Source organism: Lampris incognitus, chromosome 17, assembly GCF_029633865.1.
Source record: "Lampris incognitus isolate fLamInc1 chromosome 17, fLamInc1.hap2, whole genome shotgun sequence".
In the NCBI taxonomy this organism is placed as follows: domain Eukaryota; kingdom Metazoa; phylum Chordata; class Actinopteri; order Lampriformes; family Lampridae; genus Lampris; species Lampris incognitus.
In genome coordinates, this window is record NC_079227.1 from 19,481,313 (window position 1) to 19,542,704 (window position 61,392).

At 43.1% G+C, this 61,392-nt stretch overlaps 2 protein-coding genes and 1 non-coding gene across 5 annotated transcripts in view; 1 reads left to right on the forward strand and 2 right to left on the reverse strand.

Annotated features, from left to right (window-relative positions):
- Positions 1-8,348, reverse strand: part of LOC130127386 (LIM and SH3 domain protein 1-like) — a 19,292-nt gene extending 10,944 nt beyond the window's left edge. Inside the window, exons 1-3 of one of the 2 annotated variants that reach the window (XM_056297015.1) lie at positions 8,097-8,348; positions 6,619-6,713; positions 4,848-4,932 (exon numbers count right to left, since the gene is read on the reverse strand). In XM_056297015.1, coding sequence (XP_056152990.1) covers positions 4,848-4,932; positions 6,619-6,713; positions 8,097-8,165 — 249 coding nt within the window. In that variant the 5' untranslated portion in view covers positions 8,166-8,348. The remainder of the gene's footprint in view (positions 1-4,847; positions 4,933-6,618; positions 6,714-8,096) is intronic. The other variant, XM_056297014.1, reaches the window with a different exon arrangement.
- Positions 8,349-8,866: 518 nt separating this feature from the next.
- trnac-gca (transfer RNA cysteine (anticodon GCA)) lies at positions 8,867-8,938 on the forward strand. The gene has a single exon. It is a non-coding gene; the product is annotated as a tRNA-Cys (tRNA).
- A 12,986-nt stretch (positions 8,939-21,924) lies between these two features.
- Positions 21,925-59,821, reverse strand: plxdc1 (plexin domain containing 1). Of its 2 annotated transcripts, none has more exons than XM_056297401.1 (13): positions 59,314-59,821; positions 44,105-44,265; positions 41,824-41,964; positions 41,671-41,740; positions 27,830-27,952; positions 27,623-27,741; positions 27,355-27,454; positions 26,511-26,606; positions 26,329-26,410; positions 26,171-26,231; positions 25,905-26,028; positions 23,259-23,419; positions 21,925-22,633 (listed from the first exon to the last, which is right to left on the reverse strand). In XM_056297401.1, the coding sequence occupies exons 1-13, from the start codon at positions 59,387-59,389 to the stop codon at positions 22,508-22,510; spliced, it is 1,440 nt and encodes a 479-aa protein (XP_056153376.1). In that variant the 5' UTR covers positions 59,390-59,821; the 3' UTR covers positions 21,925-22,507. The 2 variants fall into 2 exon arrangements, with proteins under 2 accessions (XP_056153376.1, XP_056153377.1); XM_056297402.1 differs by having other exon boundaries at positions 25,868-26,028.
- Between the last annotated feature and the right edge of the window lie 1,571 nt (positions 59,822-61,392).

Below are 61,392 nucleotides of genomic sequence, written 5' to 3' on the forward strand. Positions count from 1 at the left end.
AAAAGGCATGTGTGTTTATTTATGTGTGACAAATGATGATTTGGGCAGATTGAAGAGTACCACTGAGGGGTGGTATCAACATACGTCCCAGCATGCATCTCCAGTGACCACTTATGATCGGATGTTGCTTTTCTGTTCAACATGCAAATAATCTTACACATAACTTCTGCAATCTTCCTCCCCTATATGCCACTTTCGATGGGAATCCGTTGTTCCAAATGTTCTCATCAGCAGCTCACTCGCGGTTTTAACGATGACAATGACACACAAAGTATTTTTAAGGTATTTTTGCTTGTGCAGACGACAAATGGGACCCTACGTGGTTAAGAAAAGCCGTATGCATTCACACTACACTACCAGTTTGGTCACAGGTGTCTATCACTACCTCCTGGGCGGCACAGTGGTCCAGTGGTTGGCGCTGTTGCCTCACAGCAAGAAGGTCCTGGGCTCGAACCTCGGGGTTGTCAAACCTTGGGGGTCATCCCGGTCGTCCTCTGTGTGGAGTTTACAGGTTCTCCCTGTGTCTGCAGTGGGTTTTCCCCGGGTGCTCCGGTTTCCCTCACCGTCAAAAAGACATGCATGTTACTCTTGTCTGTGCCCCTGACCAAGGCATGGCAAGACGAACTGGAGTTGGTCCCCAGGTGCTGCAGCTGCCCACTGCTCCTAGCTACACCGCTAGGATGGGTTAAACGCAGAGAAAGAATTGCCCCAAGAGGATTTAGAAAAGTGCTATAAAAATGCAACTTGATTGATTGATTAATAAAAGTAGTAAAAAAGTGGTTTGGGTGATAGGATGCGTTCACATCTGTATTTCTACACAGTAAATTCGGCGATGTTAAAATATCAGAACTGTTGTTGAATTATCAGTGTATCTATTAATAATAATAATAATAATAATCTTTATTTACACATTTTGGACAGGGAAGATAGATGGTTTGAAAGAGGAGTGAAGGAAGCCATCTATGCGAAACTGGAAAAACCATCCCTCAACTGAGGAGGAGGTCTGCGACACCACCTATCTCCCACTTACAATGCCGTCCTTTCATCTCTACCCAGGAGACTCAAGAATCCTTGCCTCCAAGAACAACAGTCGGTCACTAACGGCTCCAACGACTCATGACCACTGAATGGAGCACTCACGAAGTCGAAACTAACACCCCCAACGACCGTCGCTGCTTAACATCGGATCACGAAAGAGCCATGCACGCCAATACCTCTGATAACGACTCCAAAGAGGATAAATATCTGAGTTTCATCACCAGCCAGTCAGACTAGCTTGGACTAGACTCAACTGTATTTCTTGAATCTACCAAATCTCAGAGAAGACAGCTGATTGAAGGGCTCCGACACCGACATTGCAAGACATGTAAGTTATCGTTAAACTATTAGCTTGTTGTCCTGATTGTTACTTCGGTGCTGTGATTACTATAGGTATTTCAGCCTGAATGTTTCTGTTTGTTTTTGATAGCAACCTGAAGGTGCTCTGTATGAATGTCATGCAATTGTTGTTTCAGACTGTCAAAATAGCCCTTTATTCAAAGCCAGGTGGTGACCAAATATTCAAAGAATATGAGAAAACAAACTGCCTTTCTGATGGTATGAGAAGAAAGATGGTGAACATGCTTGTGGCAGATATGGTAGAGTCATGGGTAGGTGAATGTGCACTGAAAGGGACTTTTTCAATTAGTTTTTTTTTTTTACTAATGATTAACAATTTAGTTGTTTGTAATTATTCCAGGGTGTTCAATTTAAACATATGTTACCCCATATCAAATGAAATCATGCAAGTATTACCGTCAACATGGTAAAAAGTGTTGTGTCATCATAATGATACATTTTTCTCTTGATTGTCAGGAGGATCCCTCCAGTAAATGTCCGCATTACATACGCACTTGGCATTATAACCTTGTTCCCAAACTCGAGGGACAGAGATTCAAAGAATGGTTATGGAAGTATTGACATGAGGATACATCCATCCAGTCTTTACTTTATGCAAGCATTGTTTATGCTGCTGTCTTATTCCTAAACAGGTAGCAGAGTAAATTTTTTTTTAATCAACAGACACATTTCTATGATCACCAGAGTGGTTCCAGTTACCTGGCATGGAGGTTGAAAACTGTCCAGTGCAACTCCGCTCAAGAGATCAAGGAATCCAAGTCTAGTTTTCAAGATGGCTCTAAGACTTAACCGTGACACACTTTCAACTGTGAGGCAATTGTCAGGTGATGAATGCAAGGAAGCAATGTCAGTGATGAGGCACTGAAGTGACATGACCCTTGTCAAAGACAAAATGAAAGCAACAGTTGAACACAGACAGAAGGTGGTTTATGACCTGGCCACATCCTCCAGTGTCCTAGACCTCTTTCCCAGATTCCTGGATATATCAGGCTTGGTAAGACAAAATAAATTGTTGCCTGCCTTATGATTGCTTTATTTGTTTGCTTCCTCATGTGTTATGTTTTTTCCAATTTTATGTTCTCTGTTTAAGATTGACCAAGACCTCACAATGCTCTTCAGCGAGGAAGTGTCTGGGAAATTCCTTGCAAAATGGCCAACATTCTTCAAACCAAGGATCATATCAGACTGCAAAAACCTACCTACCCCAAAGTAGTCATGTGGATGAACTACTTTCATCTACGCAGCAGGAGTCTATTGATGGTGGTAAGTGTAAATTCAGTAGACGCTACGTTTCACGTCTTTAAGGCATTCACTGTATTCCCAGTGGTGTCAAAACAAGGTATCATTGTTAACTGAAAAGAATTGCTATGGTGTTAATTCTCATTCTCTAGTTTGGGACTGCGAGGTGGCTGCCATCCTCTTACTTCTTCACCTGTTACCCCAACATCCAAGGGCAAGAAGTCTTCGAAGATTAAATCATCGGATGCTGCTGACCACCTGATGAAGTTCATGAGGATATGTTCTTCGAGTTGTATTGTGTTGAAGTACATTTTACTTAAAATTCTCAAATGTAGGATGTAACATTGTTTAATATCTCAGTCTCTCTTTTTCTCTTTCACAGGTGGGGACAAGCATGGTGACTTTCCTCAAGGAAACGGGCCCTGCTCAGCCCTTTCTCCTGTGTGTCAGAGAAAGGAGGAACAACATCCAGAATTTCTACATCATCCTGGACCAAAAGGCCATTCCCTGTACAATGCAGACAGCTTAAGAACGGGTTTTCAAGCTGATCAAAATAATCTTCAACTTTCTCTAAGGTTTGTCTTGATACATCAGATGACATTCATTCAAGAACAGCTTCCTTTGCATGGGCATGGATGTCATTAACAAGTTCCTCCATTGAGCCAACTAAACGTTGCATAGTACTTTCAGGAACTCCTGGCACTTGCACCTGAGCAATAACAACTGCGCATGTCGAGTATTTGCCTTTTTTCAATTGAAATGTGTGTAGTGACAGTCACGGGAGGCTCCACACTTAGTGGCTGTGAAACAAGCCTCGACGTTAGCTACAGCCTCAAACTCAAAATTGCTGATTAGATCTGAATTGACACAGTCTCCATGCACTTGAGATAAGTGCCGCTTGTAACCAGAGTAAGTACAAAAAACAGATGAACGTCCAGGCTCTCCATAATTCAAACACAAAGACCTTCCTGGGTACAAGCCATGTTGAAACTTCAGATGTCTAAATAAGAGTAAACAACTTCTGTTGTGTGCCTTGCAAACGTAATATGTGAATATATTTCCACCCAAAAATGTGTTAATCTTCAAAGGTCACTGTGAAGAATTCTCACTCTGATTTGACATTAGCTGTCAAGAGAATGTCTGTGAATGTTCTCATTCATCCAGGTCATGGTTATCCAAAGGAGTTGAATCAAGTGCAACTGGACTATACCAAGTCCAGTTGCACTTGATTCAACTCCTTTGGAGTGTCAAGAGAATGTGTCTTCTCAATTCGCTCCAGCTGTTTCATACTTCAGACAGCTATGTAGTAGATATAATGCATGATTTACTGGAAGGAGTGGTACAGTATGAGTTGAAGCTTGTGTTTCAGTACTTAATTAAGACCTCCATAGCCTTGAGTTCATTGTCAGAGAGGATTATGAGTTTCAGTTATGGTTACACACAGAGAAAAAACAGGCCTAGTGGGCTAAAAATGGATGACAGTAGCAAAGATCTTGGCCTTAATGCTATTCAGTCATGGTGCCTCTTACACAATAAATACCTCATTAATATTTGGAGATGTAGTTGACATAAATGATAGCTATTGGAATTTGATACGCCTTTTAATTCAAATTGTAAATATTGTGTTTTCACCTATCCAGTTGTGACCCGATCATTTGCAAGGTATGAACAAGGCCTGAGTGTGGTTCAGGTTAAGCTGAAATTCTCCACTGAGTTCCTGGGCTTACTTTGGTTAAAAGATATTCTACTGTAATCAGTAATTTATTATCAGAAAGGTTACTAGCCATTTTGCATTTTTTGTCATTTTGTACCCATAAACATCAGGTTTGAACAGATTATTTGGGTTCAGGGTTAAATTTCAGCCTATAGCACGTTCTCGTTTTGCTAAAGGGCTTATTTAATTGATTTAATTAATTCAAGGAATCTGGTTGTTATGACAGTAAGAAGCTCTATGTTCACATCTGATGCTTTCTCACACTGAGATAGAGTGTGAGGGACTGAGATGGAGAGAGATACAGGATCACAATATGTTACATGAGTAGGGTCTTTATCAATCAAAGGAAAACGGAGTGAGTAAGTGGGAGTGATAGTGAAGAGGAGAAACTGACAAGATTATGATATGCAGAAGTGTGTGTGTGTGTGTGTGTGTGTGTGTGTGTGTGTGTGTGTGTGTGTGTGTGTGTGTGTGTGTGTGTGTGTGTCTGTCTAACCTGGCTATTGAGCATCGTCTGCTGTTTGAGACGGAGGTTCTCAGGAGTGTCAGTCACTATGGTGAAGGATGTTTTGGGGTAATGCCTGCAAGAAACCATCAAAACCACATGGAGATGATACTCATGTATATTCTCTATCTTCTACCCCCCCTTTTATACACACACACACACACACACACACACACACACACACACACACACACACACACACACACACACACACACACCTGTATTCAAATAGACAAAGGAGGTTTAGAGCAAAGAGGTTGCACTTTAACAATGATATGTCACTCCACGTGTCACTTACTATTGATAGGATTTAGTTAACTCATAGGAAGCCTTGCTATGCTGTAGTGAAGGATACATATACATATATCCTTCCTTTTGACAGCACAAAGGTATTTTTTGGAAGAGTGGTCTTTACAGACAATTATTCAATCAATGATGTCTTTCCAATACTGGGTAGTACATAAGCACGTACACACACACACACACACACACACACACACATATATATATATATATATATATATATATATATATATATATATATATATATATATATACATTTTTTTGGCATGAAACAGGCTTGTACAGTCTCATAAAGAATTTACTTGACTGGATTACTTTGCTCCTTATTTGTTGAGCACTTTCCCTACTGTTGAGTGTTTCTTTTAATATATATATATATATATATATATATAGAGAGAGAGAGAGAGAGAGAGAGAGAGAGAGAGAGGAGATAGCGTTTTTTTTCTCAGAAACTATCAATGGTGTAGATAAAAGTGCTCAACAAATGAGGGGTGAAATATTAAGAGAATAAGATTATTCATATCTTAATATACATATACACACACATATGCACATCTGCTGTGAGAGCTATGAGACTTTTTACATATTTTGAGTAGTGATCTCAAACAGACGTTGCTTTTGTGATGCTTGATAAACGAGAGATATATCAGTGTTTGAGCTTGTGTGTGCAGTGTATGCACCCAGTCACCGACTGAACTTTTAACACGAGCCCAATGAAACATTTGCAGGTCCCTCCAGGGGAAGTGCAAGGTCATGTGATTGGAACTTCTGTCTGTTGTTTAATGCTTCCCTTTTACAATCGTCTTTTACAAACAATGACATTACTGTTCATCTATTTGTGTATCTGCTCCACTTTGGATGCTGACACATGAACATGAATAAAGTGGGCATAATATGACAAATTATTGATGCTTCAATCCGTATAATCTGTTTGAACACGAAGCAGCAAAATTCTGCCAACCAATAACATGGAAATTTTCTACCAAATCGCAATTTTTAGGATGACGAGATTATCATCTGTATCATTATTAACCAAATGATACTGGAACACAGTTGGAAAAAAGTGGGATAAAAGTAAATGTTAGTAAAGGGACACAATTTTGTCTGTTTCATGTGGCGCTCTATTGTGGCATGTTGTATTGCATCATAAGCCTGCTGTATGTGCAACATTATATTGACCCGATGCAGTTCTCCACATGTTGCTTATTTCTGATTCAAAGTTGATACTCAGATTTTGGTTGTACGTCTAACATAGTTGACATCTGGAGTAATTCTACCATCTCATTCTGTTTTGGGTGTGTGGGGAGTGATTGCTAATAGATTGCATGTCACTTTTATGACTTGATGATTAAAGGGCAAATCCATCATTGGCTATATACAAAACGGGACGGTCCCCCATGACTTCCTGACTAATCTGTAGTGTCGCTGTGATGGGTACCGTTATGGTGCAAACACTCACATACTGCAGTAAGGTTTCTTCTCAAAGCCTTTGTAGTTGTTCATGCTCAGAGCCATCTTGCATACCTCACAGCTGAAACAGCCCTTGTGCCAGTACTTGGAAGAGAGAGAATGGGAAAGACAAAGTATGAAAGACTGAAACAAGCTCGCATTACAACCAGAATTGTGTTGCCATCCACTGGAAAACACAACAATTGCAGTGTTGCGAGGGGCGCTGGCTGATGAGATCGTTTCTAGTGAGCAACTGAGGCTCTTGATCAATCAATGTCACTTTCATTTTGTGCATAGGCTATAATCCACATAGATGATATACATAGGCTTGATGAATGCAGTTTGTCATGACAGCATGGGAAACTTCACTTTCCAATCATCATGAGAGAACAGCTGTGCCGGTGGTCTGTTACTTCCATCTCTTGCCTGGATACGGGCTCAAGATGATGTGCAATCGGAAATGGAAATAAAGTCCATCAACTGTAACAGCCACTTGCAGTGAAGTGTTACTTCGTGTGATCTTATACTTACTTTATGATGATATATGCCTCTTGCCTCATATCGCACACACGCTCACGCACGCATATGTACACACACCGTGTGTAAAACGAGCATTTATAAATGCAAATGCCATCTGCAAAAACATGGTATCTATTTCAAACTTTTTTGAGGTTTGTGGCTTGTGCATATCTACAGGATGTAGTTTTGCCTTTCAATGCTCATGTTTGTTTTTGGATATTAATGTGGTCAGAGCGTGTGTGTGTGTGTGTGTGTGTGTGTGTGTGTGTGTGTGTGTGTGTGTGTGTGTGTGTGTGTGTGTGTGTGTGTACACACATGTTTAGCTATCCTTGTGTGGACATTTGGTCCACACAAGGATAGCAAAACCTGACAGCACGTGCCTTGTGCGAACATTTCAGAGGTCTGCACAAGGAAAAGGGTCTATTTTAGGGTTAGGAGTTGGTTTTAGGGTTACGGTTAGAATTAGGGTTAGGTTAAGGTTAGGGTAAGGTTAGGGTTAGGCATGTAGTTTGCGTGGTTAAGGTTAGGGTTAGGAAATGAATGTAGTCAATGAGGGGTCCACACAAGGATAGTGAAACACGACTGTGTGTGTGTGTGTGTGTGTGTGTGTGTGTGTGTCGCACACATCGCGCGCGCATCGGGACACAGGTACATAATCAATAAAAAAAGTTCTTACAGCATAATATTCCAACGTCAAACTAATTGTTGACATGTAAGTTATGTCAAAAATGATAAAATAAAATTAGAAATTTTTTAGAAATCAAATTAAGGCGCATTTTTGTCTTCTGAGTACCGTTTAGAACTTTTAAAGATTATGTAAACTAATAAGTTTTAATTATCATTTCCCCTTAGCTAAAGAATACAAGAACGTAAGAATATCAAGAACTTTTGAACCATTTCACGATTTCAAATACAGAAACGACCACAGAAGTGGGGGGAGAAAAAAGCCAATTTGTGACCGTCCCTTACCTTATCCAGACAATTTATTTTCTCTGTGGGGTAAACTGCTTTGTTGCATCTTCCACAGGGCGGATTCATAATGGGAATGGCTTCTGACAAAGACAAAAAAAACCCAAAAAAAACCAAAACAAAAACAAAAAAAAAACAGTACTAATCCAGTATCAGTTCACGAATGTACAAGATACGTTCAAGTTGTGAACGGCAGGGAAGTTAAACTCCTCTTCAGTGTGCGAGAGGATGAGGAGGAGCAACCGGAGTTTGCTGGTAGGACACAGGGCAAGTCGGTCTATAATCATGCCCAGCAGCAAACCTCGTAATAGCCTTATATGGAGCAGTAATAAGCTGCACCAGCAGCCACCAAACTTGATGGAGTCAAAACGCATCCAACAATATTAAGCTGCACGCGGGTTTTAATGGTGCAAGTATACACGTGTATGCATGCACGTTTCCAAATTAATGTAACGCTCGACAACAATGCATGTATGGGATTTTATTTAGAATTAAAAAAAAATTGGAAGTATTCTGTCATCGCTGTTAAAAATGCGAGACTTTGGCGCCTCCCATCGTCAGTTGAGGTACATAACATGCTGCTTTTCTTATCACAAAGGCTGACAATACGCGCTATGTTTGCACAAGATGAGGTGTTTAGCGTAACGACACTGTTATAGAAAGAACTGGAGGTAAATATCCATTACACACACATATCACAGTAATGAAGCATGGATATGGCAACTGTATATATTATTATATATATCATACTGTTGCCTATGTTTGCAGTTGGGGGTATAGCTCAGTGGTAGAGCATTTGACTGCAGATCAAGAGGTCCCCGGTTCAAATCCGGGTGCCCCCTCATTTTTTTTTAAGTGACAAAAGTGAAACATTTGCCCATTGATACAGCTGAATTCTCTAAATCAGAGGTTAATTTCATACATCAACATTTCTAAATGAGTTAAATCCTATTTCAAAAAAGTCACCGATTGGACGTTTATTGAGAAAATCTGTTCTGGTAAAATGGTATATTTTCAGGAATCAATCTAAAACATGAAATGCAGTCTACTCGTCCATAGCTAAAGCCACAGATTTTGAAATGTAACTTTCCCGATTCCCAGCTGCCTGATTGCACGATATGTATGTGCATGGAATAAAATTGGTCATGCAAATCACCATAATCCGATTGTGTGGTGTTCTAGTCTTCCTTTTTGCAGTGTTCTAAAAAAGAAAAAAAAATGCAACGCAAACTGAAAGTATAAAGTTTAGACTATAAACTATTTCATTTGACTAATAGATAGACAGATAGATACACGGACTTTATGTCCAGCAGTCAGTTAACTCTAATCTATAAAATGTTGGCAGTACTATGCCTACAGCGTCGCAGCAATCAAGTTATTACGTCCCACTTCCTAGTTGGTAGCGGTCACATGACAACAAACAGGCAACATGGTATGGAGCCCGGGAAATCTGCTCTATTTCTGCTGTCAGAATACAGAAAAATGACAACCTCTTCATCACCCATATAAACCAACCCAGGGATGTAATTGAGCTGAGGAGGTCAATATTATTTGTACGCCACGCTATTCGTAATGATGCGTATGTGAACGATACATACGGAGTGACCTGCTGGTGGCAGTATAACACATGCTATGAAGGCCAGAAGGCGTTACAATGTATCTTTGTGTATTTAGCGAAATCATATAACAGGGTACTGAGAGAGGTGTATTGTATGAGGAAGCCGGGAGTTGCAGAGAAGTATGTAGGAGTGGTGCAGGATGTGTATGAGGGAAGTATGATAGTGGTGAGGTGTGTGGTTGGAATGACAGATGGGTTCAAGGTGGAGGTGGGATTACTTCAAAGATCGGCTCTGAGCCCTTTCTTATTTGCAATGGGGATGGACAGGTTGACGGACGAGACCAGGCAGGAGTCTCTATGGACCATGATGTTTGCGGATGACATTGTGATCTGTAGCAAGAGTGGAGAGAAGGTTGAGGAGAGCCTGGAGAGGTGGAGGTATGAAATGGAGAGAGTAGGAATGGAAGTCAGTAGGAGCAAGACGGAATACCTATGCGTGAATGAGAGGGAGGACAGTGGAATGGTGAGGATGCAAAGAGTACAGGTGACGGCGGGCGTACGAGTTTAAATACTTGGGGTCAACTGTCCAAAGTGGGGAGTGCAGATGAGAGGTGAAGAAGAGAGTGCAGGCAGGGTGAAGTGGATGGTGAAGAGAGTCAGGAGTGATTTGTGACAAAAGGGTTAAAGGGAAGAGTTAAAGTCAAGTTTACAAGATGGTTGTGAGACCAGCTATGTTATATGGTTTGAAGACAGTGGCACTGACGAAAAGACAGGAGGCGGAGCTGGAGGTGGCAGAGCTGAAGATGCGAAGATATTCATTAGGAGTAACGAAGAAAGACAGGATTAGGAACGAGTATATTAGAGGGACAGCTCAGGATGGGCGGTTTGGAGACAAAGCAAGAGAGGCAAGATTGGGATGGCTTGGACATGTGTGGAGGAGAGATGCTGGGTATATTGGGAGAAGAATGCTGAATGTGGAGCTGCCAGCGAAGAGGAAAAGAAGAAGGCCAAAGAGGAGGTTTATGGATGTGGTGAGAGAAGACAGGCAGTTGGCTGGTGTGACAGAGGAAAATTCAGAAGACAGGAAGAAATGGAAAGGGGTGATCCGCTGTGGCGACCCCTAACGGGAGCAGCCGAAAGTAGTAGTAGTAGATGGTTATGCAATGTTATATTGACCTGTTTGGAAAGGGGATGTAATGACGTTTATGTTAACAATACATATTTGGTGGCAGTATAACACACATTATATATATATACAGATGATATGCATAGACAGGAAGTAAGAAGAGGATAGCGTGTGTAAACCGGAACCACTTCCGTCACTTCCGTCCGTGGCTGTACCCCATCTAGCCACAACCGGTTGGGCTAAGGAGTCTGACCCTTTAATCGACTGGTTAACGTAGTCGCCCGTTGTGCGGGAGACCCGGGTTCGCGTCCCGGCTGCCCCCCGAATTCACTACAATAGGCTTTAATTCAGCGGGTTGTCTCGTGTGAGCTGAGGTTTTAGTCGAACGGTGTTTCAGTTAGAGTGGTTCCCCGGCCGCTGAAGCGTGAAGGGGTCGTGAACTGAGAAGTATCATTTAACATCACAATCACCTGCACTAATGAGTGCGACCTAAATTAACAATGAAGGGACTTATTTGTGAGCGGAGCAAGTACATTTCTTACTTTTCACCACAAACGCTACCATGTCGAGCGACTGTAGCGGAGCCAAATTTCTTATTTTATTCTATTTCTTTATTTACCCTGAAAGCTTTTTTTAATTGCCGCGAACGTCCCCAAAACGAGTTCCTACCTGTAAATAGGTTCCATCCTAACGGTTTTACCTTTCGTTCCGCGGGGGCGCTGTTCTGGTGTGACACGTCCTCTGAGCCCAGCTTCAGTGAGCATGTATGCTCGGAGCTGGTGAGTCGCGTTTTCTAATGCTTTCTCCATTATCTTGCATATTTTCTTCATTTGTTTGTTTAAAGTGATATTATGGTGAAGCACACAGTATTGTGAGGTGCTAACGAACTTATTGGTCTAGCTTCCATTATATAAATGATATGTAATTTTGATTTAGACTATATTATTCATGTGTGTTTGGCTCATTTAATCAGCCTTGTGCTAGCTTCAACGGGGCTTTGTACATGCTGGTCTCGTGGGTTAATAGGCTGCATGCAATGGTTAGCTTTTAATGGCGTCCCCTCGTAGGCGATGCGATGTTTCGTTGAGTGTTTTAGTTGAAGTTTTATTTTTATTTTTTTGTAGTATGGAGAAATGCAGAGGACAAGCTACGTGACTGATGCCTGCCCCCCCTTTTTCCTTTTAAGGTATGCTGATTTGAAGTATTTATTTTAGCCTATGTTTCGTATATTTTTGCACTATAAGAAAATGGGTTGATGTGGGTGTAAGATGGTGAAGGTGACACATCATTTATGCTGTAATGTTTTATTTTTGAGATGTCTCATTTCTGGTTCAATTTACAAGGTAATCTGGGAGTAGCCACTGAGGGAAACTCAGTTTGTTGATATGCCTGGTTGAACAGCTGTTTGTGCTGCCATTTTAGGTCACAACGTTTTTGATATGTTAAAGTTAAGATGTTGAAACGGGGTGCTTTGTTAAATCCATCTGCAACCCTATGTTTACATGGTCATCCATGCAGTTTTATATGTAAATATGTCTGCCAGAGATATTGTTTTATGTTTTAGGTTGTTATTTTGTGAAAATGGTTTTGTTTTATGAGGTTTGATGCCCGTGTGGCTAGCGAACTACTGAGAGCTAACCCGTAAATGCTAGCTAGCTGCTCGTTCTGTGTGGCACCCGGCGTACTGTTAATTTAGAAATAAGTTTGAAATTAGACACAACGTTTTTGATATGTTAAAGGTGACGAAAGACAGCCAGGAGAAAATAAATTATGCACTGCTCGGACCAAAGAACGCCGACTCCTGTCCGTTTTCACCTGACTCCAACCACACCAATCAAATAAGAACGCAGAGGGAGCCAGGGAGGAGGCAAAAATACAGGGCTAGGGAGCCGGCCTGCAGAACCAAGGGCTACATGGGTAAACTAATTTAATGATTTGTGTTATGATAAATGTGTTTTATACTGTTTTCATTGTACTTTTTGTTTTACTATATTTTGGTTACAGTTTTATACTGTGCATTCATTTTTTTGTAACGTGCAAGGATAAGTAGACACGTTAGCCTTTGGCTAACGGGTCGGACCCTTAAGTCGACTGGTTAACGTTGTCGCCCTTGGTGCGGAAGAGCCGGGTTCGCGTTCCGGCTGCAGCGGTTCCCGGACTGCCCCCTGAATTCGCTACAGTAACATGTTTCCCTGTCAACTCCAAAATAATTAAAGGTAAATTCTCAAATGTGCTCACTTTTGCCATATTGAAGGCACTTCGGCTGTCATATACAGCCTCTTCGAAAGACAGATTACGGAAGTAAGTGGGGCCAACTGTCAGGTGGGCGGGGACAGAATGGGAGGGAAACTACGTGATCTGAATACTGTTTACAAACCGTAAAAGTGTCTATAGGACACTGTTGCTCTCACTGCGCGACGCTAAATGTTTTCTAAACAGTCAGAATTTGTTTCAAGGTTTGATTGATACAGAATAGCTATCGTCGTTCGATATTTTACAATGGTTAATTTCTCCGCTGTGTTTGATTGTTCCAATCGAGCTGACAGAGAGCGGAACAAGTCCTACTTTTACTTTCCAAAGATAATAAGCAATGAAGGAAAAGAAACTCGAAGGTTATCAGAGGAAAGATGAAGAAAATCGATGTCGAGGATAAGTCGGGAAGTTCTTACAGATGAAAAAAATAGTGTCATGCAGAAGTTAAGATACCTGCTTTTACAAAAGGGGAAGTTGAAAGGACTCGATTCCTGCTTGGCGTCAGTTTTTCATGCTGTAATGACCTACTTTTCACTCTAACAGACGACAACACCGTTTCTGAATTAGCCGTGGAACTTCTGCATGTTTATTTCGCTTCATGCATAACGTGCACATAATCCGACTGACCCTCGTCTACCTTCCCGCTCCCGTGCCTGCACTGTTTACTATCCCATAATTCCCTGTGTCCTTAAAGGTGTATTTCCCTAATACTGAACATCACACATGTTGTTGTTTTATTTTTATTTTTTCCAGCACCTGTAAATCATATTTGTTTGTGAGACGTCCAACTTTTTTGTCCAACGTTTTTCCATGGAATATTCTGATCAAACTGGGACCAGTAAGCTGCCACCTATGGAGAAGTGGTAAACTCCCTATGAAAAAGAGTATGGACAGCCTTATTGTTTTTTTATGGCTTCAGTGAAGCAACCCCAGCATCTCTACTCCACCTGTGTCCAAGCCATCTCAATCTTGCCTCTCTTGCTTTGGCTCCAAACCGCACAACCTGAGCGGTCCCTCTATCATTCCTAAACCTGAAGCTTGAGCAAATCAATAATCAATAATCTTGATTATTGATTTAGTCAATCAAAAAAAATCAATAATCTTTATAGGTGATTCTACCTGAGAGGCATTTTTAAGAAATAATGTGTCATCTGCCAACTGACTTATAAGATTATGATCAGCAACAGAACCTTCTAACCTACTGGATTTAATATAATGGCAAAAAACCTGAGCCACCAGGAGGAAAAAAACAGAAACAGGGCAACCTTGTTTCATCCCTCACTTTAGAGAAAATCTTTGAGTTGTCGCATGTTTAATTTAACTGAGTTATTACCATTAACACAGCATTTTCATAGCATTACAAAAATATGTCCCAAAACCAAAGCTTTCTAGACAATAAACAAATCAAAGGATGTAAATGCTTTGCACAAGTCCTGGCAAAATATGACACTTTTGTCTGGAATTAGATCACAATAGTCTATGACCAATCCAGTAGTATTGTTAATGTCTACTACTCATAAATCCAGATTGATTTTCATCAATTATTGAGTTTGAGACCTGCTTGAATCTTTTAGCTAAAATAATAGCAAACACTTTATAATCATTATTGAGTGAAGTTTTTGGTCTCCAATTGTCCAGCAGAAGCAGGTCTTTCTTTGGTTTGGGGATTAAACATATTACTCCTTGTGTCATTGTAGTAGGAAGAGAGGAATTCTGGATACTTTTTGAATATACCTTATAAAGAAATGGTGGGAGTAAATCAGAATAATTTGTAAAATTCAGCAGTGATACCATCATTACCAGGCGATTGTTTTTGAGTGAATGGATGCCCTCCTCAATTTCACCTTCTGATATTGGAGTTTCACATGATAAACAGTCCTCCTTACTTATAGGATCAAATTCATCAAGATGTTGACTTAACAAAGTGAAGTTACTTTTATTCAACTTTGATCTGTATAGATTGGAATAGTAATCTTATCAAAATGTAGATATTTCATCTGTATTACCAGCAAAAGACCCATTAATATTTAGCTGTAACAAAATATTTTATTTTTCTCTTTGCTTTCTTAATTAAAAAAATAAAGCTGACATTTTCTCTCCATGTTCCAGCCATTTCAACCTGGATCTTACAGAGGCCCCCTCAGCACTCTATACAAGTCATCTGCAACTCTGCAAGCCTAACAACGTATCATTCACTTCCTCTGGTGGCAAATTAGAGAGGGAAGCAATTTCAGAACCCACCTTCTTCTCCATTGCGTGTCGGCCTTTGGCATAATCACTTCCATATTGCCTTAAATTTTACCGCTTTCCTATTTTACGGGCTCCCAATTACAGCCAAACAATCCCTCAGCTTGTGCTTTATTCCAATGAAAAGCTAATAATCCATTCCAATTCTATTGTAACAATAGCATGTTTTAGCAAAGTTTTCCAAAAACAGATACTACCATAATCAGACACAAGGCTGACATTAATGTAGATGGCTTTGTGGTCTGTCAGTGGAGTTGCCATCACCATGACTACACAAATTCTTAGGCAAGTTTTTAGAAACAAGCCAGCAATCTATGTGCGATATTCTAGACTCGAGCCACCCCTGTTGCTCCAAGTAAAACCTCTTGTCAGTCTTAAATTCCTCTCTCCATATATCTACAATATCGGGTCTATCCATGAACAGCATAAAAGAGGAATTTTAATTAGAACTTTGACATGGGGGCCACCTGTCAACAGCTTCGTCAAAAACAACATTAATAACGATAGAAAGCATTTCTGTAGCAATTATAAAGAGAAAATTAGAAATGGGACAACCCTGTTTTAACGCCGTGTTTGATTGTAAATCGGGGTGATAATGAACCTGGTAAGGTGATTGAACTATTTATTTATTTATACACTACCGTTCAAAAGTTTGGGATCACCCAAACAATTTTGTGTTTTCCATGAAAAGTCACACTTATTCACCACCATATGTTGTGAAATGAATAGAAAATAGAGTCAAGACATTGACAAGGTTAGAAATAATGATTTGTATTTGAAATAAGATTTTTTTTACATCAAACTTTGCTTTCGTCAAAGAATCCTCCATTTGCAGCAATTACAGCATTGCAGACCTTTGGCATTCTAGCTGTTAATTTGTTGAGGTAATCTGGAGAAATTGCACCCCACGCTTCCAGAAGCAGCTCCCACAAGTTGGATTGGTTGGATGGGCACTTCTTGCGTACCATACGGTCAAGCTGCTCCCACAACAGCTCAATGGGGTTCAGATCTGGTGACTGCGCTGGCCACTCCATTACCGATAGAATACCAGCTGCCTGCTTCTGCTCTAAATAGTTCTTGCACAATTTGGAGGTGTGTTTAGGGTCATTGTCCTGTTGTAGGATGAAATTGGCTCCAATCAAGCGCTGTCCACTGGGTATGGCATGGCGTTGCAAAATGGAGTGATAGCCTTCCTTATTCAGAATCCCTTTTACCCTGTACAAATCTCCCACCTTACCAGCACCAAAGCAACCCCAGACCATCACATTACCTCCACCATGCTTAACAGATGGCGTCAGGCATTCTTCCAGCATCTTTTCATTTGTTCTGCGTCTCACAAACGTTCTTCTTTGTGATCCAAACACCTCAAACTTGGATTCATCCGTCCACAACACTTTTTTCCAGTCTTCCTCTGTCCAATGTCTGTGTTCTTTTGCCCATCTTAATCTTTTTCTTTTATTGGTCAGTCTCAGATATGGCTTTTTCTTTGCCACTCTGCCCTGAAGCCCAGAATCCCGCAGCCGCCTCTTCACTGTAGATGTTGACACTGGTGTTTTGCGGGTACTATTTAATGAAGATGCCAGTTGGGGACCTGTGAGGCGTCTGTTTCTCAAACTAGAGACTCTAATGTACTTATCTTCTTGCTCAGTTGTGCAACGCGGCCTCCCACTTCTTTTTCTACTCTGGTTAGAGCCTGTTTGTGCTGTCCTCTGAAGGGAGTAGTACACACCGGTGTAGGAAATCTTCAATTTCTTAGCAATTTCTCACATGGAATAGCCTTCATTTCTAAGAACAAGAATAGGCTGTCGAGTTTCAGATGAAAGTTCTCTTTTTCTGGCCATTTTGAGCGTTTAATTGCCCCCACAAATGTGATGCTCCAGAAACTCAATCTGCTCAAAGGAAGGTCAGTTTTGTAGCTTCTGTAACGAGCTAAACTGTTTTCAGATGTGTGAACATGATTGCACAAGGGTTTTCTAATCATCAATTAGCCTTCTGAGCCAATGAGCAAACACATTGTACCATTAGAACACTGGAGTGATAGTTGCTTGAAATGGGCCTCTATACACCTATGTAGATATTGCACCAAAAACCAGACATTTGCAGCTAGAATAGTCATTTACCACATTAGCAATGTATAGAGTGTATTTCTTTAAAGTTAAGACTAGTTTAAAGTTATCTTCATTGAACAGTACAGTGCTTTTCCTTCAAAAATATGGACATTTCAATGTGATCCCAAACTTTTGAACGGTAGTGTATATATAAAGAGATTCTATAATGTTTTGAAACGTACCACTGTTATTGCTTCGGAGGCGGCATTCTCCACCTTCTTTCTCAGTTTCTTCGCTTTTGGTTTCTGGTGGGAACTTTGTCGGCGTGCCAGGAGGGTCTTCCGTTTCGCGTTGGAAATTTACATTTCGGTCATGGCATAATGCACAGGTATGGCACAAATAACTGAAATAGAGTTTAAAAGTTTTTTTCCACAAATAACTGAAATACTGAAAAGAAATTGCCTTCACGGCGCAATTCTTTTTTCAGTATTTTAAGCTTTTATACTCGAGAATGCATAAAAGTTCCTAGAGGACCAAATAATAACTAGATGTTGTAAAATATATTGGAAAAGTGGGTCAGGCCGGCAGAGTTTAAGGCATAGACTGTATGTTGTATCCGGTCCGCCTTTGGCGATGGGAATTTCCCTTTCCGCATAAACATGGCAGTCAGAAATTTCCTTGCAGCGGGCTGAAATGTTGGTTGTTATTTGTCTTCATGGCGCAATTTTAGCTCGTTTTGTTGAATCCATCGTATTTGGGTCACAGACGCGAAAAGTCTGTTCGTTTTGTGTTTAGCGCCAGCAAAGATTGTGCAGCAAAGAAATTGCGAGTTAGTGCTGAGTCACATTGTGATATGGTCGTCCTAATTTTGTGACACCGTCCAACGTTATCTTCGGTGACAAGACCGTAATATCGGCCGTTTCGGAACCTGTCTCTCAGTGAGACGGCACACATCGCACAGGCTTTAGGAAGAAATTTAAGTAAAAATTAAAGTAAAGTTGATTTTGTAAAGATACAAATATCTGAACTTGCAGAAAAACCCCCCCAAAACAAAACAACGTAATATGTCTCTGAAGCGTTTTACCTTTCAACTTGAACTGAGCGATATGGCCCAGTTTAAACTTGAACGTACTTGTTTAAAAATGAAAAGAATTGTTTAAATCCATTTTGGAAAAACGGCCAATTGCGCGCGTGCGCCTGACGTGTATGCGCACACGCAAGCGCACGTACACGCGCAGTCTTTCGCGCACACGCCGTGGAAATTCAATCTGCACATGCGCGAAGACGCGCACTTGACCGGCAGAGGGCACTGTTTCCCCGTTTTTCCAAACTGGATTTAAACCGTTCTTTTCATTTTAAACAAGTACGTTCAAGTTTAAACTGGGCCATATCGCTCAGTTCAAGCTGAAAGGTAAAAACAGACATACTACGTTTTATTTATTTATTTTTTGTTTTTGTTTCTTTTTTGCAAGTTCAGTCAAACTCTGAAGATATTTATATCTTTACAAAAACAACCTTACTCGAATTTTTACTTTCTTCCTAAAGCCTGTGCGATTTGTCCGGTCTCACTGTGAGACAGGTTCAAAAACGGCCGATATTATGGTCTTGTGACCAACCACTTTGGACAAAAGTCTTGACAGTGTCAGAAATTTAGGATGACCATATCACAATGTGACCCAGCAGTAACTCGTAATTTGTTTGCTGCAGAATCTTTGCTGGCACTAAACACAGACTGTTAGCGTCTGTGACTCAAATGTGATGGATTCAACAAACCGAGCTAAAACAACCTGCGGCGACTATTGAAAGGACTCGATTGCTGCTTGGCGTCAGTTTTTCTTGTTGTTGTTTTATTTTAATTTTTTTCCAGCACCTGTAAATCATATTTGCTTGTGAGACGGCCAACTTTTTTGTCCAACTTTTTCCCATGGAATAGTCTGATCAAACTGGGACCAGTAAGCTGCCATCTATGGAGAAGTGGTAAACTCCCTATGAAAAAGAGTACTGCTACTACTACTACTCTCGGCTGCTCCTGTTGCGGGTCGCCACAGCGGATCATCCGTTTCCATTTCTTCCTGCCTTCTGCATCTTCCTCTTGTCCCACCAGCCACCTGCATGTCCTCCCTCACCACATCCGTAAACCTCCTCTTTGCCCTCCCTCTTTTCCTCTTCTCTGCCAGCTCAGACGCAGTTAGTTTTAGTTTGTTTTTCTTGTTTTTTTTTTCTGGGACAGAAAAAACTATGCGTCTGAATCGCATACTAGCATGCTGTTTATAGTGTTTAGCAGACGAAAATGGTATGTGTGTTTTTTAGTGAGTACTTAAGCATTGCGTAAAAACGGGAATTAATTGGTACACGTTTAAATACATGAACAATCAATGAATTTAAAGAAATGCTAAAATTTCATGTTTGTGGAACAGCTATTGGAGGGGGGGGGCATCAGTGTGTGATTTTGTCCACTCAGGTGGTGACTTGATGTGACAGGAAGTGAATGCCATATTGCAAACAGTGGATGCCAACTAGCGACGAAGAAAGTTTAGAGATAGACATCATTGGCATTGTAGCTAACACATGTGCATTCATGCATTTTTTATTTTGTTTTTCCAGCATACCTCTTGTCAACATTGTTGCTGTCCGTGGTTTTGAACCGTGGTTAAAATAGCAGTATGTTGGTATGTTGTGTTTTGCTATTTATTGGAGTCAATGCAGCTGTTAAATGCGGGGGATGCAAGCCACATTAATTTAGCAATTAAACGAAGGTTAATACTTTGAGGATGGTTGCAGAATACTGTGTTTAGGTTAGAGGTATACATAGAGCTCTCTGTAATCTGCTTTACATTTATTATAATTTACAGAGGACCTCATCATCATGTACACCGGCAAGTTGATCAGGAGCGTAACAAGGAAAACTGATGAGGGGATGAGCTCTGGCCGCATCGTCCACTTACTCTGTGGTTCGGGATCCTTTCCGTCTCATCCTTCTGGATGTTTAAGTAATGCTGCATGTTTTGAATTTTTTTTGAATAAGATCTCCAGCTCCCTGGACAGTATGAAACATCATGTCACCTTTTTCTTTCACCATTCAGGGAGAGAATATGCTTGTCACTGGAAGACAGATTAGAGATGAATTCATCCCAGGCGTCTTAATAATGTCACTGCAGGTCAGACCTCTTAAAGGTCATTGTTGGAGAGAGAGAGAGAGAGAGAGAGAGAGAGAGAGAGAGAGAGAGAGAGCGACTTGCTATCATAACCGAGGGCTTTCCGATGCTGAAGCTCAACAAGGTATGTAAGAGACACTTCTTATATTGTGCAGTTGAAATGCTTCATCAGATAATGTATGTGAGTAATGTTAATTTCTTAATTTCAAAGATACATTTTATTTCCATCTTTATTATTCCCTGGATAGTGAACTGACCTGCACTCAGTGGATGGGTCAGTTATGATCCATGCAGTTCTATCAATGGAGACCTGATTGAGATATCTTGGAAAGTTGGAGACCCCACACCATCACCACATGTACGAATCTATCTATCTATCTATCTATCTATCTATCTATCTATCTATCTATCTATCTATCTATCTTATCTATCTATCTATATCTATCATCTGTGTCTGTGTGTCTGTCTCTCCATATCTACATGTGTGTGTGTGGAGGTAAACTTGTTTTGTTCTTTTTTTAATTTTAATGTACAGAATGTGGCAACATATTTCCTCAAGAAAGACTAGAAGACTATCTATCCACCCTGGTTCCCCCAGCCATCCTGTCTCTAGCCCGGGCTCCTATTCTGGACTCAACATCTACTATAGAGCTCAGCTTAGAGGGGAGGAAATAGTGGAGAATCCTACAATACCTAACACATCAGGTAGGCGATAATCCACTTGGTTTGCATCGTTGTTGTCATGAGAATTGTTGACGTTGTTATGTGGATAGGTCGGTATCAACTGCCTTGTTTGACCTAAGTGACAAGCCCAAGAACAATGCTGTCCCCAGTCTTCTCCACAGGTTAATGCACCTGTAGCTCTTTTCTTCCTCTCCTTTTACACTACATTAGGAAACAAGGTGGTCATATTAGCCTCATGTCGGATGCAAATCCTGTAGATTTCAACTCTCGCAACGCGGTTGGATTGAAATAGCTGTGAAATGCATAGATATAACCTGTATTGTTTTCAACTGTACATAGAGATTGACAATGTCTACTCAATGTGGAACCCTAAAGAGAGAATAGACGATGATACTGAATGATACTTAAGTCTTGCTGTCTACTGTGAGTGTTAATATAGAAATGTAAAATGAAAATAATGGATATTAAGTATGGTTTTGACCAATAATCTGCAACCAATGCCAGGGGTGCCTCTGAAGGTCAGTGGTCTCACTCTCTTTCTTGAGCAATGGTGCAAATAAGCCAACTCCAGATTAATACAAAAGGATCTGTCCAATTGGATTAATTACGTATGAACATTATTGGGAACTGGCACGAGGCCTACAAGTCAAATTTTGTCAATGTCATCCATCATGTTGGCTATTGGGGTCTTGATTAGAATGATCACGTTGTGTTCTTAGTTTTCAACTTAGTGAAAGGAATTAGAGCGAAAAATGTCTATCAAAACCGACCACATGTATTTATTGGAAGATGTTTAAGCAAAAAGGTTCAAAGAAAACCCTGGTTCTCCAGGACCATTCAAGATTATAACTATAATTGCTATCATTTATATAGTTGTGTATCTGTTATAGTGAATTCAACATGGATATTGCAGTTTTTAGAAACAGCCACATACACACTTCATAAAACAAACAAACTGGATAAAAAAAAAAATCACATAGCAGAGTTAAATTGTACATTGGTTTGCAGTATGAAGGCTAGTAAGTTTCTTTCCCTGACTTCTCCTGTATCTTGGTGGGTTTTCAACAGTTAGACAATCGCTCTTGACCATCCCACATGAAATTTAGAGTCAGCCTCCTGTTGGATTTTCTCTACCCTCCATCCCCCAGGCAATATGGAGAGCTGTGAGATGACAAACAGCAAGAGACAGAGAAATCTGGCAAGAGCGACATAAACAGTTAGAGTAGATGTCCAGCCACCAGAGTTGGCCTCGTCTTCCGTTTGTCTGTTTGTAATCCCTTGGCAGTCCTCAAGATGGTGCCCTTACTTTGTCTGACAGTGCTTTTGGAGTTCCAGTCCCCTCAGCAGCATTGCTCAGCCTCGATGAAACCCTCTTTCTCATGACCCCCAAGCTCAACCTCAGCGTAACTTGAGTGACAGCCCTGGTTGCGGAACTTCATAGAAGGCCAGTAGTTATTAGTGCGTCGCTGTAAATAACAGACGATTCATCAGTATTGCAGGTAGACAGAAGGTAAAGCTGCTAAAGGCCAACCTTGTGGAAAAACTCTTGTGGTAAACTCTTTGTGGTTGAATAATTGTATACTTTACCTTTATATAATTTTTTTTCTTCCCAGTTGTACTTGGCCAATTACCCCACTCTTCCAAGCCATCCCAGTCGCTGCTGCACCCCCTCTGGCGATCCGAGGAGGGCTGCAGACTACCACATGCCTCTTCCGATACATGTGGAGTTGCCAGCCGCTTCTTTTCACCTGATAGTGAGGAGTTTCACCAGGGGGACATAGCGTGTGGGAGGATCATGCTATTCCCCCCAGTTCCCCCTCCCCCCTGACCAACCAGAGGAGGCGCTAGTGCAGCGACCAGGACTCATACCCACACCCAGCTTCCCACCCGCAGACACGGCCGATTGTGTCTGTAGGGATGCCCGACCAAGCCAGAGGTAGCACAGGGATTCAAACCGGTGATCCCCTTGTTGATAGGCAACAGAATAGTCTGCCATGCCACCCGACACCCTTTACTTTATATAATTTAACGTCAGAGCTAAAACAAAAATACATTCATAGAATGGAACACATTCTAAATCACTGTGCTCACCTGCATGAGGTAGAAAGGTGGAGCAACTGTGGGGTGTGTGTTGATGTAGTAGACAGCCAGCAGGGTCAGGGCTACCAGCAGAACGAGGGCAGCGACTACACCCGCAATAATGGCCGTATTCTCTGTTATCGCCGTGTGATTCGGAGGGCCTGTCTGCAAATCTGGAAGAAAGTGAAAGAGAATATTCATGACACAATATCCGCAAAATTTGTTAGAACTAATGGGTGTTTATAGCCCAAGGGCTACAGAGGAGGGCTTTTCACCAGATGGTCACTGATTTGAAGCCGCATTTGGTCTGTGATACATTTGTGTAAAGGAAGCAAATATTGACAACTAACCCCTATAGGATCATTGCTGAGCTGGTCCGTGTGTACTTGTATGAAAGTGAGTTTGCGCATTTCTGCAAAAGGTGCATGCAAGCATGCGAAGGAAACAAAAATTGCGTGAGCAAAGATAAAAAAATAAATCTACTGTAGCACAGTTCAGAAATTGAACTGATATATTGTGAAGTGCAAAACATAACAAAAAGCAGGAGCTGACAAAGCAACAGAAACACACCACATAAGGAAATGAAACTCAATAGAGCAACCCAGAAACAAAACACAGACACATTCACAGTGTTGAGTAACATCCAGATTAAATGCAACAGGAAATGATTTTATTATTCCTCATTACTTTGTCCTCTTTAAATACACAGAGGACTGTAGGCATTTCTCCACAGTGATGCAAGAAGAGCTTAGCAGCTAGCACACTCACCACGGCCATTGTAGTTAATGTGAAGTTTGGTGTCATCTGTGGATAAAGGAAATTATTGTCGCATGGAATAATGAGATGGGTGGAGGGGGCCTGACTTATACAGACAAGACAGTCAGCCAGGATAATTTTAGCAACAGACACATGTAGCACGATGCTCTGTCCCAAGTTTGAAGTGCAGCGATGCTGTTCAAATGCAGCAAATACCAGACAGTGAAAGCACAAAGATAAAATGTCTCACATAAAACATTCCTCATATCACTGACCACATTTACATACAGCCCAATATTTGTCAAAAGGACTCATTATCAATTGTTTTAGATTAAAAGAAAAAATACCCTAAGATTATCCAAACCGGATAAGGGTGACCCAAAAGCTCCCAGTTCAGTTAAAATATTACCCTGGTTTGAAAGGTGACGTTGCCTCCAAGCAATCTACTAAATAAGAGAACACTGGGGATTTTAATGGCTGCATTATCTCATTCAAATGATTTTTATGCCTGTATAACTGTAAAATAATATCCATTTGTATTAGATTGGACATTTTGGTAACAAAACTGTAATTTGCCGGTTTGCACAGTACTTGGATAGAACCCCCCCCCCACCACCCATCTGCCAATTTCTGTAGCTCTGCGTCCACCCATTTTCTCTACCCATTACTCACTCCTTTTTAATATATTGGGTTCTGGAGCCTATATCAACATACTTTAGGTGAAAGGTAGGGAGACACCCTGGACCAGTCACCAGTCCATTTGCAGGGCCAATACACAGACACACCTTCACTCACCCTCTTTTCTTTTTTTTGGGGGGGAGGGGTTCCTGCCTTTTTCTCCACAATTCTACTTTGCCAATTATCCTATTTCCCAAGCCGTCCCGGTTGCTACTCCACCCCCTCGGCCGATCCGGGGAGGGCTGCAGACTACCACATGCCTCCTCCGATACATATGGAGTTGTAGCCGCTTCTTTTCACCTGACAGTGAGGAGTTTCGCCAGGGGGACATAGCGCATGGGAGGATCATGCTATTCCCCCCAGTTCCCCCTTCCCCCTGAAGAGGTGCCCTGACTGACCAGAGGAGGCGCCAGTGCAGCGGCCAGGACACATACCCACACCCGGCTTCCCATTTGCAGACACAACCAATTATGTCTGTAGGGACGCCTGACCAAGCCGGAGGTAACACGGGAATTCGAACCGGCAATCCCCATGTTGGTAGGTAACGGAATAGACTGCTATGCAACCCAGATGCCCCACTTCAGTCACCCTCTTATTCATACCAGTTGGCAATTTAAAGTCTGTTGACATACATGGCTTTGCACTGCGGGATAAAACAAAAACCAAATCCTCTCTCTCAGTGCATTTTAAAAGTGTATTGTATAAAAGTGCTCCACTTTGATATAAGCCATCACTCTACTTGGCAATAATACAGTGACAGGGTGACAGAAAACCTCACTGACACGCTGTTGGGTAGAGCTATGCACCTGTCAAGGGCCATTTTCCTATTTAGGGAATGCTGAGCTCTGCAAGCAGCACCACTCCTAGGCTGCGTCCAAAATCGCATACCATCATACTATATTTCCATTCATTCATTATCCAAACCGCTTATCCTGCTCTCAGGGTCGCGGAGATGCTGGAGCCTATCCCAGCAGTCATTGGGCAGCAAGCGGGGAGACACCCTGGACAGGTTGCCAGGCCATCACAGGGCCAACATGCAAGCATTTTTAATATGAACAAAATCATGGTATGCATCAAATAAGATGGTGTTGAGGCTATTTGACAACTATTCTGTGTTGAATTTACAATTGTGTGTTAAGTTTGGAATACAAAGGGGGAAGTTTTACTTATTTTTAACACTCCCTTACCCATAATTTATGAGCTCAGAACAAGTCATAATTTTACCCTCCGTAAATGGGTGGTCTTCAAGCACGGCGGAAGAGGGTGTTGGACCTGGGGAGGAGTTGTTGAAGGACCCCATTGATCCCTCAGGTCCCTCCGGATTGTAGTCCTCACATGTGCCCTTTGCCTGCAAGAAAGAAAAAAATATATAATACAGTGGCTCTACTGAGTGAAAAACTATGGATCCAATGCAATTTTTCTGTTACTTCCTTTTTTCCCCTTCATTTTACATCATCTCTATATTCTTATTTGGTGATAAAGTAACTCACCTCTTCAGGGCAGTTGTAATCAAGCCACTCTTGTCTGTGGCGGTCGATTCCATCAGAGCACCTGCAACACAAGTGGAAGAGAATGAGAGAAGACGGGTACTTCAAGGTTGCTCAGTAGCTAGATATATGTGTCTTATACTTGTAATATTTCATCCTACCGTTGAAGTGTGTTGCACCAGCCACAGCCAGTTGTCAAGTTGGATGTGAGGCAGAGATCGCAGGTTGTGTGTTGAGGACAAGCTGGTGGGAATCGGAGATGGTGTTCTGGTTTTGTGGCAGTGAATGGCGAGGCGAGGCACATGAATAATTTTCTAAGTCTACAGTTCACAGACATACTCACTAGGCAGTGGTGTGAATTCAAAAGCAGATCGGGTAACAATCTTTGTGGTGTCGATCTCAACACGGTGATACTCGTAGATAGTGCTGCGTCTTGCATCTTTCAGGACAAAAGAGAAAAGTTGACGTTAATTTTAAAGTCTGACCGAAGTCAATAGTCAGATTTAAGTTTACATGTATAAAAACATTGAACACAGCATAATAAAACACTTTGCAACATTTTTTATGAATGATATTGTGCTTTTCATACCTTTTATCCATGACTGATCTTAAGTGTCTCAAGAACTGGGAGGGAGTGGTCTAGTTCTCTTTAATATTCATGAGCTGAGCTTTGAGTGACAGGTACAAACAAGTGTTGGTGGTAAGGGTGGGCAGGGTTTCATAATTTAATGATGTGATCTGATTTGCTGTATGTAAATGAGTGTGTCTGACGACATAAGTATCAGGGGAAAAAAAGATCGGCTGAAAGAAGCTGAACCAGTGGGAGCTCTTTTAAAAGGAGAAAAATAGAAAAACTGAATTTACCTTTTATACTTTTTTCCAACAGAAAGAGGCAGTACAAAATGCATATAAGTAATAAGTGATATTAGGAAATATTTGTGTTTCAGTTTCGGTTCTGACTTTAATGTTACTGCTGCTGTCTGTGCCCAGGCTCTTCAGAACAAGGATTTTGATTTTGAAAATGGTTTGGTGCTGTTAAAAATTGAACTATGGTGATCCATTAGCAATTATGTTTCACAGCCACACAGCAATTAATTCTATCTTTTTCTGGTCAATCATGTAAACACACAGTCCCATCTGGGGTTCAGAAGAATGGTAGAAGGCACATGGGCTCCTATAGAGCTGACCTGAAAGCTGTGAGGAGGGGAGCATAGCCATGAAAGCATCAGACAGGCCCACTTTAACTGGATGCTCTGTGGAGTGAATCCTCTCCACTGGTAGAGGTACCTGCGCATTGGAAGATATAATTAGCAGACAAAGGCATGGTTACACATATGAACTGAAGTAGTGGTTCTTTTTTCTTGCATATAAATAGGATTTTGAATTTTGAACTTGATTGCATGCATTCGTGTCATTAATGAAGAATGCCATTTGTAGATAAAATATATTACTTACAACTCTGTAGTTGAAAACAATAGTCCCATTGCTCTGGAGGATTGCCTGGAAAGTAAAAGGTCCTTCGGCCTCCAGACCCTGTAGCAACACCTTGTCCCATTGTACCACAAATAGGTTGCCTAAACCGGGTAAAATGTGGAGAGAAAGATTCAAAGAATTGCATAAGCCCCATAATGTAAACCATTCCTGGTAAAATCACCCACTCACCATTGTCCATGTACCTCACTGTTGAGTTTTTGGAGAAACTGGGGTCGAAGTTAGCCATTAGGGGTGCAATGTACTGTGTGGCGGTGAGCATTCGATGAGTAATATCCCCTGTAAAGATGAACCCTGGGAAAGGTAAAAGTCAAAGGCTCAAATATCACAGAGTCACTTTGTGGTGACAAAGCATTTGATCCAAAATATCTTCCCTGACCCTATTTGTCTATATTATTGCTATGACTGGCATTACAATGAGCTGATTAAAAAAAAGACGCCGGTACTACAAAAACAGATGTAAGCCTTAAATACCTAGTACCAGATACGAAACATTTCTCATGTTCATTTTTCACTTTCAAAGAGTGAAGCCTCTGTGGAATTGAATGATCTCTGGACTTGTCACCAAAGGATACTTCAAAGTCACTGTGCTGAAGTCAAGGACTGAAGCTCTGCCATTTAGCCAAGATTTATATATCTTGTCGCAGTGCTTGTGAGAGAATGACGATATCATATGGCTTTAAAATTCATGAACCTCATCCATCTGTTACTTATCTGCATGAGTCTGGTTTTGCTCAACTGATCTAGATTGTGGCTTAAAATCCAGTAGAAATTAATGAAACATGACATTCTAAATTAAGAAATAGAATGAATGACCTAGGGCAGATTCCACTGTTTTTACTATAACTCTGGTCATCAAGAAGCAAACACTTCACTGTTATGACTAAATATGAAGTGTGAACTTTCTTCTGGTCACGTTTAGTTTGCAAGAGTTGAGAAACATAAAAATTATTTTATTTTCATTAGCAATAGACAACACCTACCCTGGGGCTTCAAAATCCAATGCTCAGTTGTGAAAGCTTCACTGTTATTTGATAACTTTGTTTAAATAGCACTTTTCTAAAACAACATTATAAAGTACTTTACAAAGAAATCAAACCAGATAAGGCAAAAGTTAGAGTAAGACCAAATAAGTAAGAGTAAAAATAAACAGTATAAATAAATAAATAACAAATATCAAGCATTGTAAAAGCTGTCATAAAAAGAAAAGTTTTAAGATGACATTTAAAAGATGCTAGAGACTTGGCTTGTCTTAGTTCAACAGGAATAGTTCCATAGTGTGGGGGCTCTAACAGCAAAAGCCCAATCACCCTTTGTAACAAACCAAGACCTGGGAATAACCAGCAGAACTCCATCTGCAGATCTTAATGGTCGAGGGAGCATATGCCAGGTAAATAAATCACAAATGTATGTAGGAGTAAGACCATTTAAAGACTTAAAAGTCAGTAATGAATTTTTAAAATCAATTCGAAATGTAACAGGGAGCCAGTGTAGGGAGGCAAGATATGGTTATTCCTCTTTGTCCCAGTAATGAGCCGAGCAGCGGCGTTTTTTTTACCAACTGTAGATGGTGGAATTGAGAAGACACATTCTCTTGACACTTTACTCTCCTTGCTGATACCAGAGTAAAGTGTGTTACAATATTCAAGCCGAGAATAGATAAAAGCTTGTACAACTTTTTGCAGATTGGCAATTGATTAAAATGACCGAATTTTGGAGATTATCTTGAGCTGGAGAAAGCATGACTGAACAACATGTTTAATTTGATTATCACAACCAAGGTTAGCATCGAATATTACCCCAAGATTCCTAGCAGCCTGTTTAAGACTACCTGACAGACCACCAAGATTTGTACCAAAAGGGCTGATGGATGGAATTTGGAGGACCAAACAGAATGACCTCAGACTTATCATTAAATTTGAGAAAATGTTCAGACATCCAGTATTTAATGTCAGACAGGCAAGTTGTGAGATTTGCTATTTATGTATGGACTGTCAACTACTACTACTACTACTTTCGGCTGCTCCCGTTAGGGGTCGCCACAGCGGATCATCCCTTTCCATTTCTTCCTGTCTTCCGCGTCTTCCTCTGTCACACCAGCCACCTGCATGTCTTCCCTCACTACATCCATAAACCTCCTCTTTGGCCTTCCTCTTCTCCTCTTCCCTGGCAGCTCCATATTCAGCATCCTTCTCCCAATATACTCAGCATCTCTCCTCCACACATGTCCAAGCCATCTCAATCTTGCCTCTCTTGCTTTGTCTCCAAACCGTCCAACCTGAGCGGTCCCTCTAATATAATCGTTCCTAATCCTGTCCTTCTTCGTTACTCCCAGTGAAAATCTTAGCATCTTCAACTCTGCCACCTCCAGCTCCGCCTCCTGTCTTTTCGTCAGTGCCACTGTCTCCAAACCATATAACATAGCTGGTCTCACAACCATCTTGTAAACTTTCCCTTTAACTCTTGCTGATACCCTTCTGTCGCAAATCACTCCTGACACTCTTCTCCACCCACTCCAACCTGCCTGCCCTCTCTTTTTCACCTCTCTACTGCACTCCCCGTTACTTTGGACAGTTGACCCCAAGTATTTAAACTCAGATGTCTTTGTCACCTCCACTCCTTGCATCCTGACCATTCCACTGTCCTCTCTCTCATTCACGCATAGGTATTCCGTCTTGCTCCTACTGACTTTCATTCCTCTTCTCTCCAGTGCATACCTCCACCTCTCCAGGCTCTCCTCAACCTGCACCCTACTCTCGCTACAGATCACAATGTCATCCGCGAACATCATCGTCCATGGAGACTCCCGCCTGATCTTGTCCGTCAACCTGTCCATCACCATTGCAAACAAGAAAGGGCTAAGAGCCGATCCTTGATGTAATCCCACCTCCACCTTGAACCCATCTGTCATTCCAACCGCACACCTCACCACTGTCACACTTCCCTCATACGTATCCTGCACCACTCCTACATACTTCTCTGCAACTCCTGACTTCCTCATACAATACCACACCTCCTCTCTCGGCACTCTGTCATAAGCTTTCTCTAAATCTACAAAGACACAATGCAACTCTTTCTGGCCTTCTCTATACTTCTCAATCAACATTCTCAAAGCAAACATCGCATCTGTGGTGCTCTTTCGTGGCATGAAACCATACTGCTGCTCGCTGATCGTCACCTCTCCTCTTAACCTAGCTTCTATTACTCTTTCCCAAATCTTCATGCTGTGGCTGATCAACTTTATACCTCTGTAGTTGTTACAGTTCTGCACATCGCCCTTGTTCTTGAAAATCGGTACCAGTATGCTTCTTCTCCACTCCTCAGGCATCCTCTCACTTTCCAGGATTGTGTTAAACAATCTAGTTAAAAACTCCACTGCCATCTCTCCTAAACATCTCCATGCCTCCACAGGTATGTCATCAGGACCAACTGCCTTTCCACTCTTCATCCTCTTCATAGCTGCCCTCACTTCCTCCTTGCTAATCCGCTGAACTTCCTGATTCACTATCCCTACATCATCCAACCTTCTCTCTCTCTCATTTTCTTCATTCATCAGCCCCTCAAAGTATTCCTTCCACCTTCTTAGCACACACTCCTTGCTTGTCAGCACATTTCCATCTCTATCCTTGATCGCCCTAACTTGCTGCACATCCTTTGCAGCTTGGTCCCTCTGTCTAGCCAATCGGTACAAGTCCTTTTCTCCTTCCTTAGTGTCTAATCTGTCATACAACTCACCATACGCCTTTTCCTTTGCCTTTGCCACCTCTCTCTTTGCTTTACGCTGCATCTCCTTGTACTCCTGTCTACTTTCTTCATCTCTCTTACTATCCCACTTCTTCTTTGCCAACCTTTTCCTCTGTATAATTTGCTGTACTTCCTCATTCCACCACCAAGTCTCCTTGTCTTCCTTCCTCTGTCCTGATGACACACCAAGTACCTTCCTAGCTGTCTCCCTCACTATTTCTGCAGTGGTTTTCCAGCCATCTGGCAACTCTTCACTACCACCCAGTGCCTGTCTTAACTCCTGCCTGAACTCCACACAACAGTCTTCCTTCTTCAACTTCCACCATTTGATCTTCGGCTGTGTCTTCACTCGCTTCCTCTTCTTGGTCTCTAAAGTCATCCTACAGACCACCATCCGATGCTGCCTAGCTACGTTCTCCCCTGTCACCACCTTGCAGTCTCCATATGTATGGACTGTCAACTATCACCAATAAAACAAAAAGGGGTTTTGTTTCCTTGCATGGCCAGTCATGTTCCTTTTACAAGTCACGTTCTACAACTAGCCACTTGTGATTTGAACTAAAGTAATGTGCAGCCCATCTTAGTGACATACCTGAGTGAAACCTCTCCAACGCCAATATCCCGTGATTGCCAGATTTGAAATGGACAGCTATAAAGTTATTGAATACATTTCCTGGTGAAAATGTATGGGTTTGTTGAAACTGTTGGCAAGGATAAGGGATGACAGAGAAAGATAGACAGTAGATGAAAGTGAGGGCAAAGGTCCGGTACCCTAAGGGTCCAAATAAAGTTTCATAAAGTTTCATATCTCTTGCTTTAAAACTACTACAAATACAAAATGAATGGAAGTCGACAAGGGATGGAGGGCTACAAAAAGGAAGAAAGGCCATCAAATGGGTACATGAACATATAAAAGAGTGAAGCTTTATGTGGTTTGGTGAGTTTTCGTTTTTTTTAAATTTGCCCCCCTTTTTCTCCCCAAATGTACTTGGCCAACTACCCCACTCTTCTGAGCCATCCCGGTCGCTGCTGCACTCCCTCTATCAAGCCAGGGAGCGCTGCGGACTACCATATGCTTCCTCTGATACACGTGGAGTCACCAGCCACTTCTTTTCATCTGACAGTGAGGAGTTTCACTAGGGGGACGTAGCACGTGGGAGGATCATGCTGTTCCCCTAGTTCCCCCTCTCCCCTGAACAGGTGCCCCGACCGACCAGAGGAGGCGCTAGTGCAGCAACCAGGACACATACCCACACCCGGCTTCCCACCTGCAGACATGACCAATTGTATCTGTAAGGACACCCGACCAAGCTGGCAATCCCTGTGTTGGTAGACAGCGGAATAGACCGCCACGCCACCCGGACGCCCTGGTGACTTTTCTTAGAAAATTGTAGTAGTAAGAGGAGTTTAATAAATGAATGGTAGTGAATTCGGCTGAAATGAGAGGGATGGAAATATTAAGTCCAGTATTAAGGCTATGGAAAATGGAGTGTGGGGGAAAAAGGAATGAATCAGAGAGGCGGAGTGAGATATTGACAAACTGTATTCAAGCAATCTGGCCTGAAGACAGTTTGTCCTCAAGTTGGGAAGGTTTTGTGGGTCTCTCAAAAGCGCTACGGAGAAGACAGTTGGTAAAAATGAAAAAAGGAGAAAAAAGAAAAGGGAACTATAATAATAGTAATAATAATATTAATAAGGACAGTGTCCTGCTTTCAGCTAGCCTCCCAATTCTTAACGTCCATCAGTGTGTTCTAAAATATTTGTGTTAATGACTATTAATTTTTCATGAACCAGCCATTGCATAGTCATTAACATACCATCTATCTGGGGCTGAAGCTGCAATGGAGAATCCACAAATAACTTTCTTTTGCATTGTGGTGATACACAAATGAGGGTAGATTCACCAGGGGCTGCTGCTCCTTTAAGGCGGACATTCAGAGTGCTGACGTAGGCACTGCTTAGAGTTTCTGGGGTGGAGCCATGTTTGCAGCAGCCTAGCGGTTAGCTGGTGGCCACGAGAGATGGTGCTGTATCGGTGTCGTTTTGTGTGGCGAGTGTAAACGGGATTGACTCGACTCGATCTCTCCGTCTCCTCATTCCTGCACTCCCACACTGGTGACCCCGCACATTGACAACGAACATGTCGACCCAAAGCGATGACGACACCGCTCCGGCTCCGAGTGATGCTAACGGTATGGCTCATGTTAGCGCTAGCATCTCAGCAGCGACGGTGAAGTTGCCCGAGTTTTGGCAGCACAGTCCTCGGCCATGGTTTCAGCACATTGAAGCCCAGTTCGAGCTGGGAGGAATAACGCGGGATGTTACGAGGTATTCCCATGTGGTGGCGGCGTTGGATGCCCGGACGACGGCCCGAGCTATGGGGCTACTGGAAGCCCCCCCCGGCTGTGGGGAAATACGGCGCACTCAAGGCATTCCTTTTGCAGCTCTTAGAGCTGTCGGAGATGGAGAAGGCGGATCGCCTGTTGTCACTCAACGGACTCGGCGATAGCAAACCTTCTGAGCTGCTGGAGAGGATGTTGGCCGTTTTGGGCTCGGCGGACCCCTCCTTCATTTTCACCCATATTTTTCTACGGCAGCTCCCAGCGACTGTGCGCACACCGTTAGCTAGCATCCCCCTCTCCTCCACCAAAGACTACCGTGCTCTGGGTGTGGAAGCGGACAAGATTTTCCTCGCCAACCGGCAGCAGTTCGTTCATGCGATGCTCCCCACCCAGACCTTGCCCCCGCCGCTGGAGGACGCAGCGGGCACCGCGGCTGCGGTGGCTGCCAGCGTGACAGCGGGCTGTGTTATTACCACAACAGGTTTGGTGCCAGGGCCAAGCAGTGTCGCCCGCCATGCAGCTTCAGCGTCCAGGGAAACGCCACGAACAGCAGGCTGTTGTTTATCAAGGACGCCTTATCTGGCCGGCGGCTGCTGGTCAATTCGGGCGCTCAGCGTAGCATCCTGCCTGCATCGGCCACGGACACCATGGCCGGCGGTCAAGGCCCTCTGATGGATGCTGCGAACGGCACGCCCGTACATACCTACGGCACCAGGTATGTGGAGGTGTGTTTTGGCGGGCGGTGTTTCGGCTGGGACTTCGTTATGCCCGCGGTGTCGGTTCCCCTCCTGGGCGCGGACTTCCTGTGCGCCTTCAGGCTGCTGGTGGATGTTACGAACTGTTGCTTGATCGATGCTGTCTCTTTCGTTACATACCCGTGCACACTGGGAGGTGCAGGGACGCTCAGCCTGTCAAACATGCTCGCCGCCGGAGATACGTATCAACGACTGCTCGCAGAATTCCCTGACCTCACCACACCTACGTTCTCTCCAGCGGTGGCCAAGCACAGCATGGAGCACCATATTGCCACCGACGGCCCCCCGGTCTACGCATGTGCTCGGCACCTCGACTCTGCGAAACTCGCGATCGCCAGAGAGGAGTTTGCCCCCATGGAACGCCTCGGCATTGTACGCCGCTCGAACAGCCCGTGGGCCTCCCCCCTACACATAGTTTCTAAGGCTGACGGCGGTTAGCACCCCTGCGGCGATTTTCGTCGCCTGAACAACGCCACCGCCCCTGACCGGTACCCCGTCCTGCACATACAGGACTTCTCCGCCCACCTGGCGGGGGCCACCATCTTTTCCAAAGTAGATTTGGTGCGGGGCTACCACCAGGTACCAGTCTACCCTCGGGATGTGCCCAAGACAGCGGTCATCATGCCATTTGGACTCTTCGAGTTCCTGCGGATGCCCTTCAGTCTCAAGGGGGCAGCGCAGACGTTCAAGCGGCTGATGGACTCTGTGCAACGGGATATGCCGTTCTTGATTGTTTACTTGGATGACATTCTCATGGCCAGCGCATCCGCGGAGGAGCACCTGACGCAGCTCCGGCAGTTGTTCGAGTGGCTCAGTGCGCATGGACTCATAAGTCAACCCAGCCAAGTGCCAGTTTGGCCTGTCATCCATCGACTTCCTCGGCCACCGCATCTCCCCGCAAGGAGCCGTTCCGCTTCCTGCCAGAGTGGACGCCGTCGCAAGTTTTCCACGCCCCCGCACTGTGAAGTCCCTGCAGGAGTTCTTGGGCATGGTCAACTTTTATAACAGGTTCATTCCCCATGCAGCTCACCGCATGCGGCCCTTGTACGAGGCCCTGCGGGGCAAGGAAGCCAAGGGCGAGGTAGACTGGTCCCCTGGGATGGACGAAGCTTTGGATGACGCCAAGGATGCGCTGGGGTGTGCCGCTTTGCTGGCACACCCATCCCCCATTGCCCTGATTGCCCTCACGACCGACACCTCTGACTATGCGGTTGGGGCGGTGTGCGAGCAGTGGGTGGGTGGTGCCTGGCACCCCTTGCCTTCTTTAGCAAACAGCTTAAGGACAACGAGCGGAAGTACAGCGGAAGTACGACTGGGAGCTCCTGGGTCTCTTCCTCGCCTCCCGACACTTCAGGTTCCGGTTGGAAGGCCGCCGTTTCACTGCCTTCGTTGACCACAAGCCGCTGACTTTCGCCATGGCCAAGACCTCCGAGCTGTGGTCCGGGCGCCAACAGCGTCAGCTCTCTGCCATCTCTTGAGTTTACCACGGACATCCGGCAAGTGGCTGGCAAGGACAACTTGGTCACTAACTGCCTCTCCCGGGCGGTGGCAGGGTCCGTTCACTTGGGACTCAATTACGCTGCCATGGCTTCAGACTAAGCCGCTGACGCGGACATCCAGTCCTATCGGACGGCCGCTACGGGGCTGTGGTTGGAGGATGTGGTGTTTGACAGCACCAACGCCACACTCCTCTGCGACGTTTCCACAGGCCAGCCCCACCCCATGGTGCCCACCGGCTGGCGGCGCCGTGTTTTTGACGTTATCCATGGCCTTTCCCACCCGGGTGTGAAGGCGTCCACTAAGCGGGTGGGGGTCAAGTTCGTCTGGCCTGGCCTCAGGAAGGACATCAAGGCCTGGGCTGACTCCTGCGTGGTGTGCCAGCGTTCCAAAGTACACCGTCATACCAAAGCCTCCTTGGCGCCATTCCTGGTGCCCGAGAGGCATTTTGACCATGTGAATGTGGACCTGGTGGGCCCCCTGCCCCCCTCCCACGGGTTCACTCACCTTCTCACCATTGTGGACAGGACCACCAGGTGGCCGGAAGCTGTTCCCCTGTCATCGACCACGTCTACTGAGGTGGCCCGGGTGTTCATCGGGTCCTGGGTGGCCCGTTTTGGCGTGCCGGCTGACCTCACCTCTGACAGGGGCCTGCAGTTCACGTCAGAGCTCTGGACTGCAGTCGCGGAGGGGCTGGGGGTGAAGCTCCACCGCACCACAGCGTACAACCCGCAGGGTAACGGACTTTGTGAGTGGTTTCATCGGTCTATGAAGGCCGCTCTTCATGCTAGCCTCACGGACAGCAACTGGGTTGGTCGCCTCCCGTGGGTCATGCTCGGCCTTCGCTCTGCCCTCAAGGTAGATCTCCAGTCCTCGTCTGCTGAGCTGGTTTACGGCCAGCTGCTGCCTGTCCCGGGTGAGTTTCTCCCGGACGCTGTGGCCCCCTGGTCAGCAGCTTCTCATCGGGCTGTGGCCCGGGACAGTGCCAATGCTTTCGCTCCGATCCCTACATCTCACCACTGCCTCCCTCAGTCCTATGTCCCCGAGGATCTGCTGTCGGCCAGGTACGTCTTCATCCGCCACGACAGCCACCATACCCCCCTGCAGCCCCCTTACGACGGGCCCTTCCGCGTCCTGGAAGTGGTGCCTAAGAACTTTGTGGTGAACATGGGGGGGGCAAGCCGGAGCGGGTCTCAGTTGACCATCTCAAGCCTGCCCATTTGGACCTGGGTGGGCCGGTCGAACTGGCCCTGCCCTTGCGGCATGGATGCCCCCCTTCTCAGGCCCCTGGCCCAGCCTCGGCCACTGCCCGGGCTCCGGCTCTGTCCCCTGCCCCCGCCCCCATACCCATTCAGCGCAGCCGTTTTGCCCGCCTGGTCCGCCCCCCGAGACGTTGACTGTTTCACTGAGGACTGTTTGCCTGTTGGCTGTTTGTGTTTCGCTGAGTACTTTTGTGTTGCATTACTGTTTTGCATTTTTTCATGATGGTGAATTCTGGGGGGGCCTGTGTAGTGATACACAATTGAGGGTAGATTCACCAGGGGCTGCTGCTCCTTTAAAGCAGACATTCAGAATGCTGACATAGGCACTGCTTAGAGTTTCCGGGATGAGTCATGTTTGCAGCAGCCTAGCGGTTAGCTGGTTGCCACGGGAGATTGTGCTGTATCGGTGTCGTTTTGTGTGGCGAGTAAACGGAATTGACTCGACTCGATCTCCATCTCCTCATTCCTGCACTCCCACAGCATAATGATTCTCTTAGGGTGAAAGTTATGGCACACATATTAGAAGATTTTGGACATTTTTAGCAAGAACTCTCAGGTCCAATGGCAGTGTCTTTTAACCATCCCTCATGCTAGGTCTAGAGCAGGGGAAGCTGCATTTTCTGTTTACGCCCCAAGTAGATGGACCGCCCTGCCTGAGGACCTGAGAGAGACCCCCACACTGGACACATTTAAAAGCATGTTAAAAACCTTACTTTTTAAAACAGCCTACAGCTAAATTCATAGTGTGTGTGTGTTTTAAATATTTTGCTATTTTTATCTATTCTGCTCTGTTGTTACTTGTAATTAATCAGTGTTTATGGCACTTTTATTTATTTTACTAACTCAGTTTTAAACTTGTTTGTACTTTTCAAAAATTTGCTTGTACCTTTATTTATTTATTTTTGTGAGGGGGGGGGTTATTGATTTCATTGTTTTATTGTGTGTTACATTTGTTTGTATGAAAAGTGCCATACAAATAAGGGCTGATTGATTGATTGATTGAAGGGCGAATCATAGCTTATTCTTCTACAATAAAAAAACCCCCCTCAAAATTATATATTTTGCGACAAATCAAAATATGCTCAATTTTCGACTGTCATTATAAGGAGCATTTATAACTACAAATGGAATTCAATCTTTTATCCACTGATGAGGCAACACATCTTATCTAGAAATCCAGAAATAAGATTACTGGCCCTGCAAGCTCATCAAGCAGCCGTCACCTGCTCAATCACAGAGATTCAGTTACATACAAGTGAGATACCGATAGCTTGTATGTAATTGGATCTTTGTTACATACAAGAGAGTGAAAAAATCATGATGACATAAATAAAGCTTTTGTGCAATTCTGCTCTAACCTTTGTTCATCAGAATGTAGTGATGACCTTGATCCCCCACAAACCTTTGAAAACTTCCCACCATGTCAGAGGGATAAAGTACCAATTTGGGTGCAGACATTTCAATCTCTGAAATTATTATGGTCATTAAATCTATGAAAAATAACAAGTCGCCTGGTCCTGATGGGTTTATGACTGAATTTTATAAAGTTTTCCCTTCAATTGGCACCAATTCTTAAAGCAATGTTTGAAGAGGCGCTCTTCTCAGGTCTTTTTCCTATAACTTTGGGACAAGCCTATATCTTTCTGCTGGCAAAGAAAGATAAAGACCCATTTTTATGTACATTTACTAAATTTAGTCTTTATAGTGTTATCCAGGGTATTAGCCAAGAGCCTGGAGAGCATGATTCCAGATATTGTTTCACCTGACCAAACGGGACTTAGTCAAGGCTGGCACTCTTACTCAAATCTAAGAAAACTATTCAATGTTATCCACTCAGCCTGGTCAAAGTACCCAGAGGTAGTGATTTCACTTGATGCTGAGAAAGAATTTGACCTGGTCAAATGGCAATATTTATTCTTTACCGTCCAAAAATTTGGCTTTAAAGATGAATTCATTGCCTGGATCAAATTCCTTTATTCTTCTCTCCTTGCAGCCATAATCTCTAATAATATTTAGTTTGGTTACCTCCCCCTTGGAAGGGGGACAAGACAGGGGTGCCCACTTTTTCCTCTCTTGTTTGCACTTGCAATTGAGCCCCTAGCAATAGCACTACATCTCTGTAAGGACTTTAAAGGTGTACATCGGGGTGGGCTAAAGTTTAAAGTTCTCTTTACACAGATGATCTGCTTCTGCACGTCTCTGATCCAGCTGCACACACTCCCCTGCATTCTAGATATCTTAAATCAATTCGGAAAGTTCTCGGGGCAGAAGTTAAATTTACAAAAGAGCAAACTTCTCCCTTTAAACTCTGAAGCATATATTTTCCTTCTAGCGTTTTGCCCTTTAAAAGAGTCTGATATGGTTTTAAATTCTTGAGAATTGAGGTCACTCACTCCTTTCCAGCTATTTTTACAAAAAACGTCACTGCTGTTCTTAATAAGGGTAAACAGGATATGAAGAATATGGGACTCTTTACCATTATCATTGGCAGGATGCGTTAACCTAATTAAAATGATAGTATTACCAAAGTTTTTATATCTCTTCCAAATCATCCCCGAGCTAATTAAGAAATCTTTTTTTTAAATACTTGATAAAAGTATTATATCTTTCATATGGGGGAATAAAGCTAGTTGTATAAGAAAGACCCATCGCCAAAGACCAACGCTGCCAGGAGGTCTGGCTTTTTCTAATTTCCTTTTTTATTACTGGGCATGCAACATTCAGATGTTAGTTCACTGGTTCGAAGACACATCAATGATAGGAAAGGCAGATTGGGTGCAATTAGAGGTTTTTATCATGTCAACACCACTTGGGCTCAGTGATTTGTGAAGCCTTGCCCCTTCGTAGCAGTGATTTTTCACATGTAAAAGTTAATCACTCAGAATATGGGCTCAGTTTAGAAGACATTTTGGACTGCAATGAACTTCTACCTTCATCTTCATTAAATCAAATAACATGTTTATTCCCTCTTTTATGGATCCTGTATATATTTTTTGGTTTAATAAAGGGATTTGATCAATCCATAATCTATACATAGAAGACACATTAGCATCTTTCAGTTATCCCAAATCTATGATTTGCCTAAGAACCATTTCTTCTGTTACTTACAGATCAGGAGCTTTGTACAAAAGACATTTAATTCATTTCCAGATAAGCCCATAACACCACATGTCGAATATTCGCTTGAATTGAATTCAAACCATAGAGGCTTGATATCCCAGATTTATGAGCTCATTAACAACATCAATCCACACTCAATTGAAAATATAAAAATGGCCTGAGACTCTGATCTTGGCGTAGTTTTAACAGATGACCAATGGGACTCTGTGTTAGACTTGATACACACATTGTCTGTGTCCACTAAACATGGCTTAATACAACTGAAAGTGGTGCACAAAGTTCATTTTACTAATGCTCAATTGGCAAAGATTTATCCGAACACTGATCCATATTGCCCTTGACGTAGAGGCCAGCCAGCAGACTTCATGCACATGTTCTGGCTGTGTCCGAATCTCTCCACTTTCTGGATAGGTATTTTTAAAGCTTTTTATGAGATATTTGAAATCCATTTTGACCCTAACCCAGTCTGTGCCCTCATTGGTTTAACGTAAGTGGAATCCTGTGCTCGCTTACCAAATAAAGCCTATGTGGTTATAGCTTTCACTGCACTCTTTGCAAGACATTGATCCTTTTAAAATGGAAGCAACGTGCACCCCCATCCTTTTCTCATTGGGTCAAAGATGTTATGTATTTCTTAAAGCTTGAACAAATTAAATATACACTGATAGGGTCCTCTCAAACCTTTAAGATATGGAGGCCCTTTATGGATTTGTATGTCTCTCTACATGTTCCTGTTGATAAAGAGTAGGGTGGAACACACAAGTGTCCTATTACAGTAGTGAGGTAGTGAGTACCCCCCTTCCTCCTCCCTTTACTTTTTTCCTTTTTCCCCTTTCTTTTGTTTGAAATGTTAATACAGTTATTTGATTATCTCATATTTTTCCCTCCTGTACCTAAATGTACTCTATAACCTGTAATCTTATGAGTGGGTAGGGGTAGGAATGGGGAATTCAGTTTGTCAGCAAATTTGATGAACAGTGTTTCTTTGTATTTGGGGGATGAGTAGGTGAATTGAAGTAAAATATACATGTTTTTTATTGTCTACCATATTTTATATATATATATATATATATATATATATATATATATATATATATATATATATATATATATTGTATTCTACTCTGTGGGATAAAAGCTTTGAAAATCAATAAAATGTATTATCAAAAAAAAAAGGTGATTGTGGTTTTTGAAACGTGTCTACCCACGACCACCATGGTTGTCCCCACCAAACCCCACCATCCCCCTTGAAATGTTTTACAAACCGACCACCGATTGTAGGAAATGCTTACCGCCAGTTGCTATGGTGATTTGTCTCAGGTAATGCCCATAGAAGGGGAAATCAAATGACAGTGCCACCCTCTACAAAAAGGGAACAAAACATTAGACATGGCTAGGCATTGTAATGGAGCACATTGTGCACACACGGTGTATGCTTGTCTTACCGCTGCCTGTCGATGTGCATTGGACAGTATGCCATGGATCCTGACTTGGCCCTGCTGCAGGGCATTCAGATCAACCCACAAATCTTCTGTTCGTCTGTCCTCTGGGCCGAAACTGTGCCAGCTGTAGTACCGCTGAGAGTCCTGAGAGAAAGAGGGCATTAGTAAGGACAGGAACGCCCTCTCGAAAGCACGGCTTAAAAACTAGACTGTATCATCGATGGTCATCTGGTTTAGCGCAACCCAAAATTAATCATTCAAATTCAGTTAAGCTTCATTTATACGATATGTTTCATACAGTCAAAATGCATTGTGCAATGTGTTTTGCTTTAAGATAAAGTGCACAGGTATAAAAAAAAAAGGATAGGAGGATCAAAGAAAACAGTTCCCTTTATGTGATTAAGGGGCAAAAGGAAAATTAAAGTAATGATGACGATAATAATGATAAATAAATAAATAGAACTAAAATTAAAAAAACAAGTGAAACCTTTATGAAATCAAAAGAGTGGATATAGGATAATTAATTAAATAAAGGAAATACAAAAGAATAATAATGAAATACAGTGACTTGAATCAATATTAAAGTTGACTTGATTAAAACAAACAGAACCCATAATTGATCAACAGCAAAAGTACAGCCAAAATTAACAGCCTTATACTTGTGATATGTAGTACTTTTACTTGAGGCTTTAATCTATTCTTTGATCAGCCATATTGTCTTATTGTGATGAGTGAAGAATCAGGGCAAGTGACAAAGCACGCTACTAGGACTGCAGGGATTTGTACCCGCTGTGCCAGTGGAGGGAGCTGTTTATATGCATTACACACGATGCTTTGGTACCAAGGACCTGCATCTTCCTGTGGATCTTATAAACTCGATGATGTTATTAATGTGTGCTGTGGTTCAAGGTGACAGAGAGCAATAGTGCTGGGGTTTAGCGGTGTGCTGAGAAAGTGGAACAGTTAAATGCAGTGCTCTCACCGCCTCTCTGGTTGCTCCATATACAGTGCAAATGACCCATTTTCCCTCCTATCACCACTCCCTGACACCAGCCCATGTTTCTAAAGTGGTGGTTTTGTGTGTGTGTGTGTGTGTGTGTGTGTGTGTGTGTGTGTGTGTGTGTGTGTGTGTGTGTGTGTGTGTGTGTGTGTGTGTGTGTGTGTGTGTGTGTGTGTGTGTGTGTGTGTGTGTGCACGTGTGCGACTGTGTTGGCGGTGGGTCTGGGAGATTAGGAGAAAGGAATGACCCCATGCACTTTCCCTTCGACAGCTGAAGCACTTCAGATTGATTTGCCTGAGAGATAGCCAGTGGGAGGGATAGGTGGAGGGTCTTGCAAATTGGGATCAGACTCAGGCAAAGGCAATAGCAGTGCACAGCAGAAGGCTACTTGCAGATTCTGTCCAATACAAGTGAGTCATACTCATACGGTTACACAACCCGGATCACACACGCACACACATACACATGCATGCACACGCTCAAGGCCACACTTAAACAAACATTGTAAGTTGGCAGGACAAGCCCATGGTCTGTTTTCAATTTGTTCTGTCGGTGGAGGACAAAAAATGTGCAACACAATTTATTTGGTGGAAATTTTACTCTGGCTGATTCAAGTGAAATATGGATCTGGTATCTAACACACAAACAAAATATCCTCACCCCCCCCCCATTACACACACACACACACACACACACACACACACACACACACACACACACACACACAGAACTAACACAAGCAATACATCCCAAACCCTGAAAATTACCACAAAAACAAATCCACCTGTGTGTTTTATCTCAAATGCAAGGCCTAATAATATTGACCTCTGCTGCTTGTTTTGTGTTTAAGGCTGCAATGAACACCCAAGAGAGCTTGGCCTTACAAACTATCTCATGTTAAAGACTCCCGAATTGAAATGCTCTAGACTATAGACCCTCAAAGGAAATGTTTTATTTCCTGCAGGGAGGCTTGTCAAAAAGGATTTCTGTCATCTCTCTCTACTGTAGAGAGAGGTCGCAGTAGAGAGAAGACCCTCAGATTTGTGCTGTCACACATTTTGGGAGTTCATAATCCACGGGCTTGTTTTGCGAGGATAAAGAAGAAATGTACAGCAGAAAGAAGAAACCAAGTTTTACCCTGGTATGCTGACAATTATTTCTATATGATGAGCTGTTTACTGTGTACTTTACATATAAGATGTCACTCCCTGATTTGAACAAAGCCCCAGACTTCTGGAAGTGGTTATAGTGAGGTTTTAGTAAATGAGTGATATATGTTCTCACCACCACATGGGTCATGTTGTCAGGGAGGGTATTCATTGCAACTCCTCCACCCAGTGTGTCGCGAGCCACTCGTCTCTGTCCATGTTTGTGCGGGTCACCTCCAATTCTGTGCAACCCGGACGCATCCCTGTCTGTCCGCAATGGCGACCCACTCGGTGCATCTAAAAGAAGAAGACGGTAGCATTCATCAGCCTGGAGGTAAATGCACATTGTCAGGAAATCCGTGGGCCCCAGACGACCATGAAGAAAGCCAGACCTAATTTCACATTTGGAGGATTGATTCCATGATAAAAACATAATATGTCAAGCACCTCATGAACCTGGCTTCTACCTCACTCACAAACCGAGATTACGTTTCATGTTTAGCTGTACCATATGCATAGAGGTGGGATGGTTTTGACCCCTTAAAAAATGTCTCTGAGTGCATTAGAAAATATCTGCTGTTTTCCGGGTAGCATAGCAGTCTATTCCGTTGCTTATCAACACGGGGATCGCCGGTTCGAATCCCCGTGTTACCCCCGGCTTGGTTGGGCGTCCCTACAGACATAACTGGCTGTGTCTGTGGGTGGGAAGCCGGATATGGGTACGTGTCGTGGTCGTTGCACTGGCGCCTCTTCTGGTCGGTCGGGGCGCCTGTTCGGGAGGAAGGGGGAACTGGGGGGAAACGCGTGATCCTCCCACGCACTACGTCCCGCTGGCTAAACTCCTCACTGTCAGGTGAAAAGAAGCGGCTGGCGACTCCACACGTATCAGAGGAGACATGTGGTAGTCTGCAGCCCTCCCCGGATCAGCAGAGGGGGTGGAGCAGCGACCAGGATGGCTCGGAAAATAGGGTAATTGGCCAAGTACAATTGGGGAGAAAAAGAAGGGAGGAAAAAAGAAAATATATGATGTTTTAAGATGTTAAATATTAAATTAACCTATAGTCATCATTAGTGGCAGTGGGGTAATTGGCCGATACAATTGGGGAGAAAAAGGAGGAAACCCCCCCCCCCCCAAAAAAAACTTGATTCAGATGAGTTAACTTTAGCTTTGTTGAACTGGGTGTGAAAGTATCTAGTATTTTACAACGTCAGTGTTCAGCGTCCATTGAGGATGTGATGTAAATAATGTGATGTTACCTACTCTGCTGAAAAAACAGTCAACAATAAGCCTACCTCTGATTGCAAACTTAAGACAGTTATCCCATATCGCTCTGTTCACATCAAAGTCGCACAACAGTTCTTTGCATCTGTGACAGTACGCTTCCTTCTTTAACCATATACAGTCCTGAGGTTAAGTCTAATATCCCCACATCAATTTGTTTTGCAGTTGATTCTATGTTGTATCAGTTCTTCATCTTATGAACATTTTAATACAAAAGGTGAGTGTGTTGACCTATACACCACCTTAAAGAACAACCATGGAGCTTATAGAGTTCAACCTTGAACAACAGAACCAGGTTTTCCTGATAAGGATGCTTCAGGAACACCGAAGGTGTTAAATTCCCTCATCCAACCTCGGTTCCTGTGAGGTCTGATGCAGGCCACATCAAATCTTGTCTAAAAAAAGATTTAAAAAAAAAATCTTCTAAGTATTTTCACAGTCTTGTATTTATCTTCTCTCTTTGTGGGCACATCTGCTCTTTATTGGTTACCATAATCTGGATCATTAACAGGCAGTCATTTACACAAATGAGATCAATGTTTAGCCTTCTTGGAGCAATAACACCAGGGCAGGAAAACAAAGCCATCAAGACAGCAAAACACCATTGACACATTTGGATTTCATGTACAGAAAATATACGGCACATATAGTGTTATATGTATGGATATCGTCGTCGTCGTCGTCAGCATCATCATCATATACAATGATATTGCCATGATATTTTTTTCCTGTTTTGAGATGGCTCATGCATTTAGATCAGGGGAAGGGTGGAAATGTGGCACCTGTGGTTTTGGAGGAATTATGTTGTCAAGTGACTCAATTCTCTGTTATTAATTAATTGTGCAGGAGATGAAGAACTTCAGGTTCCAAAGCTCAGCTGCTCCTTTGTTACCATGCAGGGCTGAGTATGCTGTGTGTTGTGTGTGTGTGTGTGTGTGCATGCACACACACAAAACCATAAGCGTGGGTTTCCATTTCATCTGCTTAACACATCAAAGTACTGGTGTTTGTTTCCACATTTGCTTAGCTTGAGAAGGGATTAATTCCTTTCTTTTTCAGACTGATGTGTGAGTCATTGTCCTAATGCACATTGTAATTTAACCACCAGGTAGAGTTGCTAGATCAGCAGAGCCGTGGTGACCGCTCAGGGGGTGGAGGGTATCTGCTGGTTTTCTTACTGAAAACGGTCTGACTTGATGACTTGAAGGAGTGAATCCAGTCCAGAGTGGTGCAGCTGGTTCAGCTGGACCACTGCTGCATGGCATGTTATGGACATGGACAGAGACAAAGAGAGAGACGTCCAGTATCTCATAATGCATCGAGGGATTTTGAGGGCAGGGGCACAACTAACTCGATTAACTTTGTCTTTTTGGGCAACTCTACACCGTCGCCAGCGAGGAAAGAATGAGGGCTTTATCCAAACCAGAGGTGGGGACCTCTCTCACTCTGTCTGTCTGTCTGTCTGTCTGTCTGTCTGTCTGTCTGTCTCTCTCTGCTAAAATACTGACCAAGAAGTAGTAATAGAAATAAAAGGAGCAAAAGTAGAATTATCGGTTCATACTTTTGAGATTACAGTTGGCTACTTTTATGTTTGCAGAGTGCTGTACTCAAGCAAATAGGGGATAGAGATTAACATTCATGCCAGATCTCAACCAAAAAAAAAAATCTACTTGAATAGGCTGAAATGCTCACTTGAATTTGTGTGTTTAGTTAAGGCTCGAGTTGAGTGAGATACAATGGTTGAAAACTGTTGGAAGATTGTTTTTGGGCTGTTTCGTATCACAAAAATCTTGCCTGTACAGCAAAATATAGAGGGGTTATTGGAGTCTTACACCCCCAAAAACACTCGACAGTACGTCAATAAATCATAAGAATAGGTTGACAACACTGTAAATAATTCTTACAGAATGAGAATATAGCTTGCTTTTCCATTACTTGTTTGATTGAAGTAGTTTACATCACAAATAATTACCCATTAATTCCTGACAAGAATGGTACTTTCAAGAAGTAGGTCATGTTCTACAGAGCCATGTGAAAGCAGTGTTTGGGATTTTCAGCCCTGTAGTTCAACACATGGATAAATGTCTTTATGCATGCTCCACGAATGAACAAGCTCTATGTGGCTAATTTTCGGTACCAATGACAAAGAGCAGGCAAGTGTTTTGGTCAAACAGAGCATATTGGAGAATTAAGTAGAAACGGCTAATATAGTAGTAGAAGATGCAAACTAATGTGTGTGTTATGGAGAAAGAGGGGCACTATTGTAATACAACACCAGCTGTGGTTTCGCTGTTGCATTGCTGTAGCTGTGATATTAACATTGCTATCAAAATTCAGTGCTCTGCTTTGTGATCCATGTATTACTCAGGTTAGAACAAAGCTTAAAATATTAACCACTACAGTACATTGTTTTTTACTTAATGCATGTGGCTGTTAATGGCAATATATATATCCCCCATTTTTCTCCCCAATTGTACTTGGCCAGTTACCCCACTCTTCAGAGCTGTTCTGGTCACTGCTCCACCCCCTCTGCCGATCCGAGGAGGGCTACAGACTACCATATGCCTCCTCCGATACATGTGGCGTCACCAGCCGCTTCTTTTCACCTGACAGTGAGGAGTTTCACCATGGGGACGTAGCGTGAGGGAAGATCACGCTATTCCCCCCTGTTTCCCCTCCCCCCCGAACAGGTGCCCCGACCGACCAGAGGAGGCGCTAGTGCAGCGACCAGGACACATACCCACATCTGGCCTCCCACCCACAGTCACGGCCAATTGTGTCTGTAGGGATGCCCGACCTTGCCGGGATAATGGCAGTATTTGTGCTATGCACCACAGGTTTGGTTTCAAGTTGGCAAAGATATTCAGATTCAGTTTCATATCAGTCTCAGCTCAGATTTTTATGTCGTGACTTAAGCTAACCCTCTATTAAGGTGCAAAATGTTAGGAGTAGATGGAGTCCATTTTCCTGAAAAAGTCACAGAGAATCACAACAAGAGAATAAAAAAGAAAATAAATGGGACAGAGGGAAGGGGACGAGTGTATTATACACACCCACTAGGGAGTCTGTTCTAATGAGGATTCCTGTTTGATTACGAGGCAGGAAAAGCTATTTTCATGTCTTCATCAATAAGAGACTACCAATTGGGTCAATTTGACTGCGCTTATCACTGCTAAACAGCCGTGGATGTGTCAGGCAATCGAGGGAGGTAGTGAGAAAGAGCTTTAGGGGTGAGGAGGAGGAGGAGAAAGATGGAAGCAGCAAATCAGAGCCAGTGAGTCATTCTCCATAGCCGATACATCAGGTCCCTGAGGAATGACCTCAGTCACAAAGCTGCCCTTAACATGCATGTGGAGATGTGTTTGTGTGTGCACGCACGCACACACACACACTGCACCACAACCTAGATACACATAGGCCTGCACCAACATACAGGTTTACTTTCTTACAGTGCATGTTCTGATTGTGCATCTCAAGTTAATATACCAAGCACCAGTTACTGTTACTCTTGAAAAGAGAAAATGCTCAAGATTTTGGAATCCACTTTGGGAATCCGCTCTCAAATTTTTTGCCAGAGTGTCTTTAACCTCTTAAACTCTGCCACTGTCACGCTACATAAGGGCTTAGATGAATGTCAGACTAGGAGTAAAAGCAGGTGGCGGTGTGTGTGTGGGGGGGGGGGGGTTGGGGTTGTTTGACGTAGGGACAAAATGCACCAATGAATTAGACTAATCACAACAATGCTAAATTTGGCAATCCCACATGCAGGGAGAGTCTGCACACCAGCACAGATTTTATCGCTGCTGTAGAAAACTCCCAAGGTTTTGACGGAACACAGGCCAATAATTTGAAGGCACATGTGACAGATGTGAAATTCACTGGTGAACAGTGGGTTGTCTTGCAAGTGACAGCCATTTGGGTAACGCTGTAAATATTCCACCTGCTACGCCTACTCCTTGGCTAGAGAAAAACAGCACAATTTTCTGAATAAATACACAGGAATCCAGATGATATTTTGAAATTAGATTACTTGTATTTACCCCCAGAATGCCGTCACGGCTTCACCTTGGAGCCACTACATTACCAAATGCACCTGCACTGCAGAACGTCTTTTTTGGGGGGGGGTGTTCCCCCCTTTTTCTCCCCAATTGTATGTGGCCAATTACCCCACTCTTCTGAGCCGTCCCGATCTCTGCTCCACCCCCTCTGCCGATCCGGGGAGGAGTCTGCAGACTACCACATGCCTCCTCCAATACGCCCATTTCACGCCGTGGCCATCTTGGATTTAAAAAAACCAAGCGGTGGGAACTTAGCCACGCCCCCTTCTTCATTGAAAACACTGCTGGAAGCAACATGTCATACTGCTGTGTACCATCCTATCAAAGAAGGGAAAGAGATAAATCCTTGACGTTTCAAAAATGTTTGCTCCTGTTTGTAGTCGTATTGGTGACTTAATAGCGGAAGAAGATGAAGAGGAACATGAAGAGGAACATTAGGGAGATAGGTGAGTTGTTATTGTCAGTGCAATACAATTTTTCAAACATGTAGATTACTGCATTGTATAATATATATATATATATATATTCACTAATCTTTCAATAGTGGGTAGCTCTGTTCTGACACATCATCTTGATAACAGGAAAATGTGTGGATTTATATTGCTTCCCACATGTATGACACATCCTCATGTGTCCAGTGAGGTTTGGGCGACTCTACCTGATCATGACTACGACGTGAAGCCCCTTTCACCAGCTTGACGCAGTAAAGAAACGCATCGCTTTCCTGGAGGACGAAAATAAAAAGCTGAAAAGTGAGCGTTTTGGTCTAGAACGCTTCCAGTGTGCGCCCAATCTGATCAGGTTTTACACTGGTTTTAAGGATTACCACACCCTCAAAGCACTCTTCCTAGCTGTACAGCCTATTGCAGAGTCCATGGTGCGATGGACTCAAATGCAAAGGAACAGCCATAACCTAGAACACATTTCTGTGTCTGGCTTCCAGGCCGAGCAGTTATCGCTGATTGATCAGTTTTTCCTGTTCTTGTGCCGTGTGAGGCAGGGCTTTTTTGCTCTGGATTTATCTGTACGATTCAATGTGTCGCCGGCCACAGTCAGCAGGAACTGTATGACGTGGGCCAACTATTTGCTCTTTATGTTAGGGACCCTCCCAATATGGCCTAGTAGAGCAGCAGTAGACGAGCTAATGCCACCAGTATTCAGGGAATTCTACCCAAACACAAGAGTGATACTAGACTGCACAGAGATCCACATCGAGACAGCTAGTTCGAAGGTTTTGAACACCATGACATACTCCCATTATAAAAGTAACACTACACTGAAATCCCTAATTGGGATCACTCCCTCAGGGTCAGTTAGCCTGGTAAGTAATCTATACACAGGATGTATTTCTGATAAGGAGATAACTAAGAGGTCAGGTGTTCTGGACTTCTTAGAGCCAGGTGATGAGGTCATGGCCGATAAGGGCTTCCTTATCAAAGACCTGCTCGATGAAATAGATGTAAAACTTGTCATCCCTGCATTTTTAGGCCCAAGTGGACAGTTTAGCTGTGATGAGCTCACAGACACACAGAGTATTGCTGGCTTGAGAATACACGTCGAACGGTCAATAAGACGCATAAAGGGGTACCACATTTTTGATGGAGTCATACCCCTTTCACTAAGTGGAACAGTCAACCAACTGTGGACTGTGTGCTCTCCTAACAAATTTTCAGGGACCACTGTTTTAAACCTTTGTTAAATTCAGCTGACAAGAAAATAGTGCACACAAACCTTAGATAGATTGAAACATATTTAACTTAATTTCAGTACAGTCCCATTTTTTAGCCCACACCTTGAGATGAGCAATCACTATCTTAGTTTAGTAAACAATTGATGATTTGAGTTGGTAGCGAGTTCCAGTTTATTGCTACAACAGAATGACAGTTGACCGAACATATTTTAGTTTAAAATGAACCAACAGTTTAGTTAAAGTTAAAGGACAAAGAATGAAAATATTGTATATGGGACAATCTAATGTATAAATATTGAATGTACAGTATAAAAATGAAATGTATCTTATTTTTTATTTTATTGTGATTAAACAGCTTCTTTGAATACAGCCTTGTGTGTGTGTGTGTGTGTGTGTGTGTGTGTCTCCTCACTGGCACAGGAGAGGCAGAAAGTACTCGAAAAAGAAAAGATCCAGCTTAGTTTTCATATTGTGGTAAAAGACGGTAGGTGCTCGAGGTTGGTAGTCCAAACCATGTTTGCTGCTGGCCCCGGCTGCATTGATTTCCGATTGAGTAAGAAGGGGGCGTGGCTAAATTCCCACCACTTGGTTTTTAAAAAAATCCAAGATGGCTGCGGCGTGAAATGGGCGTATACACGTGGAGTCGCGCTTTTCACCTGACAGTGAGGAGTTTCGCCAGGGGGACATAGTGAATGGGAGGATCACGCTATTGCCCCCAGTTCCCCCTTCCCCCCGAACAGGCGCCCTGGACCGACCAGAGGAGGCGCTAGTGCAGCAACCAGGACACATACCTACATCCACCTTCCCACCCACAGACACGGCCAATTGTGTCTGTAGGGACACCTGACCAAGCCGGAGGTAACACGGAGATTCGACCCGGCGATCCTTGTGTTGGTAGGCAACGGAATAGACCGTTACGCTACCCGGACGCGATATTATGAACCCTACATAGGCCTCGCCAAAATCCCGTTTCTGGCTTTGTCACGTGTGCGCCACCGTAGCAACGCGAAAATATGTTGTTATGGGCCTATGTAGGGTTCATAATATCGCCGGACGCCCCAGAGCATCATTTATTAACAAGGGAGAAGAAGTTCTGTGAGACTGGTTTAACAGCCAGTATGCTTTTAAAAAATGTTCTTTTATCCAAAGTACTTGCAGTACAATGAGTGGACACACTTTAGGTGTAGCCTGCCCCAATAGGAACATGACCGCACATCTTCCACAATGTTGGTAGTATGCTGTCTCCCCCAGGGCTATACAGGAATACTACTAAATGCCTGTAGGTCTGTGATAGCAACACTCATGTACATCGAACACTTTTAGGCCACCTGCTCAACTCTCAACCACAGCAGCAACCACTTGGTAAAACAAGTGGACGGAGGTGGAGGTAAGATAGGACAAGCAATTTCCCTATGTCTGCTATAGATAAATAAATTGCATTTACAGATTCATTCTTCCCCTGCGTCTGTCACTTGAAACCTCTCTCTCTCTTCAGAAATATGCATGCATGTGTTTCTTTCATTATTCATACGTACACATCTCATTCAGTCTGTCTGACCCCCCCCCCCCCCGCCCACCCCCCCTCCTTTGCTATTTCAACAAAACCTCTACTAAAAGTTTATAAGCTGTTTTTTCTCAACACAAGTTAAAAGCTAGACAGGAATGAAAGCCATACTCCCCAAATGGAGACACAAGATGATTGTTCTTTCGCTCTGTTCAGTTTTCCAGCACAGGGATGAGAAACCAATTTCTTTGTGAAAGGATCTGTTGCATAGACCTGCACACATGCATTATTGTCAAGTGGAGGGAAGGGGACACCGAGGCATTACACAGATACACCCGGCCAGGGACGAGCAGAGAATGATGTGTATTCCTAACAAAGTAGAACAGAAGATCAGCATCCCTGTAGCAGAAATAGACACACTCATGCTGGAGAAAGTGCCCTTTGTCAAGTCTAACATTATGTGCAATGCAAAGTTAAGCGAGCGTGGGAGATGATGATTAAGTCTGAATTTGCAAGCAAGGTCGTAGCCAAGCGGTTGTCCAATTTGCGATGTACTGTCGGAGACAAGACATTAGTCGTGTCAGTGTGAGGATTAGTAGACAACATGGTGTCTTCAAACAACCACTTAAATTACGTAAGAGAACTGTAATCACAGCCGAACAGCGTGGCTAGTGGGTGTCAGTCAGTGTACTTGTGTTCTGGCACAGCGTTTTAACAGCGGGGGTTTTTTTGTTTTATGGAGGCAGATCTATATTAAAAACAGCCTTGAGCTTATAGAGCGAGACGCAGCCATTTGGGCACCCTGCACCCACAGCCTCGGACAATGAATAAAACTGAGAAAAAAAGTAATTCATACATAATTGTGCAAGAATTGATTGATCTGAGTTCAAAAATACGTTGGAAAAAAAACCCTCAGAAAGGCGGTTATTCCACTTTGTTTATATTTTGTCACATTCCCAGTGCTGAATTCAGTTTCATACTGCTTCCTGTTTTTAAGGGGGACTCATTAGTTTTCGTTTTCTTGGACATTTTTTTCAGCAACATATCATTTATACGTCCCTTAATTGAATTAGTACAAATGTAATATGTAGAGTAGCCCCTTGATAATCTGAATCTCTTGGGAATGGAGACGGTCATGTACAATACATGAAGGTAATGGGATGAAAACATCATCAGTATATGAAACATCATGCACGTTGAATTCCAGAAAACTGTGCTGTACAATAAATGTGACACGGAAGTACTGTATTTAAGAATGTATGTATATGCGTCAACCTTTTTATGCATCAACTGGTAAATTCCAACAGCTATCTTACTTTGGTGACTGTGATATAGAGATTGAAGGATGGGCTATCTGACAACCTTGAGAGGGAATTAGGGAAGGTTTATCTGTTTAGTGGAAGTATTGCTCTGCTAGAAAAATTTTCTCCCCAATTGTACTTGGCCAATTACCCCACTCTTCCGAGCTGTCCCGATCCCTGCTCCACCCCCTCTGCCGATCCGGGGAGAGCTGCACTCTACCACATGCCTCCTCCGATACATGTGGAGTCCCCAGCTGCTTCTTTTCACCTGACAGTGAGGCATTTCGCCAGGGGGACGTAACGTGTGGGAGGATCACGCTATCCTCCCTCCCCCCTAAACAGATGCCCCAACCAACCAGAGGAGGCGCTAGTGCAGCGATCAGGACACACCCACATCTGGCTTCCCACCCGCAGACACGGCCAATTGTGTCTGTATGGACGCCCGACCAAGCTGGAGGTAACACAGGGGTTCGAACCGCTGATCCCTGTGTTGGTAGGCAGCAGAATAGACTCCCACGCCACCCATGCACCCCTGCTAGAACATTTTTAAGTGTTGCTTACCTATCTAGACTATTGATTAGTGCATTCAGTATCTTTATGAATGATCTTTGACAACTGGCAGCGAGTAACATCTGAATGAACACATAAATCAACTAAATTGGTTTTTGTTGGAATCGATAGCTGCAAACCTTCATGTATCACTGAAAAGCAGGTTTTGCCTGTATCACCAGCTTCATGTGACCAAATGTCATACAACCTCTTATTTAAATGGACCTCATTTGAAATGTACAATGTGAAATGTCCGTTTGAACAATGTACATTACATAGAGCCAGAGGGAATGTGTGTTATAAAACCAGGAAACTCACTATTTCAGCTTACTGAAGATCTCAAGGGAGCACCGGTAATATTATCATCCTATATGGCCTCTAACAAATTTGAACATAAAATGTTGCTGCAACCAGAAAACCAATCTCTATTTCATGCACGTAAGGAGATGGCACATAACAAAGAGGTGCAGGGACAGAAGGAGGAGAGAAAGAAGGAGGTATTTCATGGCTTGCTATGGAGAAAATGCAGCAGTCATCTACGACAATCGTGTTTGTTTGAGGCAAACAATGCACACCTATCAAACCTTCTGTAAATGTGCCAGTGTTAGCTATCCAGCTCATTTCAGCTGTAATCCTGAGGCATAATATTGATGGCCATTAAAGGGATCCAATAGGCACTCAATCATGTCAGTCATGTATATTGGAGACTTGGGATTGCAATTTTGTTTTAGACATATAATGAATGAGGAATTTTTTTTGGATATGTGTGGTTGCAGTTCAGCACTTCCAACAGGGTTGTGGAGGGAGACAAGCTTTTGTATTACATGTAAGGGATAATGACCTTATCATGGACATGCAATGATGGCTCCCAATCTCATTCTAATTGAATGTGATGTTCATTCACTGAAAGCTATTAACGCAGACAGTGGCTAGTGCTATTTGTTGAACACGTCACATATTGCAGTATCCCAAACATAGGCTCGCAAGGTGAGAAGTGACTACGCCACTTTTTTATTTTTTGGATTTCCCCCCCTTTTTTCTCCCCAATTGTATCCGGCCAATTACCCCACTCTTCGGCGCCGTCTCGGTTGCTACTCCACCCCCTCTGCCGATCCAGGGAGGGCTGCAGACTACCACATGGCTCCTCCAATACATGTGGAGTCGTCAGTCGCTTCTTTTCACCCGACAGCGAGGAGTTTTGCCACGGGGACGTGGCGCGTGGGAGATTCATGCTATTCCCCCCAGTCCCCCCCCCCTGAACAGGCGCCCCGACCAACCAGAGGAGGTGCTAGTGCAGCGACCAGGGCACATACCCACATCCGTCTTCCCACACACAGACACGGCCAATTGTGTCTGTAGGGACATGTGACCAAGCCGGAGGTAACATCGGGATTCAAACCAGTGATCCCCGTGTTGGTAGGTAACAGAATAGACCACCACGCCACCTGGATGCCCTTGACTATGCCACTTTTTGACAAGAATACATACATATATATATATATACATATATATATATATATATATATATATATATATATACACACACATACATACTTGACACAAAAAGTAAGGAAATTTGTGTTTGGTAGATTATTTCTTTGTTGTAACAATGCTTCTTGGCAATAAATCTTATACCGCTGGAAAGCCTGTTTATTTCCCTTTTAAATGGGGCCACATTTGTAAGGAACATGCATTTGTGGGATGAGCAGCAGAGCTGAGTATGTGGGTTGCCTCCATGAAAAATTTGCCAAATCCTCTCTGCCAATGCCAAACTGCTTATTTTGCTGTTGCTATTGACTCTTGTTTTGAGCTTCTGGTACCCCAGGTGCTGACAATCAGGTGCCTGATATAAGATTTATTGCCAAGAAGCATTGTTACAACAAAGAAATAATCTACCAAACACAAATTTCCTTACTTTTTGTGCTAAGTTTATATATATATATACACTACCGTTCAAAAGTTTGGGATCACCCAAACAATTTTGTGTTTTCCATGAAAAGTCACACTTATTCACCACCATATGTTGTGAAATGAATAGAAAATAGAGTCAAGACATTGACAAGGTTAGAAATAATGATTTGTATTTGAAATAAGATTTTTTTTACATCAAACTTTGCTTTCGTCAAAGAATCCTCCATTTGCAGCAATTACAGCATTGCAGACCTTTGGCATTCTAGCTGTTAATTTGTTGAGGTAATCTGGAGAAATTGCACCCCACGCTTCCAGAAGCAGCTCCCACAAGTTGGATTGGTTGGATGGGCACTTCTTTGAGCAGATTGAGTTTCTGGAGCATCACATTTGTGGGGTCAATTAAACGCTCAAAATGGCCAGAAAAAGAGAACTTTCATCTGAAACTCGACAGTCTATTCTTGTTCTTAGAAATGAAGGCTATTCCATGCGAGAAATTGCTAAGAAATTGAAGATTTCCTACACCGGTGTGTACTACTCCCTTCAGAGGACAGCACAAACAGGCTCTAACCAGAGTAGAAAAAGAAGTGGGAGGCCGCGTTGCACAACTGAGCAAGAAGATAAGTACATTAGAGTCTCTAGTTTGAGAAACAGACGCCTCACAGGTCCCCAACTGGCATCTTCATTAAATAGTACCTGTTAGAGCCTGTTTGTGCTGTCCTCTGAAAGGAGTAGTACACACCGGTGTAGGAAATCTTCAATTTCTTAGCAATTTCTCGCATGGAATAGCCTTCATTTCTAAGAACAAGAATAGACTGTCGAGTTTCAGATGAAAGTTCTCTTTTTCTGGCCATTTTGAGCGTTTAATTGACCCCACAAATGTGATGCTCCAGAAACTCAATCTGCTCAAAGAAGTGCCCATCCAACCAATCCAACTTGTGGGAGCTGCTTCTGGAAGCGTGGGGTGCAATTTCTCCAGATTACCTCAACAAATTAACAGCTAGAATGCCAAAGGTCTGCAATGCTGTAATTGCTGCAAATGGAGGATTCTTTGACGAAAGCAAAGTTTGATGTAAAAAAAATCTTATTTCAAATACAAATCATTATTTCTAACCTTGTCAATGTCTTGACTCTATTTTCTATTCATTTCACAACATATGGTGGTGAATAAGTGTGACTTTTCATGGAAAACACGAAATTGTTTGGGTGATCCCAAACTTTTGAACGGTAGTGTATATATATATATATATATATCTTCCCCTGTCTGTGATGGCCTGGCCTGTCCAGGGTGTCTCCCTGCCTGCCGCCCAGTGACTGCTGGGATAGGCTCCAGCATCCCCGCGACCCTAAGAGCAGGATAAGCAGTTTGGATAATGGATGGATGGATGGATCTTCCCCTGTTAGAGTACCCCAAACGTTCCAAAATAGAAGTGATAATTGACCTGATTTTCACTAGTTGGCTGACTAACATTTCTTTATAAAATGAGCAAAACAACTCACAATTGTATTTTTGTTGTTGTTGTTGTTGTTAATATCAGGGTAAGGATAAGGGTTTTGACTCAATGATCCCTCCTGATCAGGATCAGCATCTTTCTTGTGGTTTTATAACTCCCTTCCCAACCCAATCTGCTTCTATTTCACAGCTGATTATCCGATATTATGCAGACAGCTGACAAATGTTGATAGAAAACAAGGAAGACGGAACAATGACACTGGACCCCAGTCTTGGACTTCTGAAGATGGAGCTCTCACTGTAATTGTGTAAGGCTGGGGGATGAAACTGTATTCTGATAATCAGAGTTGGAGCAAGGGGGACCCTGAAGTATCAAGTATGCTTTTAGGTTTGAAAGTGACAGTGGACATTGGCATATGATGCCCTCATTTAAAGGCCCTATGTGTTGGACACATGGCAGGGGTCTGTTGATCTAATGGGGGCTCTTCTCTAGTATGTGTTGGGTTGTCCTCTGCAGAGCTGGGCCCCTGATCAGAGGAATGGGGGCCACAGGAGAGGCCAGAGAAACTAGAGCACTGCTGATTGTCGGAGGAGGAGCGGCAGCACAAGAACCAGGGCTAGCTAAAAATACTGCATCTCCAAGGAGAGCAAAAATACACACGTGTGGGTGTACACACACACACAGGAAGGAAGGAAAAACCAGCATACATACACATATAATACCCACCAATGTAGACACACACACACACAAACACACACATAACCCTGTGGGTGATTAAGGCAAATACACACAAACGCACACACGCTGATAGGTAGGTGCCGAATTGACAAAGTGACAGCAGAAAAGAAGAGATTCCTTCAAAAATCTAAATGTTTACTGTTTAAAATATTTGACTTTTGCTACTATTATAAAATCCCACTGGTTTGATAGCGGTGATATTGCTGAAGTTAGCTGTTATGAAGTATTTGTTTAATACACAGTTACCTCTGAGAGGATCAAATCTCTACAAAATATGTTTTCAAGATACTCTGAGAAATGGTAACCCCCCCCCCCCAACCAACCGCCTCCCCTCCCATCCATCCACCCACCCACGAAGACTTGGACACACAGTGTTTTGGAATAAAATCCTCAGAAAATCCAATCCCCCACACTGCCTTTCATGTGCTTCCTCTGACTCAGAGCGATAAATGTCAGAGGACCTGTTTAGTTTTTGACACACACAGACACACAAACACACACATACACACACACTCGCGTACCCATATAAAAAACACACACCACTCTGAACAAACAAAATACACAGGAAAAAAACCCCCACTTTTTTTCTTTTGCCACAGCGCATCTGGCATCGGAGCAAGCGGTGAAGTTGGAAGGCTGGCCGATGTCCCCGTCGTGTGGCCGAGAATCTGGGCCGTTAGATGTTCTGTGCAGAAACTCCTGCATGTTTCTGCAAAACTCATGCAGAAACAAACTATCTTGCAGCTAGGTTGAGAAAATGGCTTGAGCATGTGCCGCATATATGACATGGTCGAGTGGGCACAATTTCCTGTACGCCATTTCTACATTTAAATTTTCAGTGAGGTCAGAGAGAGCGCTTACCTGTTTGCCTTTGTGCCCAAGCTCTCCCCAACTGTGCCTGGGAGAGGCAGATCAGGAGAACAGCACACAGCCCCATGGCCAAACAGCTGACTCTTCTCCCTTCTTCCCTGACTCTGTTTTGCTCCTTTCTTCCTTTCCCCCGCTCGTCCTCTCACTCAACTGCGAGAGAGGGGCGCCTCCACTCCCCCACCTTTTGACGCTCTCCTTTTTCTTTCTCTGCCACACACTCTTTCTCTGTACTTAAATCAAGGTTTACTGCCCTTTTCTCCTCTTTCTCTTCCTCTCTCTCTCTCCTCTGTCTTCCGTTCTGGTTTGGGCCTCAGTGTAGATTCTGGGATAGCGTATCCATGGCAATAGAAGAGCTGACAAACAGCTGATTAAGTGTTTCAGTTTCAGGGGCTGTCTCAACCCGTCGCTTCCTTCTTTCAATCCAATCTCAGTTTTCTGTTTCTCGCAGCTCCCCTCCACTCTCACACTCCTCTTTCTCTCTCTCTGTCTGTTTTGTCTCTGTCTGACAGTCTGTCTGTGTCTCTCCTCCTCTTTCTGTTCTCTCTTTAGAACTGTTTAGCTGACTTTTTTTTTTAAAGCAGACTTCCCCACAGAGGGCATATTTATATATTTCTTCATTTTTTCTTTCTTTCCTTCCAATCAGAAAGAGGAGTTGGGAGGATCAGGTCGCCCCCATGTGGAAGCGTGTTAAGCAAAGGCAGATGAGATAATTTAATAGCCTTAAGACATTTTTGAGCACTGCCCCGTGAAATGAGACCTAGTTTTTGATTCATAAAAGCAGTTACTGGAGATTGAAAGGCAACGCCCCTTAATTCAAGATTTGAAATATGCAATTTCTAATTGACTTGACTTAAGTGAACACATTGGGCTGCACTCCTGCCCTTATAATGGGATGTTATGACAGCATGAAACTTCACTTAGTATTATTATTATTATTTGTAGTGGTAGTGGTAGTAGTAATAGTGGTAGTAGTAGTAGTAATCAGAGATTACTATTACTTGTATTTGAAATACGTATTTCAATTACTTTTGAGTATTCTGTAATTGGTATTTGACAGGGCTGAACAATTTTCAAATGTCATTTTTAACATGATTGTTTAGAGTGGCGTAATTTTGTATTTTCAAAACACTCAAAATTCTCCATGATTCATAAAACATAAAAAAAAATCATGTTAGTACATCTTAAAATGAAGAACCAACACACTTAGACACACAGTGATTTTGTAAGCCCACACTACTCACAGTATTTCTGCACACATACACACACCCCAGCCTCCACCCCCCAAGGAAGCCAGCACATGCTTTCTGCCTCAACAAGTGCCATGGACTGCCCGTCAAGGTAAAGCTTTCATCTGAGCTGCATAACTATATGAAATATAACTTACTTTTTAGAATGTACACATGTTAGATTGCCATAGGTAAAGACTAAAGATAAAAACAATTGATACGTGTGTACCGATGGCTAAAGAAGTGAAAGCTAGCTAGCTAGCTAGTTAGGGACGTGTGTTTGACTGGCAGCGGTGGCAGCTGAGCTGTTTGTAGGAGCCGGGCTCTACTGTGCGAGTATTTCACTCGCATTTGCCCCTAAAATATATATATGTGCGAACCGGAAAAATATTTTATGAGCACAGTATGCGAGTAAAGATTGCAACCTACCATAAGCTTTCCCCCCCCTGCTGCTAATCGTTCACAAACTACAACTCCCACATTCCACAAGCGGCAATACGCCAATCACAGTAGCCTTTTCAGTGATGACGCAGCTGGTGTTAAGTGAGAGAAAGGTGAACAACCCTGAAAATAAGACTCAAATAAAAATAAGACTAAAAATGAGACTAGCTCAAAACCTCATTCATGGCAGACCGTCTATGTAACGCTTAGGGCTTTTAATTTGGAACGACAGATACAGGAAGTGGTAGCACAAGGCCGACCAATGGTGTAACTTCATCACTCACTCAGTCACTCGGTCAAGGGACAGAGTCAGACGCATTTAAAAACTACCGCAATGACACCGCTAACAAAACTTGGTTAAAAACCAGTATATGGCTGGACCATGACTACATCTATTTAAACG

What these genes read in the sequence shown, in the direction of transcription:
- plxdc1 (XM_056297401.1), bottom strand. Translation starts at nt 59,389, where the DNA reads ATGGGGCTGTGTGCTGTTCTCCTGATCTGCCTCTCCCAGGCACAGTTG. An exon ending in TGGTGCAACACACTTCAACG is followed by an intron (nt 26,232 to 26,328) that starts GTAGGATGAAAT and finishes CTTGTGTTGCAG; the next exon opens with GTGCTCTGATGGAATCGACC. An exon ending in AGACCACCCATTTACGGAGG is followed by an intron (nt 23,420 to 25,904) that starts GTAAAATTATGA and finishes ACTTTCTTCCAG; the next exon opens with ATTTGCAGACAGGCCCTCCG.